General features: G+C 36.7%; 2 protein-coding genes and 1 long non-coding RNA gene across 4 annotated transcripts in view; 2 read left to right on the forward strand and 1 right to left on the reverse strand.

Moving 5' to 3' along the window:
• Positions 1–3,930: 3,930 nt before the first annotated feature.
• Positions 3,931–31,270, forward strand: LOC121417044. Its single transcript, XM_041610604.1, has 7 exons — positions 3,931–4,234; positions 10,492–12,062; positions 12,423–12,940; positions 18,990–19,038; positions 24,521–25,032; positions 28,372–28,480; positions 30,865–31,270. Exons 1-7 carry the CDS (start codon positions 3,931–3,933, stop codon positions 30,913–30,915), a joined length of 3,114 nt encoding a protein of 1,037 aa, XP_041466538.1. The 3' UTR covers positions 30,916–31,270.
• A 6,919-nt stretch (positions 31,271–38,189) lies between these two features.
• LOC121417045 (putative nuclease HARBI1) lies at positions 38,190–44,950 on the reverse strand. The gene is made up of 4 exons (XM_041610606.1): positions 44,415–44,950; positions 41,445–41,711; positions 40,803–40,939; positions 38,190–40,234 (listed from the first exon to the last, which is right to left on the reverse strand). The coding sequence occupies exons 1-4, from the start codon at positions 44,763–44,765 to the stop codon at positions 39,943–39,945; spliced, it is 1,047 nt and encodes a 348-aa protein (XP_041466540.1). The 5' UTR covers positions 44,766–44,950; the 3' UTR covers positions 38,190–39,942.
• A 19,035-nt stretch (positions 44,951–63,985) lies between these two features.
• The window catches only part of LOC121417046, a 9,349-nt gene continuing 1,245 nt past the window's right edge, over positions 63,986–72,089 (forward strand). The window contains exon 1 of one of the 2 annotated variants that reach the window (XR_005970301.1): positions 63,986–64,028. This is a non-coding gene — a long non-coding RNA (uncharacterized LOC121417046). Of the gene's footprint in view, positions 64,029–71,868; positions 71,941–72,089 lie in introns of those variants that run through there. The other variant, XR_005970300.1, reaches the window with a different exon arrangement.

The following is a 72,089-nucleotide window of genomic DNA, read 5'->3' on the forward strand; positions in this document are numbered from 1 at the left end:
ATTAAAAAACAACAAACAAACAAAAACAATGCAAAAACAAATAAAGAAAAAATAAAAAGAGAATAAATTGATTTAAATAATGCATTACCTCTTTCTTCTCCTATTCACCTCCTCCGTCCATCATTCCTCCAGCATATAGTTTGGTCCGGCAGCAAACCCCCCGCCTCTCGTTGAACCACTTCTATTTTGTAATCCTTTACGATGGTAGTGCATATGGACAATATTAACACATCTTAGTGTAGCGACAAGGAAGTTTAAAATTGCAACATGAGTGAAAATTTACTTTTCGCATATAATTATGAAACCGACATAGACCCCTTGACGCGAGAACTCGATATACCTGCTGGTAGGCAGAGAGAGTCGGATTTCACTTTTTGTAACTGTATACTGCCTCGCAGATCGTGTCATATGCTAAAAATATCCGTGCAACGTCGCTGCAACGTGTGATAAGGTAGGTCAACACGTCATCAATACGTGGCGGTGACTTACACATACAGCGGTGGCGCAATATGGGGCAATAATGTCGCAATCGATGACGTCATGGTACTTAACCCGTGACCCCGATAAGTATTGCACGTTTCGTGTTACCATAAATAGAATATGACGATCTGATACTTGAATATGCATGACGTATACCACTACGAAATCACCGGCTCTGTTTCTTGAGCATGAAAAGAATTATCCCCAACACATGTACTACCCCCTTTTTCATTCATTAACAACCAACAAAAAAAAAATAAAAAAAAAGAAAAAATAAAAAGAGAATAAATTGATTTAAATCATGCATTACCTCTTTCTTCTATTCACATGCACCCTCCGTCCACCATCCCTCCAGCGTATAGTTTGATCCGGCAGCCATTATCCCCTTGCTCTCGTTGAACAAGAATATCCTTTCCGCTGTATGGACAATATTAACGCCAACCATGTAGCGACAAGGAAGTTTAAATTGAATATACAAGAGTGAAAATTTACTTTTCGCATATAATTATGACATAGACCCCTTGACGCGAGAACTCGATATACCTGCTGGTAGGCAGAGAGAGTCGGATTTCACTTTTTGAAACTGTACAGATGCCTCGCATCGTGGCCTATGCAAAAAATGCAACGTCGCTGCTACGTGTGAGTGACAGACTTACGCAACGGTGTCGCAATATGGTGCAATAACCGAGGGGGAATTCTATGACGTCGCCGGCTGACCGGCAGTCTGCGTGATGGCCGTTTGGGTAATGGCTGTCCAGGCTAAAGACTGACCGGACTAAAGGTCATGGCTGACCGGACTAAAGGTCGAGTCAAAGGTCGTGTGGTCAAAGGGCGTGGGTCAAAGGCTAAAGGTCGTGGGTCCAAGGGCATGGGTCAAAGGGCATGTGGCTAAAGGTCATGTGGTCATGGGTCAAAGGTCGTGGGGTAAAGTTCATAGGGGTCAAAGGTCATGGGGGTAAAGGTCAAAGGTCATGGGGTAAAGGTCAAAGGTCAAGTTGGTATGAGGTCTATCCCATAACTACTATGCACACAGTCATCGTCTGTACGATTACAATTTCTTTGTACATTTAAGCTCTATGTAAAACACTTTACATTGTAACCAGAAAGTCCCAACCTGTCATTACTATTCTTTTATCCCGTTATCAATAAAATATACCAACCTATTACAAAATTTACATACGTTTTAACGTCAATGTAAAGGAGAACAAGCAAAGACCAAAATCAGTCATATAAAAAAACATATAGAAAATATTTCATAGCATATTATAAGAATAACAACATGATTTGAAGAAAAATCCGTGAAAGAAAATGCAAGTGTTTTTCCAAAATGAACTAAAAATGAAATATCGAAAAAAAACCTAGGCTTCGATGTAAAATCATAATTACATCATTAAAAATTAAATGTAAAGCCTTGAATGAGGGCATAACATTTTGATACATCATCGTCATAATGAGACATCATGTGATTGATTAAATTGATACACTTTCTACAAAAAGACTATCTTTCATAATCAAATAGGCATGCATATTCGTTACAAAAAATACGCAATGATAGATAACAAGTTATGAAACATACCGAATCCGATTCCATACTTTCATTAAAAACATCAACAAAAAACGGAGCATTTCATTTAAAAAGCAAGGCATTATTGATACAGATGTTACTTTCTGTACGTTTAGTTAGCATACCGAATCTAAATACGGACTTTCATCAAAACAATCAACAACCAACGGAACATTCCACTTCAGAAGTTAGGCCATAGTGATAAAAGAATTATTTCTGTATTTTTAGTAAGCATAGCGAAACTAAATACGGACTTAACAATCCTACGGAACACTCCACTTAAACAAGGGGAGTGCCTCTGGCAGTCTCATCTGCATTACATATGGCAGCAGTGCTGACTTATTATTATTTATGAATTATTCACAAAAACACCATAAAATGATACAATAATACGTTCATTGACCCTTAATGACATATCGCCTTGCTCATGTGACCTAAGACTTGTCAGTGATACTTGAATACCCCTTATGTCCACAATTCATAAACTATATCCATAAACTTTGAAAGTTATGACAGCATTTTAATAACATTGCCAAAGTTCATTGACTTTAATGACATTTGACATTGGTTTCGTGAGGGGGAGAGGGGTTTGAGAAAAAGAGGATGTGGAATTGTAAACAAATGATGAGTGAAAATAGAGAGGGGGAGAGAAAGAAGAAACCTTCCAGTATAAAAGAGACATATTATTGAAGATGACATATGACCCCCAAATATATTGTTTACTAATCGTACGAATGGTGTCCTTACATAGTCTAAAACGAAAAGGAAATAAAAGTAAAGGAACAATTGCAAAATGTGAAATCATTTTCCGAATATTATGTCAAGATCTATTACATCACAAACTTTGATTTTTGTAATAAAAATGTGATTTTTTTTCTCGCTCGCAACGTCGTATTAGTTCTACGCAATTCACCATATCAAGCACCCTCATAATAGGCCTACATGTATTTTTGTTCGTTACTGAAAACCTCCACTCTTGACTACATCTTTTTGACTCACGTTTTATATGAACTTGAACATCAAATCGAATCTCATTAAAGACAAATGTACACTATTGGCAAGTAGGATGCCTGATTTATTACACACGAACATACCCCCCACATTATTACAGCACAGTAATGCAACATGCAACAAGGATGGTCTTCTAACAGTAATTAGCGCAGTGATTTGACCAAAAACGAGTTTCATAACTTCATATTATATTTTTTTTTTCAAAACTGCTCGCTCGCGAAAAAAATAAATCAGAAATTTTATTATTCTGAAATCACTTCAAAAAGACGTTGCACAACATTATCACAACAAAACGCACAGAAACTTCTCGCAGATGATTTCATGGTGAAAATATCCGTTTGCACCAAAATGCCAATTTTGACATATATATATACAGTAAGTGCCCTTTTACGCTTCTCATCCCTCCTTCCAACGAAAATACTGTCCGCCGCCCGTTAGCCAATTCATTTCCGAAAACTATCCCCCAGGTCCTGCTATTATGACCCCGGCTTCAGCTCGGCTACCAAGGCGTATCCATTCACCTTGCTTGGGTTGAGTGCAGCACAATATGGGTGAATTTTTTGCAAAACAAAAGCATGCAATGGCTATGAATTGAACCCACATCCCTCAGATCGAAAGACGCCTGTGAATACCACGAAACCACGACGCGCCTCTACGACACCTCCTTATGTTCTTTATTATCATCAAGCTGTTTAGAAAATGACACCACCACGGGAACCCTTTCTCCAGAGGTTATAGATGATTCATTTTCATGTCGAATTCTCCAATAACGAGTGGGTCGAGACAGTTAATTGTGACTTTAGAGAAGCTTTTGTTATAAATTCTATCATATTACATTACAAAGTTTGATGTTTTTATGTTTATCAATTAAAGCGATGGCAAAACATGGAGGTATTCCAGATGATCTTCTGTGTAAGCTAGCTGAAGACATTGAGACGGGTGAACAGATGGAGGCCTTGGCACGATCACTAAAATTCAAATCTGCAGCCATCAACAGATACGCGGAGACTAACCGACTAGAAGGACGTGTCACGTGTAAGGGAACACGTGATATGCTGTTTGACTGGAGACAGACCGTGGAACTATCCAATCAGCACCCTAGGCTGAAACACGCTCTCATTGATGCTAAACTAGTCATGCTTGCTGAAACTTATCTCAAAGGGACGTTAGCCACCCAAGGTAAGTATGAAATAATTCAGGTCAAATAAGATATTCTCAACGAAATAAAAAATAGATAATTGAATTATATCGGTTATGTTAATTCGAATAAGTTGGAAGTCAGTATGTGACCACGTGATTATGGCGACCATAGCTGCAAAGATCCCATATATTCTAGGTTTTGACGTCACATTGCTGAATATTTCGGCGTTGAATTATGAAATGCGGCGTTATATTTACTAACGAGACATTACTCGCTAATTGTAATTTCGCTGATCAGGTAGTTTACTCAAAGAAATGTTCGCGCCAGTCACGCCGCATGTCCCTATGAAAATGAGCAAAACAAGATTCATCCAAATCATATCGGGTTGAATCATGCTTACCGCAAAATCTCATGAATCGTGAGGGTTTTTCTCTCTCTAAGAATCTTCTTCATCATCAAGTGAAATTAAATATCAATGCACCATTTGACAGAGTAAATATAACTCTTTCATATCTGTGATTTATTTTGTACTATTTTGATAAATTGGTGAATTTCAGGACTGAAAATGTGCCTCAAAACGAAATTTCTCCCTCTGATTTCTTTTGCAAATTGCGCAAAACCTTAATTTAAGCCTCAATTATTCCCATATTTCCACAAAGTTTTCTTATACGTTGCACCTGTTAATCGGGCCATGGTCACACTTTTCCCAACAAGGTACAAGATAAGATTATCAAAATGCTGGATTAACATGAAATCCAGAGTTCTGATTGGTTAATAAGCATGACAAGTTTTACAAAACAACAGGCGCGGTTAATTTGAAGAGACTACCTCATGGTGAATAATCGCATTGCCAGGATTTCATTTTGGAGGGGCCGGTAAATTTCCATTTATGCTCTATATTATATTTTTTCTGTCTTACGAAGTAAGAATGCCCTATAAAATTGTACTTGATTTGTATTGCTTTATATTACTTTGTATTAGGTTTTGAATGGAAATGAAATAAAAGAATTGATTGATTGAAGAGCACACGAAGCGTGCTAACACTAAAATAATGCGCTCCCTAAGGGCGAGGTTGCAAGGTGCGGATCCCCTTGTCGCGTCAAGGGCGATGATTTTGATATCTTTTGAAATATGTCTCAAGTACTATTATAAAAAAAATAAATTGTTTTAAAAAAAGAAATTATGAGAGCCAAAAAATGGAAAAAGTTTGAGGAATTTGAAATAACCCTCTTACTTTTGAGAACAGAAGTTTTATAAAATGCCTTCTTAAATTACATCATAATTTATTTTATTGCAAAAAAAATTGAATTGCTTTCATCGTACATACTTTAACATACAGCACAGCACGAATTTAATGCCTCCCCTTTGAGCAAATCCTTTGCCAAAAAACTTCTTGCTGAAAAGCGGAAGAAATAGTACTTTGGGACTCGAGAAGTAAAGGTAGTGTTTACCTATTATCGCTCCGAAAAGAAGAGCCAAAATTTTTGTGTCAGTTGAAAAACAATGACATCTTATGTTCTTTATACTATGATTTCTGGCGAGAATATACGAATCCCATAGTAGGGGAGGGGGAAACCAACAAGAAAAAAGGCGTGGGGAAGCAAATGGGAAGGCAAATTTGATATCATTCCCTCGCGGAGTGCAGAAACAAACGTTTGTATGAAGAGAGAGAAAAAAAAGTTGTTTGATTTTTCATTAACCCCCCCCCCCAAAAAACCCCCCATCTTCCCTTGTCCCCCTTCGCTTTTATATTTTTTTTTCCCTTTTTATCTTTTTTTTTTTTGGGGGGGGACGTTGGGGGCGACCGCCCCCTGGCTACGAGCCTGATGGTGGATGTGACCTTGGAGGGGCCGTAGTCATGGAACGTTTAGAATTTAGGAGACGTGTGGCCTTTTTGCTTTGACCAATCAGAGTACAGTATTTTTAGTTTCGAGCTGCTTATTATAAAGGAAAAGTGTGATCTTTAAAGCTCCTTTTTATTTAAATATATACCATTTGAAATGATATATTTTGAGCTTAACCATGATTCCAAAACTATATGGGCTGCAACATCAAATAAATCTTTAAAAATAATGATTTAATTGCATGTTTTATACAAAAGTTTTTCCTACATTACTATTTTTTAATAAATTCAAAAGCGTGACCTAAAACAATAATTACTATTTACAATGATACCGAAATTATGAAATTTGACATACATGTACCTCATTAACTATGCATAACTTCTCGAGTCATGAATATCATTTGGACGAAAGAAGCAATCATTTTTAAGGACCTGCCTATTGACTGGCGCTAGTGTTTTGCATGATTTGCGCAGATTGCATGAAGAACGATTTTGCTGTATTTAAAAAAATCTTTAGGATGTAGATGGATCAGAGCTGCAGCAAAAAAAATGGTTTTATCACAAAGCCAAATGACAAATGCATTCTTAGATGGCGAAACAACATAATACTGCAGATATTGCCTGGCTTATCTTTGTAATAAACAACACTATAAACTCCCCTCCGAAGCTATTAGTCCAGGATAGAAGAGGCGTAACCTTCGTTTTTTATGTATACAATATTTGTTGATGGTTCTTGTCAATTCGAGGGTGCTGATTACGAATCTGAATGATGCCACTCGTGTGTACTTGAGCATTTTCCGCAAATTGGCAAAATCCAATATGGCCGCCAAAATATGCAAATTACCCATAAAAATCCTAAAATTGTCCTCACATTAGCTACGAAATGCATGTCATGCATTTCGTAGCTAATGTGAGGACAATTGAAATTGTGTGGCAGGAGTGAGATACTCTCTGAAAAAATATTTTTTGACAAAACATTTATTTTCCTCATATTCAAAATGGCTGCCATAATCCATTGTATACTCTATTATGTACAATATAAATAGGGAAAACTAGCTTTCACAAAAGTGAGCACTAAACTGCAAAAAATCGCGATGTATGAACGAAGTGATATAAGGAAATCATTATTCAATTCAATTCAATTTATTCAAATTCCATTCAATCAAAAACACAAGATACAATATCAGAAAAATACATAATTGATAAGAAAGCAATTAAACATACATGAATACAAAATGAAATTTGGGAGACTGCACAAGACCGAAAGGTCTTGACGAGGCAGACCCCGAGTGCCATCATGGCGATACAAATATTGACATATTAAAAATGAGGACATGAAGGGAAAAAAGTACAGATGTCCTACCCCCCCCCCATCGGGAACTGGAAACCAGTGTAACAATTATAAGTTATCTAAATACACTTTAAAAAAAAAAATTCATGAGTCATATGATGATATGATATGTTTTTTTAGCTTACGTTTAAAAGAAGAAAGCGAAGAACATTCTTTTATTTTACGAGGCAGTGAGTGCCAAACATCGGGTCCTCTATGTCTGATGGATTTATAAGCAAGTACTGTTTTGGGATTACTAAGATGAAAATTGTTGGAACTTCTGGTATTGTGTTCATGAACCTGGGTATTACGTATAAACATTGAATTAAAATTGCAGGAAACCAAGTGATTAGCATAATTGAATATAAAGTTTGCAGTTTGTAAGATATTGATATCAGATATTTTTAATATGTTCAGTTTTTTGAAAATTGGATCAGTATGGGCTAAGTAAGCAGAACTTGTGCAAATTCTTATGGCTCTTTTCTGCAATAACAGTAAGGAATTAATGTTTCTTTTGGTTCCACAACCCCAAGCAATATTAGCATAAGATAAATAAGATAATATGAAAGAATTGTACAATAGTATAATAGACTTTGGCATTAACGTATCTTTTAGTTTGAACATAATACCAATAATTCTAGAAATATGAGTTCTTAGATGCTGAAAATGCAAATTCCAGTTTAAATGTTGATCAAGAATAACACCAAGAAATTTAACATTAGTTTTCCTTTCAATTAGGGTATTGTCTATTAAGATTTGGCTCTGGTCTTCCATAATGTTTTTGTTTGTGTTGTGAAATATAACATAATTTGTTTTACTGAGGTTGAGAGATAACTTATTACATTGTAGCCAGTTAGTTAATTTACGTAATTCTACATTGATGGTGTTAATCATTTTGTTAAAATCATAATGAGAATATAGCAGTGTCGTATCATCTGCAAATAACACATAGCTAAGCTTTTCTGAAGACTTTACAATGTCGTTCATATATATTATAAAGAGAAGCGGCCCAAGTATGGATCCTTGTGGGACGCCACACTGGAGCTCTAAAATTTGTGATTAATGAACATCGACCTCAGTGTATTGAATTCTATTTTTTAAATAATCTCTAAACCATGCCAGAGGCGTACCCCTTATGCCATAACATTCAAGTTTATGTATTAAAATTGAGTGATCGAGCTAACGAGATATCATAAATGGGAAGATTTCTGTATTTTGATATCTAAAATGGCCGCCACTGGCCCAAACATTATTGCGTACAATGGCAACGGGGGCCAAAATAAATTCACAAGAGTGATCACTAAAATGCATATTATTAAGATCAAACGAGTGGAACACTGACTAAAAACACAATTGTTTATGAAATATATTATTAATATGCCATGTATGTGACGATATTTCACTCACATCACCATTTGGCCAAGCAAAGCCTAATTCTGCTAAAATAATTTGTTCCCTTTCACATTGGGCATAATATCATAAGGGCCTGTAGCCGCCAATTTGACTTTCCAAACTGGCAGATTAAATGATTTCTCTTAATAGAAATTATGCTTTCAGACAATATTTTACTCATAGATCACTAATACCTGAATTTATGGTGCTTCTGTGAATATTGGTTTCCCACTTTCCATTGAGCATAATACTGTTAATGTCTCTGGCGACCATTTTTAAAGTAAAAATACAGTATTTAACACAAACTTTAAACCTGAATGATTTCGTTAGAAAATATCTTTTTAAATAGTATCCCATTGATCTATCACATATATATATGCATTTTAGTGATCACTCTTGTGATTTGTTTGCCCCACTTTCTCATTGTGGATAATACTTTTTAGGGTCTTTGGCAGCCATTTGGAATATCAAAATACAACATTCATCACATACATGGTATATTGATAATATATTTCATTAACAATTATGTTTTTAGTCAGCGTTCCACTCGTATAATCTTAATAATATGCATTTCAGTGATCACCCTTGTGAATATTTGGGCCCCCACCATTGTACGCAATACTGTTTGGGCCAGTGGCGGCCATTTTAGATATCAAAATACAGAAATGTTCCCATTTATGACATAATAAATGATATATCTCGTTAGTAATGATGATTTGCATATATTACTTCGTTCATATATCGCGATTTTTTTGCGGTTTAGTGCTAATTTTTGTGAAAATTAGTTTTCCCTATTCATATTGTACATAATAGAGTATACAATGGACTATGGCGGCCATTTTGAATATCAGGAAAATAAATATTTTGTCAAAAATTATTTTTTCAGAGTGTATTTTACTCCTGTCACACGCTTTCATGCATTCCATAGCCTATGTGTGGACAATTTTAGGATTTTCATGGGTAATTTGCATATTTTGGCGGCCATATTGGATTTTGCCAATTTGCAGAAAATGCTCAAGGTTACACGAGTGGCATCATCCAGATTCGTAATCAGCACCCTCGAATTGACAGGAAACCATAAAAAAATATTGTATATATAAAAAAACAAGGTTTGGTCAAGTTCCTATGGGGCCTATCCTGGACTATATGCTTTTTAATCGGGAGAATATCTTCCCTTGGGGAAAAATAATTTGCACGTAGGCAATTTCTCTATATTTACTATGCACGCTGACGCTATCCACAAAATATTTTCTCGAAGGAGCACCAAATTGTCGAAAATGAAAATAGACGCAAATTTTCCTTTTTCATGACATCTGATTATGAATATTTAGGGCATAAACGAAAATATCTTCAATTAAATATTATTTAGTCATTTTCACAAAATATAACGGCCTATAGATAAACATTATAATTATACATAAACATTTTGCACTACAATGGACATTAGGAAATTTACTATAGTAAGTATACTGTGTTTAAAAATTAATGCACCAAATTTAGATACAAACCATTTTTTTCTTCCGCAGGGAATAGCTACTTTCTATGCATTCTTCATATTTTGAATTTTTATATTTCATATTTTGTTTATCCTATAAACTCATATAAAAACAACCCGTACAAATGATTTTTTTTTATCAAATCCTTCTTTCGAAGCATCTATACACTTCTTTCGAAGGACGAACGTCACGTGGTTGAATTCATTTTGTTTAATATTTTTGTCATTTGTCCAGATCTGTACAATGAGAAGATTTCGGAATCTCTGACTGTTCGTAAGTGTCGCACAATCTTAGAGGATAAATATTCGAATCAGCTATGTAAAATTCAAATGAAACCTTGGGATAAAGACGATTATGCAGAGTTTGAGGAAATGCACACCGTTGTTACCATGGTAAAAAAAGATGCTCGTGGAAGAGATATTAAAGAAAAACAAATACTCCAAGGCTCTGTTGAAAAAATATTTTCAGCAGAAGTAAACGGGAGGTTTCCATCTCGAATCCTTATTTCGGCTCCGGCTGGACGAGGAAAGACGACAGCTGTCGCTAAGATGGCTCACGACTGGGTTAACAGAGAGGAAGGGTCAGGATTAGAAGACTTGCCACTTCTGTTCGTAGTAAAGTTTCGAAACACAAGTCAAAGTACATCGATCGGAGAAGCCATCATATCACAACTCCTGAGTGATGTTAAAGATCTGACGCCAGAGGGCATGGAGGAGTTCATCAGGCAGCATCAGGGAATCTGTCATATTATACTAGATGGGCTAGACGAGTATGCTGGCATTTTTTCCTCGAGTAATATCATGAACATTCTCAGATGGGAAATGTTTCAACAATGTCGAGTCCTTGTAACAACTCGACCTCACCTAGAAAACGTTTTCAGTCAAGGAGATCTACCAAGGGTGTACACGAAAATGGAGATTGAAGGATTCTCCAAAGAGAGCTCATGTGATTACATTGACCGGTTCTTTTCTTCCCAGATTCAGGAACCTATGAGAGCAGATGGCTTGAAGTTTTACCTCGATACGAATCCACTGATAGAGGAACTAGTAAAAACACCACTATTCTGCCTCATGGTATGTCACTTATGGTCTGTAGATCGACTTGACAGTAAGACTTCGACTCAAACAGAATTACTCGACAAAGTAAACGTGTTTCTGAGCCACCACGCAAATGAACGGACCGATGGGTTATTTACACCTGAAACCCTACACGCAATAATCCACAAACTGGGTAAAGTTGCTCTCACTGGTCTACTTGCTGATTCTAAGAAGTTAGTATTTACCCCTCGTGATTTTCAGAAGATTCCATCTGTCCTCGATAAGGCATGTGAGTTAGGGATAGTATCCAAGACAACTGTATCAAACGCTCGCCTTCCTCGAACTAACAAAACAAATTCTACTACTATAGAATTTTATCACAAACTTGCCCAAGAACACGCAGCCGGAAAGTTCCTTGCTGATAAAAGCAGCCATTTGCAGCTGAATTGGAAGATTTCTAAGTTAGACCGAGTGCTGCGAAAGATCAAAAGAAACATTGGTGAATATGAAAATCTTATTCGTTTTGCTGCTGGCACAAAGAACAGCCTCTGTATTCGAATAATGGAGACGCTTCTGACAAACAAATATTTATCTGAGAGTGAGCGTTATCGTATTCTCTTAGATTGTTCGTCCGAGTCAGGGGTTAGCGATGGGAATGTGTCATCACTGGTGCGAAGTTGTGTGACGTCACAAAGTATTCTTTTGAAGTCACCAACAGTCTACACTGCTGTTGGGTTACAAAATCTTCCAAGTGAGCTGAAACAGAAGGTATTCTAATGTCAGTTAATAATTTAGAGAGAAATAGGATGATGTTCATACAGATTTATATTTATACCATTATAATAGTCTAATGTTAAGCGATTTAATCATTTCAGAATGATAAATCAATTAATTAATCCATGGCGCAAAATAGAAAACAGAGTGAAAATGAGAAAAATGGGTATTAAAAGTCCGTTTTAATTACTTTGTGTTTATTGTATTATAGTCCTAAGAAAAAAATAAGTGTTACTCTATTTTCAAACAGTTAAAAGAATAGGTGTTAATTTTGGCATCTATTACCAGTAATAATAGACCCTACTTCTGTGTCTCTGTTCTCTACTTACCATCCCCCTTCATATTTCTGTACAGGTTCTTAGTGTGAAATACGAGCGTTCTGTTCTGACAACCGCTGTGACAGATGGACTATGGGCCTGTCTGAAATCATTTTCGATGCTAAATTCTCTCACCATCTCAGACACATCTATCGATTTCCCTCAATCTCCTCCTGAGCTACCATCCATCAGAAGTCTATCAGTTAGGAGAGTGACGTCACAATGCTACAGAGGTCTGATCTCATCGCTCCCTGGTTTGACAGACATTGTATATACTGATGATGCAGAGGGGGACATAGCCCAGATTACATCTGCTCTCTGTTGGACAGGGGGAAATAAGCTCGAACGAATAATTATTCGCAACACTCCGTCATCATTCCCGTCACGGAAGAGTCATTTCCAGAGTGAGACAGAAGGAGAACCGAGGCTGCTATTCGACAAACATCCTTCGAAAATGCTTATATTGCACAGCGCTGGACGTTCGGAAAACGAAGGTCCTGTTGAAGTCATCGAGTCGTTTGCATTTGTGGCATCATTTGCTGAACTTCAACTAGTGTGAGTTGTTATTTCTTAGACAATAAGAATTACTTTAAATTCCTACCGTCTCGTTTGTTAGTGTTGGGAGGGGGGGGGGGGTGTGTGATTGCGTTCTTAAAGGCCACGGGCATACAACAAAAAGTGGATTTGAATAGAAAGGGGAAAATACAACAAGCATAGCGCTGAAATCTTATCAAAATCGGAATACGATGTAAAATAAGAAAGCTATGACATTTTCAGAAAACAGTTAAATATGCACTTCCCGGCCGGTATGCAAATCAGGGAACTAATAAAGTCACTCACTAATTCTTTTGCATTTCATTATATAAAATATGAGATATATTGTAATTTTCTCCCCATTTTCCTGTGAAACAAAGATTAATTTCTTCATAAACATATTAAATTGTTTAATATTTCATGGTTCAGTCAAGTGTGTCATTTTTTCAAGTCTGTAACAATGAAACTTTGTATAATTTAATGAAAACAAAATAGAAAGATTAAATGAGAACAAAGTTTGAAATTTAATATTTATTTTATGAGTAATTCGGAGGGAGAGATTACAGGAAATCCCGCCCGCGCATGCGCAGTCATCATTCAAAGCATCAAATATGACTCCTGATAAAACAGCAAGAAAGATTAAACTAAGATGAGAACAAGTTAGAACTAATTTCGCCTTAGAGTAATGGGAGGGAGCGGAGGGCCTGTAATCTCTCCCTCCGAATTACTCATAAAATAAATATTAAATTTCAAACTTTGTTCTCATTTAATCTTTCTATTTTATTTCGTAATTCTCCTGGAGAAATTTCAAAGCTCAGGAGGCATATTTGATACCAAAATTACACCAAGTCACAACTCTGGTGTGAACAAAACATAATACCTCTATACAACCGAGGATGAGGCACTGCCTAACAAGGAGGCTGAGAAGTCACTTTTCTGATCCAAAGCCTTATGGTAGAACTGTTGAAAGGTTTTCTCACTAGACCATCCAGCCTGTCTGAGAATAGCAGCGATGGGAACTTCTGACCTCTCAGCTGCTGACACCGACGCAGCCCTCGTTGAGTGCGCCTTGTAGATATCAGTGTCTACCCCAGCTGCAGCTAGAGTTACTCGTATCCATCTGGAGATGGTTTGTTTACTTATCCTCCCATGAGGCTTCTGATAGCTGATAAAAAGGAATTTTTCTGATCCCCTCAAACGTTCTGTTCTTCGAATATAATGTTTTAGATAATGAAGTACACACAGTCGTTTATCTAGAGGGTAAGCTTCCAACGTCATATCTCCGGTGATATGTCCTGGTCTGTCTTGTTTTAGTAGTTGACCAAACCAAAACGTAGCTCCACTATCTTTAAGAGTCATTTGCTCAATGTTTAACTGATGAAGCGACTGCACCCGCTGCGCTGAGGTTAGTGCCAAGAGGGTGACAAGTTTCAGGCTCAAAGGCTTGAGGCTAAGGGTTTTCGCAGGAGCTAGCTTCCTTAAATGGTTCAACACCAATTTAACGTCCCAGATATGAGTGTACCTGGGTTTGGGTGGTCGAAGTTGAAAGGTTCCTTTCATAAAGCGGTGCACTAAGGGATGAGTTCCCACCGTAAAAGGACCATCTAAAACTAAAAATGTAGATAAAGCACTTCTTGCAGTGTTCAAGGCACTATAACCAGCTCCATGTTCAAACAAACTTGTAAGGAACTCCAATAAATTTTCTACTGATGATTGAACATAATTCCAACCTTTGTCCAAACAAATTTTTTTCCATTTTCTTATGTAGATACAGTATTGATTTTTAGTAGAGTCTCTCCATGAAGACATTATGATCTCCGTAGTATTTTTATTCAGTCTCTTGGAAGGTTTCCGGAGATCCTGCAACATAATAGATCAATGCGATCCCAAAAGGGGTGAGTGACATTTGAGAAAGGTAGAGTTAGTAACCCTTTCCTCCTCTTAATTTCTACAGGTTTCCCTACTGTCATAATGTGGAGCAAGGGAAACCAAGACTGTGAGGGCCAATTTGGAACAACTAGTAAGCCCGTAGCTTTGTCATTCAGAATTTTCTGCAAGCAACTTGGTATGAGACAGAATGGTGGGAAGGCATAAAAATTCAACTTGGCCCAGTTTAGGGAGAATGCATCAACCGAGAATGCACTAGGATCAGGTAGCCAAGAGACATACCTTGGCAATTGATTATTCAGTCGAGATGCAAATAAGTCAATATCTGGGGAGCCAAAGTAATGAGTAATTTGGTTAAAAGCTTGCTTATCCAGTGTCCACTCTGTCCTATCATTGAATTTCCGAGACAGCTTGTCAGCTTCTACGTTTAGCTTGCCTGGAATATAGGAAATAGACAGCCAAATATTTCTCTCTAAACACCATTTCCAGATTGTATTTGCAATTTCATTGCAACTGCATGATCTAGTACCCCCCATATGCTGGAGATAGGTAACTGCAGTTACATTATCTATGCGTAGTAGGATATGGACATTTTTCATAGATGTACAAAAGGACTTTAGTCCGAGAAAGGCTGCCAGTAACTCAAGATAATTAATCTCATTATTCTTAGCCTTGACAAGCTCCTCGGCATTCCATCGCCCACCTGCGCTAGAGTTTAGCTAGATACACTTAGCTCCCCATCCCGAACCACTTGCATCGGAGTATAACTCCAGGTCCGGTTCTTTTCTCTGAATCATGCTGAATAGACGAGTATACAATGTGCAGGTTTGCTATCCACCATTCAAGATCGTACCGAGCTGCCTGCGAAAGTTGCATGGGCCTATCAAAATGACCTTTGTTAATTTTCAGTGCTACAATTTTGTCTGATTCTAAAGCCCGATAGAAAAGCGGACCATATTGGACAGCAGGGAATGTTGCTACAATTTTCCCAATTGTTCTGGAAACTGCTCTAATACTAGGCAAGTTAGTTTGGAGGAGGTCTAAGCAACACTTTTTAACTTCATTTACCTTGTCAGAAGGAAGTGTAATGGACATATTCACTGAATTAAGTACAAAGCCAAGGAAAGTAAGTTCCTGTAATGGTTTGAGTACCGACTTATCAGGGTGAATAACAAACCCAAGCTGTGATAAAAGGCTAACCGTAGCATCAATTGCCTTGTGTACTTTGGCCTTATTGTTACCAATAATGATGGTGTCATCAAGGTAACCCACTAAGATGTGATTTGCTTGGTGCAGTGTGGCGAACACTGGTTTCAAAATTTTGGTAAAGAGCCGTGGTGCAGTACTCAAACCATTTGGTAAACAAGTGAATTGAAAAAGAGTGTCTTGCCAAATAAATCTTAAGTACTTTCTATCTGAAGGGTGATCTGGGACCGAAAAATAAGCATCCCGGAGGTCCACTGAGGCAAGAAACAATTGTGTTGCTGTATGTATGCTATCCATCTTAAAATGCTGATAGCTCATATACTTGTTCAGGTCAGAAAGATCCAGAATAACTCTTAGCCCACCCTTTTTCTTGGGCCGAGTAAAAATGTTGGACACAAACTCTCCCTTCTCATGGGAGCACTGTTCAATCACCCTTTTCTCAAGTAAGTGTATAATTTCTTGATTGATTTTAATTACTTCAGCTGTCCTGATGTGAAAACAGCGTGGGGGTAGTGAACGGTATGGTTTAATAGATACATTTTCAAATTCTAATTTATACCCTTCAACAGCTGATAAGATAACGTGATCAGAAGTAATCTTTCTCCAATTGTTTACAAAATGCCTCAGTCGGCCACCAATAGGAAACTTTGAATAATCATTAAGTAAACTCACCTCTTCAGCAGAAGTAGTTACTTTGTTTTCTTCCAAGGTGCACCCTGCTTTGGGGGAAAGGGGCTGTGGGAAGGCATTCTGCTCTGCGAGCCTGGGTTCTGCCACTGGTCTTGACCCTTGTTCTTGCGTCTTTTCCACTGGGGCTGCCCTAAAAAAGGACCCTCTGGGTTGCCTGATCACAAATCATGTTGGGCTGATTGCGCCCATCCCAATTCACGGGTACTGGTTTTATTCCTGGCATATGGGTGATATGAGTGAGTCTTGAATTGCTTGTCCTTTAATTGACCTCTCATCATCCCTGCAGCTGCCTTTTGTTGCTCACTCAGGTCTTTCACTTGCTTAGCAAGATCATCTTCAAACAAGAACTTGCCCACTTGGGAAGATTTGCACAATGGTGTAAACTTCATATTCATATCAGGTCTGATAAGACGTTTCCTAGTGCAATTTAGCTCGAAATTGGCATTGCTGAGCAAAGCGAGGCAATCTTGTTGAGCTTCACAAATATTCCCCGGGTCTAAAGATTGCAAAAATGCTGTCAAACCTCTGGTTTATGAACGTTGAATTCTTTGTAGTTGCAGGTCTCTTTGTCTAGTTACTTGTTTTAGTTTGTCCCAAATGGGACCATTAACTCTTGGCACATCGACCAAGGGGCAATTGGTGGGTGGGGGGGTATTTTCCCAAAGACTCCTCAAGAGCCTTTTCACCCAACTTGTTGGAGAGTAAATACGATGCAGACATCGCTAGATTATCATCAATTGCTTGTCCCATCTCTTGGGGCTGGGCAAACTTAGCGGCTAATGCCGGAATGCTTGGGCCTTGGCCCACATCACATTCACCTTCCCCACTCTCGAAATCTGGTGCTTGTGAATAGTCGTCACTGACATTGGTCACATGGACCTGACTTGCGTGAAACTGAGAATTCTGATCATCATAGCCATAATTACTATCATCGTAAAAAGACTCGGCCTCAGAAGGGGCACTATCTTGATAACGGGTGGCCTGATTCTCAAGTGCTTTAGTCAAAAGCGATTCCAATTTAGTAAGTCTCTCCTCGAACTCAGAGTTTGAAGTTGAGGGGGATGGTTTATTCTTTTTTGGCTTGGCTTTTGATGATGGTGCCATATCGGTTCCTAAGCCCGAAGAGCCCGGCAGAGATTTAATATCTCCTTTGTCTTTATGTTTCTTGACAATTTTATTGGGCTTGGCTTTCAATAGTGCCATATCGGTACCTATGCCCGAAGAGCCCGACGGAGATTTGATATCTCCTTTATCGTGCGAAGCTGGTTGCTGGCTCGCGGAACGGGTCCCTGCCCCGGCTTCGCCGGCGTCTGGCCCGGTGGAGAAACCGCACTCCGCTGCGACTGAGTCGCCGGCGGGCTGGTATCCACATTCAAGAGATCACGATTCATGATCTAATTTCCGACAGGAAGTACTCCAACTCGGAACAAAAGTCGATGTTAGAAGGAGGTTGTTAAAGAAAAAAGTTCTAGCACATTAATTCCAGCAACCAACTCGAAGAAGGGTAAGAAAAAACAATTTTTGTCTTACCCAAAATGGCGGAAAATGACTGCCAAACCAATGCTGCGAACGTAATGACTGCGCATGCGCGGGCGGGATCTCCTGTAATTTCTCCAGGAGAATTACGAAATAAAATATAAAAATAAAAACAAAGTAAATAGTGAGTACGGGACATCATCGATTTCATTTGCATGGTATCAATTGTACGTAAACTTTTAAAAAAAAAGCGAAACTTGAAAATGTCATAACTTTCCTTTTACATCCGATTTTGATGAATTTTTCAGTATTATGCTCGACAGTTTTCTTTCTCTATTTGTTTGAAAAAATATTTTGAGATGGTCTTGACCGTTAAGTAAACGCAAGATTAGATTAGAATCTAATAAGCTACAAAAATTAGGCAAATTGAAATCCACAAGTCTATTCCTATAAAACGTAGTTTATAGAAAGTTGCGAGTCTTTCTCGGAATGGTTTGTTTTCCTTCTCTCCATCAATCATTATTTGCTTTTAAATTCATAATTGCGTTCACGATATTCTTATTAACGATTGTCTAAAAGCAATGGCGGCGGATGGAAATGAATTGGAGGCCCAGCTGGCCATTGCCCCTTGATAGTATGTTAGGGGTCTATTAAAAGGGTAATCCAATGACAAAGGAGATTTCTATTGTAAATTTTTCGTTGCTAAAATCAAAACAGCTTTAGAGATTATAAGGCTATCGATATGTTTACGACGGCACGTTTTTCCATCAAAATGATATGTCATAAATTTGCATTTTCCTCTATTACATAGATTTCTTGATGGTTGGTCATTCAACTTCGATATGACGTTTGGGGTAGAGGTGAGCATTATTGATTGTCAATCCATAATTGTAACAGAAGGGGAGGAGGAGTTTGTGTCTTTATCTCAGATAATATCATGTATAATCGTAGAAATAATTTAGAAGATAATCAATTTGAATCCCTTTGGATTGAAGTTAAGTTAAATAACACTAAGCAAATAATGGTAGGAACATTTTACCGACCACCCAGCTCAAATGTTTATTATCAAAATAAAATAGAAGAATCCATAATGAAAGTTTGTGAATTGAATCGTGAAGTAATCATATTGGGAGATTTTAATTTTAATATGAATTCAACAAGCGAATCAAGGTTCATCAATGGAATTTGTAGACAAAATTGTATGAAACAAATGATAAAATCTTGTACTAGGATTACTGAAACAACAAGCACGTTGATTGATATAATTTTAACAAATTTCCCTCAAAATGTAAAACAAAGTGATGTTGTTTCTCTTGGTCTGAGTGACCATAATCTTGTATACATTGTTCGAAAATTGTATAAACCCACTGTACAACCCAAGATGGTTACATATAGGTCGTTTAAGAATTTTGATGAACAGGTATTCCTGCGAGATTTAGGTGAGACTGATTGGTCGAGCTGTCTCATCGAAGATGATATTTCGGAGGCGTGGTCTATTTGGAGATCGAAATTCAGTGAAGTTTGTGACAAACACGCTCCACTCGTAACACACAGAGTCCGGGGCTATAAACCAAAGTGGGTGACAAGAGAGTATGTCGCCCTCACTCAATTGAGAGATAGACTGAAACGCAAAGCTGACAAAAGTAGACAGTTACAAGATTGGAAATATTATAGAGGGGTACGAAATCACATCAATAACTTTCGAACTATGCTGAAAAAGAAATATTATGTAAATGGTGTAAAAGAAAACAAGAGAAACCCTCGGAAACTTTGGAAACTTCTGAAATCAGTTAACACAAATGAAAAAAACGTTAACGATATTCACGGTTTGAAGATAAATGGAATTATTCAAAATGAAAAATCTGTTATTGTGAAAGAACTTAACGAACATTTCATTTCCATTGGAGTAAGTAAGCATGACTCACATAGTAGTCATGGTGATGTTGGTAGATATTTTCAATCACTGCCTACTAAATTCATTTTTGATGAAATAAGTGATGATTTTGTGTTAAATGAGTTAAGAAGATTACAAACACATAAATCGCCTGGTCTTGATAAGATAAGCGGTGCACTTCTAAAAATGGCTGCACCTATTATTTATACACACCTCACCAAATTCTTCAACTCATCTTTACGTTCAGGCAAACTACCAGATGAGTGGAAGACAGCTAAGGTTATCCCACTATTCAAGGGTGGTGAGAGATCTGATTTGAATAATTATAGGCCCATCTCCATTATACCTATTGTTATGAAACTTATGGAAAGGGCAGTGCACAGTCAATTACAAGAATACTTAACAGAAAATAATATTCTCTCCCCAAATCAATCTGGCTTTCGTAAAGGTCATAGTACCCACACAGTTTTAACTTATTTTTCTGATTTTATTTATAGACAAATGGACAAAGGACATATGACAGGCGCAGTCTTTATAGACCTGCGCAAGGCATTCGATTCAGTAGATCGTAAAATTCTGATAGAAAAACTACGTAAATATGGCGTACTAGGAAAAGAAAGACATTGGTTTATGGAATACTTAACTAATCGGAAACAAAAAGTGGTATTAGGAAAATATGAATCTGATTGGGGTACCACTGTGTCAGGTGTACCACAGGGCGCCAATTTGGGCCCGTTATTGTTTACTATTATGGTAAATGACCTTCCAAATGTGGTATCCGAATGCCAAGTGATGCTATACGCAGACGATGCTGTTCTGTTTTTTAGTAGTCAAAGCAGTGAAGAAATTGAATCAGCCTTGAATTTTGATTTAAAACAAGTATACGAATGGGTAAAAGACAACAATCTCACATTGAATACAAAGAAAACTGAATTTATGTTATTTGGTTCACAAATGAAATTGACTAAACTTGAGAAAAATATTTCCATTAAACTTAACCAACAGCAAATTTTACAGGTATACACTTACAGATACTTAGGAGTTTGGCTAGATCCTTCATTAAATTGGAAAGAACATGTCACAAAAACAAGTAAAAAAAATAGGATCGAGGATAGCATTACTTGGTCGTTCAAGAAAATACTTACCTCTGGAAGGATTAAAACTCCTTGCTAATGCATTGATTTTACCTTTGTTTGAATACTGCAGTAATGCCTGGTCAAGTTGTGCTCAGAACACAAAAGATATCATGATTAAACAACACAAGAAAATGGCCAGAATAATTTTGGGAACCAATTTAAGAACTCCTACCCAAATTAATTTAAGCAAACTGAAATGGGTTCCCATCGAAGATAGATGGAAATATTTTAAATGTAAAATGATATTCTCTGTTTTTCTTAATCAAAATCCAGCCTATTTGTTAAGTATCTTTAAAAAATCTGAAACTGTACATAGTATTCGTACTCGTAGTGCACAAAGCACAGGATTGATTTTGCCCAGAGTTCGAACAGAAATGGGCAAACAAAGTTTTTCTTTTGCTGGTGCATTCATTTGGAACAATTTACCTATTTTTTTAAGAAATGCTCAATCCGAATCCTCATTTAGTCTTCTATTTTGGCGTTATAACAGTCTTAATTTATAAACTGGCCCCTTGTGTTGTTCTTTTCTTTACAGTTTGTTGGTTTCAACTTACATTGTACACTGTTTATAGTTTATACTCATGTTTGTTATATGTTTGTATTTTTGTTGTAGGGCCTCCAAGGACAACAGTATATCAATTACTGATGGAGCTACCCTACTAAAAAAGACTTATAAATAAATAAATAAATAGATCCCATCATAGGAAAAGTGTTTAAAACGCAATTATTAGCCCCCCGGTTCGCTACATTCAGGTTCATATTCTAAGTGCTACATTTCTAAATACGATAACTGAAGGGGAAATTTACACTGAATAAGAAAATAACGAAAATAGCAGAGATATAATTAAAAAAATATTGGTGAAGGTTAAGCGATTTCAACAAAAGATAAAGAAATGTATTGGGCTTTATAATTTCGCAAATGTCACGTCATAAACGAGCAGGTGCCACATTTTATTAACAGGTGCGAAATGATTTGTCTATTGATTCAATTCAATTCAAAATGGTTTAGTCATATAAAAAAATTCCATCACCGAACAGAGACGAATTAAAAAAAGTTTTTACAATATAAAAGATTGAAATCAAGAAATAAGCAAAATGTGGCATATAACAACAAAAACATAATACAATAAAAGAAAATTATCACAAGACAAAATCTGTTAATTATGACGTTAACGTCAAGAATCACATAACTAAAACAAAAATACAAAGTCAGAGATGAGACATACAAATCATGGAAAAAATTACTAGATCATGTACAATTAATTAATAAATTAAATATATGAATACACAAGAGATGAAGGATAAGGAGAAAAATATCTATAGGCAGAATAACAAGAGTCGAGGAGAAGAGGGACGGAAGTTAAAGAATGAAGCAGCAAATAAATTTGAAGGTGGAAGGAAAAAAAGCAAAACATAAACAAACAAAAACAAGAACAACAGGACAAGAGAGAACGGTAGCGAGGCTACTAAAAAACATGTTAAAGTTATAAATAATTAGAATTCAACATATTAAACTGTGAAGATAAAAAAAGTTGAATCTTTCTGTATTGTATCAGATTGCATCGTAAAATAATAATAGAAAATATAGTGCATAATGTTTGCGCTGAAAAATAAAGAGGGTGGTGAAAAGCGGGAAAGGAGGAAATATTGGTAAAAAAAATGAAAAGTGGAAAGTTGGACTGTGATAATGAGAAGGGAAAGGAATAGACAGGCAGAGACCAAAGAAAAAAGAAATGGTAAAAGGAAAGGGTAGGAAATAATGAAAAGAATCAGATGATGAAGAAGGGGTGAAAAAGGAAGAAGAAAGAAAGGGATGAAGAAGTAGAAACAGAATGCGGGGAAGGAGAGAGAAAAAGAAAGGAAATAAAGAGTCAAAGGGGAAAGTGAGACACGAAACCATAAGCATTAAGGGATTGACAAGTGCAAAGAGTAGGTAGGGATTGGAATAGTAGCATACTCACTCATCACTTATTCTGGTTATTGTTAAGTGTCCGAATGAGATGCGGTATAGCATTATTTTGCATTCGTTTAGTTTTAGATTTTGGCTCAGGGATTAGGGGTTTACGTCTCAAGAATCTTGGACTGGAGGGAAAACGATTCGAATTGGTCTGAATTGAGTAGATTTTTTTAAAAAGAAATTCAAACTCGAATCTTCTCTTCTATCAGATAGTGATTGGAGCTTCAATTCCACCAAGACACGATCGTAAGTAGAGTAGCGTGTGCCCATAACTACCCTTAAAGCCCTTTCTGAACTCTTTCTAGCATTGTAGAAGGTACCACAAATCCATTTCAAATTTTCTGAAAAAATGACATTTTCTTCGGTTTTGACCGTACGATATGCAGGAAATTTATCGCATATGACGTCAAAAATCAAATAAATAAAAAAAATGATTATTTTATTATTTCATGGATTTTTCAAGAAAAAAAATGCCTATAGTTTTATTTCATTTTTTGGTTCTTTAGGCAATAAACTTTTGTCAAGTTTAAGTTCCCTTTTAAAACTGTTAATACAGTTTAACTACCAAGGGAGTAGACAGAATCAATCACTGTAATATGTTCTTCCCCGTTCAAAATATGTGCCAGGAAATCAACATATACCTTTTAAGATATTTCTTCTTTTCATTCATTCTATTTATCTAATTATTTATCTTTTCATTGAGTCATTTTTTTTGGGGGGGGGGGATTCACCAAAGTATTCTCGTAACTGAAGGGGCATTCTTGAAAAATTAAAGCTGAAAAATTTGCAATAGTTTAAAACCATCAAGCAAGTTTAAACTAAGGCTCAGTGGCAAACGTTAATTAGCTGATAAAATAACAAAACAGACATAAACCATCCGTTACTAAGAAAGTAAAAAATTACCAATCACACAAAACAGCGGAATCTGATCTTCACTATGAATACTTGAAAAATCGTGTTGTGCGTTTTTTTTTTCTGGAAGTTAAGGCAAGAAGTATATACGAAGAGAGTACTACGGAGTAGTGCCACGTTTAATGAAATTTCAAATGCCAAAAATATAAAATCAATAAAGTAATCCCTATCGTGTAACTGAACATGCAGAACATATCTCGAAGTAAATACACTATATTTCACACCGAAATAAAACGTATTGTGATGTATAAAGATTTAATTTAAAAGGGCATTATTCGCTTTTTACTAACTAGCGATATATACTGCTCAATTTGTTAATATCTGTAGCATCTATTCACCCATTAAGTAGTGAATAATAAGGACGCTTGAAAAACATTTTATAATTCATTTAACATAACATTATTTTCAATAAATACACAAGTTTGCTTTCACTTTTTCCTTAGATAAGCAAATGTCAACTGTCCCCTGAGATGACTACGAGGGTATGGTCCTGTCTCAGTTCCTTCACCTCCCTGAACCATCTCACCATCTCAGACTCATCTATCGATTTCCCTCCATCTCCTCCTGAGCTACCATCCATCAGAAGTCTATCAGTTGAGAGAGTGACGCCACATTGTTATAAAGGTGTGATCTCCTCGCTCCCTGGTTTGGTAGACATAGTGTATATTGATATCACTATCGATGATGCAGAGAGAGACATAACCTTTATCACGGCTAGTCTTCGTCGGACCGGAGGACAAAAACTCACACACATTACCCTTCGCACTGTGCACTCACTCCCACTAGAGCAGAAACGTGTATCTAGAGACACAATGAGAGGACTGGGTCTGCTCATCAAGGAACATACCAAGAACATGGAGTGTCTCATTCTGGAAAGGGTGAAGTGCACAGACGAGGATGACATGGTTTATCTTATTGAATGCTGCAGACATGTGAAGACGCTGGAATACCTAGGGTAGGTTCTTGTTTTAAACATTGGTTGTTATTCTTATTATCAAGCTACATCAATCAAAAGCAGCTGTTTAATTTATAAACCGTGTTCATGATAAGCTACACTATATTTTGACATGAATAAGGTGTCAATTTAAAGCATTTGCTCTTTTAATGTATTATGTTATGTCTGTATTTTATGATATATTTTGGATATATTGAGATAAAAAAATCTAACATTGATAGAGTCAGATAATAATTGTCTTAACCCTATGTATCCTCTGTTAGAAAATGTTATTGAAAATGAATTCTCACGTCCTTAAACACGTTAACTTTAAAGGAAACTCCTGTGTAATCAATAAGCAATAGGGCTAGCATTACTGCTACTTAAATTATTAATCCAATTTTACATTTTTTGGAAACGTTAAAAACCACAACTGAAATGACAGATTAATACCATTCATCATTTGCAAATTTAAATTCTCAAGAAATATATTGATTACCTGATAAGTTGGTGTATTTTCAAAGTTTTTTTTCTCAATATTTTATTTGCATCATTGTTATAAAATATCAATGTGTACATGTCTTCATGAAAATGATTCAAACTCATTAAGCTTCAGAATCTATTCTTAAACAACATCCTTGAACCTTGAAGAAGTACTCTCCCAAAAAGCGTACACGCTGTCCTGGAGAGGGTTGTGCCGCGTCAGGTCCTGTGCTTCAGGAGATGTGGTGATCCTGTGGTGGTAATCTTGGGCACTATATACAGTGTGCTAGGTGCAGTGTGCAGGTGGTGCGTGTGTGTCCCTCTTACAACATCTTAAAGGGGAAGTTCACCCTGACAAAAAATTTATTGTAAAAATAGCAGAAAAAATAATAAAAAATATTGCCGAAGGTTTGAGAAAAATTCATCAAATAATTAAAAAGTTATTCGAATTTCAATTATTTGATTTGTGACGTCATATGCGAGCAGCATTCCTACATAGCGAATGGTAAAAAATCAATGAAATTTCATTTTCTCAGAAAATTAAAAATGTTTTTTCACTGTACCTTATCAATATACAAATCATTTCACATCCGATCATGAATAGAAAACAAAATTAAGTCATCAGGAAATATGCAAAATTTGAAATTCATGCATTTTATATTACATAACACATGGGGCAGCTGCTCGTTTATGACGTCACAAATCCAAAACTTTGAACTCTAATAACTTTCTTACTCTTTGACGGATTTTCCTCAAACCTTCACCAATATTTTAAAATATTTTTTCTGCTATTTTTACAACAAAGTTTTCTTCAGGGTAAACTTCCCCTTTAAGGGGAGGGGGAGGTGGCATTTGCTGAATCAAAAACATGAACAATGATTAATTTGTTAATCTTATGAAAGCGATCTGACGAACGGAATGTCACCTTCGGGGATATCTAGCTTCCTCTCTCGATGGCTCTGTGTTACAACCCATCATTTTGCAAATTTAACGACGAAGCCATAATTCATCTCCATATCACATGCTTTTAAATCACGTTGTATTAAAATGATCAATAGTGTATTGCGTTTGATTTATTACATTTGTTACCAAGCCAACCAATACAATTCTCAAAGTGTATTCATTTTAAACTCGATTGAGATAATTTACTTCGTCATAATCATCTCATGTTAACTGCAGGTCAAACAACTACATTTTTGAGGGGAGGGGGTCGCCGAAACGCATGTTCAACATATAACGAAAAATTTTATAAAGACAAAGCTCGCATATAATTCCGCACAATCACGTTTCATTTTTAAATGGTATTTGGGTAACCATCGTCTTGATCCCGGGGGGCCACTTACATTGACGAGTGGATACCATGCGTGACCCCAAAAACACGTAAAACGGATGTCTTTTTCACGATAGGACACGTTACGTACGTAACGTGATAAGGGTGTCAAAAACACGAAAATTATGAAAAAGGGTACCTATTTCGCTAGGAGAATTCCGGGGGAGAATTACGTGTTAAGGGTCGAATTTGCGGGGATGATAAAACAAAATTAAAATGTTTTATAAAGGATGTCCTTTTTGCCCCAACACTTCGTATCTAGAGTCCGATTTGCGCGAGGTGTAAAGGTGGGTTCGTACTAAACCAAATAAGGTAAAGCCGACGACCGAAGGACCCGTAACAATAAAACATTCCCGTACTTGTTTAGGGGTTCATTTCAGGGAATATTTGCCAAGAGTAGGGGAAGGCGGGGTAAGTTGAGCATAGGGGCAAGTTGAGCCACCAGCCCCAGGCCAATAATGAATGAGTCAGTTATTATGGTGGTGTCATGTATTGATGACCCATACATAACCCCTAACCCCACCACATTGTTTTCCACTTTGAAACAAAAAGTAGTCGTTTATATGATGGATGCATAATAAATGTGTGGATACAAAATTATCGCACTAAGTTCGGACTGGGGTAAGTTGAGCCAAACAGCATGGGGCAAGTTGAGCCATGGTAATTCCTATGGTAATGTATCTTAAAAAAACAAACAAACCATAAAAATCGATTGAAATTCAGGCTGAAAGGAGCAAATTTACATGACTGCTCTTTTCCTTTTAAAGGATGTTAGTATTTATAGAGAATTAGCAAGTGAAAAGACTTTAAACAAAAAATTGACATGCTGGTTTTCCCCCATACATTTTGTACGTAGTTTTTGTGGCTCAACTTACCCCAGACGGTGGCACAACTTACCCCATATATGGGGCAAGTTGAGCCATTTGACATCGGCTTTTCAAAGGTCACGATGACTTTCAGTGTGGGGGTAGAAAGTTTTATGTAGGTGAAAAACATTTCCCAAGAATCAAATTTAAAGGCAAGGTACTTATTTCTACAGTAGTACTAGTCATATCAATTCTAACATGTAAAATGCAAAAAGTGTCACAACTTACCCCGCCTTCCCCTATCGATATGTTTTCTATACTTCTAAAGTATAGGGTTTCACACGCCAATACTTGTCAAGCGGCGCATTTTCAGAATATTGAAATTACGTGTTTAGGGTGCTTTTCAAGACCCCATGGTCGCGCATGGTATCCACTCGTGAATGGAAGTGGCCACCCGGGCTCTTGATATTCGTTATTGCAAACTCTCATGGAATGCCATAATGTGCAATGCGCTAACTACATAGGGAATGATGTTTCAATCACTTTTGCATTATACCGTATTGATTTGGATTTCCGAAGCGAAGAGTAAACAAAAATCATTCCATTCATATGAAACATTCTAATATCACTAGCATATCCACCTCAACCATAAAATATACATACAAGACACGCAAACACTTTGATACAGATTCCCCATCTTATTACGATTTCTTAACCCAAGGCTTTCTTTCATGAATACAGGCTCTGGTATTGTGGGACTGTGTCGAACGGTAGGGAGGCTTCTCATCTTACACATATTAAGCGCCTTGACGGTATATCATCCAACAACCTCCTCGTGCTTGTTATCCATGTAAGTCACTGCTCTGCTTCTACACTGTGTCATGCCAATACCACTTTATATACACCCTCGTAACATTACTGATGGTAAAGTACATACTTCTCAGGATAAATCGAAAGATAAAATTATGCAATTTGAAATCTAATGTGTAGTAGTAGCTCTTCTGTGATTCAAATCATGCCCTTCACTCAACTCTTTTGAACGAAAACATAAAAAAATCATTCATAGTAAATAATGAAATAATTTCATGAATTGTTTCTAAGCCATTTGTTGTTGTTTTTGTGTGTGTCTTTTCCTTGGTTAGTTTTCTTTTTACAGCCGTTTGGGATTTACCTTTTATATGCCGCTGGCCTTTGTTAGTTTCTAAACATTAGTTATCTGTATTTTGTGTGATATGGCTTTTATCACTGTAATTGTATGTATTGCCGTCTTATGCAAATGTGAAATAAATTGAATTAAGAATCGAAAGCAAACAGAACGCGTTATTTCAATTCTGAGTACACTCCAACGACGATGATGAAATAAAGCATTATCTTTTAACTTCAAATCAAGAATACAAAAAGCACAGAGTAAATGCCGTGAATGTGGAAAAAAATATGTGAACGTGTTTTAACATATACTTTTCTATATATATTCAATGTGAGAAAGAGTAAAAAGGGGAAAGCGAGACGAAGAAAGCTAATAAAAATGTCCATAACCCCGTATACAGTGCGTATAAAAAAAACTGGACAGTGGAAAATTTTGTTCAAATATGAAGTCTGATTGTTTATGTTAAAGATGCTCTAATGCCTTATCTTTCAAATGCCATTTAAAAAATGAGTTTTGTTCATGCTTGAGCGAACACGAAACGTTTTTGTCAGGGGTTTCAAAAAAGACATGCACCAAGTGGCCTAAAATATTATAGACTTGTTGTCAATTGCTTTTTATGTTCCGTTGGAAATAAATCTTAATCTAATCAGCAAACCTCCTTTTAACACTTTCATTAGCTTTACCAAAATTTGTGAATTCTGTTCATTTACTTGAATTGTTCCTCTTTGTTTTTTTACACTCTAAAAAATGAAGTGCTAATATAGCTCTTGAAGAGCGTCTATAGTGACCGCACTTCGGAGTGTTGATTTGTCTAGTTCAAATTTGAACTAGACAAATCAGCACTCTGAAGTTCAGTCATTATACACGCTCTTTAAGAGCTAAATTAGCATTTCATTTTTTAAAGTGTATGAAAAATGAAATTATACGCAATAACTACAGCAGGCCATCGGCGAATTACAGTAATATTCGTTAAAATATCAATATGGGACTGCAACATTAGTTGAAAAAGATAGAATATTACCACTTGTTTATTTTATTTTTTGATAGATTTTCATTTCCGGCAGCTTTCCTTCATCTTTTCTTTTTATCGTTTTCTATTATCAATACATATCATTAACCCCTTTTCCTAATAGTTTTTTCCTAATATTTCGCTGACCCTTTTTTTAAGAGAGCGAATAAGCTTGTATTATTTTATTGTAGTTGAAAAATTAACGAGATAAGAAGGGATGAAAATTGTAGGATAAAGAAGGGCTTGGACAAGGCTCCATGGGAACAATTTTTTAAAGAGATGGTGCTCGTTTTGTAGAAAAAGTTATAGGTTACAAGCACCAAAATCTAAATATTTGATGCATGCCAGACTCGCTATCAGGAGGGGGTGCTGCCGATGGCTGGTGTACAACGTAGGCAGCAACTCACTCCATTGGCGGCGGAAGCCAATAAATTTAGGGGGTGTCCACCTGAAATTTTGGGATGGACACATGTAAAAAATAGGACAAGCGCCCCAAAAATTTTTGACAAGCAAAAAAAAAAAAAAAAAAAAAAAGGTCATCAACCTAAATTATAGGGGGGGGGGACAACACACGTGTCAAGAGGGTCCACGTGAATTTAGGGGGGGGACGAAAAAAAATTGACAAGCAAAAAAAAATACGAAAAATAAAATAAAAAAGGGGTTATCAAAAAAAAAATAAGGGGGGGTCGTCCCCCCACCTAAAATTGGGGGGGGGACACGTCCCCCCCGCTTCCGCCGCCTATGACTCACTCCCCTCTCGCCACCCAAAAAGTGTAAATAAATGAATGAATAAATAAATAAATAGATAAATAAATAAATAACCCTCCTGTGCTCTTCGCTTACCAGGGCTATGGGGTCTGTGGGCATGGGCTCCGAATAGAGAAGAGTGTAACAACGAAATAAAGGAAGGAGGCGAGGAAAACGAGAGGCTTGTGTCGAAACCAATGAATATAATTAACAAAATACCCTCCATTCCTATTTCCGATTAGAAAATTAGAAGTTATTCACCCCTCAAAAATAAATAATGTGTTATCAATCCTAAAAGTTGGATATCTCATTGTTTTGTGTCTTGTTTTAGGATGATAACGGACTTTTACAATCAATATGGGTACCTTATTTCCCACAATGATTGGACGATGAGCATGATGAGACTGAAGCTGAAGCCTGTGCGCTATTAGTGTCTAATGCAAGCGAGTTTATCGTACCACGCCATGGAATGGATTTAGACGATGAGAACACAAGAACCCGTATGGTAAAGTCAACACTGCTATATGTTCCACACCGGACCTTTAACATGTTTAATGTGTTTAATATGATATACCCAATATTGTAAAGATGAACTAGGCATACGGCATGCATATTACACGCATTATACATTTCATGTATAATAATGAATTATTGGTGAAAATTCACAAGTACTTACTTTTAACAGTGGCCTCGACCTACGGGGGTCCAGTCCGACTGGAAGTGCACCGTGCGCCGCTTAGGAGCTCCTCCCGGGGGCCACTTCCATTCACGAGTGGATACCATGCGCGACCATGGGGTCTCGAAAAGCACCCTGAACACGTAATTTCCATATTCTGAAAATGCACCCTACCCTTAACAAGTATTGGAATTAAACAAAACGATACTCTTGGCAAATATTCCCTGAAATGAACCCCTAAACAAGTACAGGAATGTTTTATTGTTACGGGTCCTTCGGTCGTCGGCTTTACCATATTTGGTTTAGTACGACCCCACCTTCTACATCTCGTGCAAATCGGACTCTAAACACGAAGTGTTGGGGCAAAATCCCGGGGGGGGGGCCACTTACATTGACGAGTGGATACCATGCGCGACCAAAAAAACACGTAAAAAGGATGTCCTTTTCACGATAGGGCACGTTACGTACGTAACGTGAAAAGGGTGTCAAAAACACAAAAATAATGAAAAAAGGGTATCTATTTCGCTAGGAAAATTACGTGCTTAGGGTCGAATTTGCGGGGATGAAAAACAAAATTAAAATGTTTTATAAAGGATGTCCTTTTTGCCCCAACACTACGTGTTTAGAGTCCTATTTGCGCGAGGTGTAGAAGGTGGGGTCGTACTAAACCAAATAAGGTAAAGCCGACAACCAAAGGACCAGTAACAATAAAACATTCCTGTACTTGTTTAGGGGTTCATTTCAGGGAATATTTGCCAAGAGTATCGTTTTGTTTCCAATACTTGTTAAGGGTAGGGTTTCACACGCCAATACTTGTTAAGGGGTGCATTTTCAGAATATGGAAATTACGTGTTAAGGGTGCTTTTCGAGACCCCATGGTCGCGCATGGTATCCACTCGTGAATGGAAGTGGCCCCCCCGGGCTATCGGCAAAATGGACATCCTTTATAAAATATTTTAATTTTGTTTTATCATTCCCGCAAATTCAACCCTAAACACGTAATTTTCCTAGCGAAATAGATACCCTTTTTTCAATATTTTTGTGTTTTTGACACCCTTATCACGTTACGTACGTAACGTGCCCTATCGTGAAAAAGACATCCTTTTTACGTGATTTTTTGGTCGCGCATGGTATCCACTCGTCAATGTAAGTGGCCCCCCGGGGAGCCCCTTCAAACATCGGACATGTCGGAGTTGAAGAGCGAGTGCCTGTCCTCGAGGTACGGCTGTCGCTCAGGAGCTCTAGCCCATCTCGGAATTGAAGAGCTGCGGGTGCCTGGCCTCGACTTATGGGGAGCTGGCCGACTGTTGTTGATAGACTAAAATAATGAAAGTAGATATTTTGTGATTGGAGAAGTTGGCAGTACACTAATACACAATTTACATGATACGATAAGTCATAGTAGTAGTACTATTCATGGGCATAAATCTATGAATCGCAACATGAAAAATACATTAAACATTTTATATCTGACATCAGTTTGTAATCGAGAGGACTCAACATGCCTAGAAAATATTGTATTATTTGTTGGTATAATAGTATGTATGCCTGTATAGTACAAAACAATATAATTTCAATTAATTGAAATAACTCCTCCGTACTTATGATGGTCACTTTTAGAAAAATCGAATAATCAGAATTCAGATGTGGGAAACAAGAGAATTCATTTTAGAGTCAAACTAACTCAAAAATGCATAATAGTTGTCAAATATTTTAACGGTAATTATGTTCCGTTTCACAGTTAATGGTGTAATTTTCTAACAATTGAATCATGTGGGGGGGGGGGTCAACATGCTCATTTTTTGTGGGGGTGTATAATAAGTTTTCCTGTGAAATACAAAGACAACATGACAATTTCAAATAATATGAATAATTCCTCTGTTCGTACGACGATAATTTGATAAGTTTTGATAATCAGTGTTTACATAATTGGAACAAATTACAACCTTCTTCTTTGTTATACATGTATTTCAGAAATCGCATCATTATGTTTTTCCTTAGATATCTATATTACATGACTAAAGGAGCCTGTACCATATTCATCTTTATTCCATTCCTTCTTGTATTGTCATTTTGTAAATAATGATTGAATAATGCATCAGTTGATTTTGATCAGAGGGCTCTGTGTAATGAACCCTTTTTGCTATGAGTTATGAATAAAAACATACATCCAAAATTAAAGTTCTTGTAATGCCTTTGATTTTGTGTGTAAGCGTACGTGTGAAAAAGGAGGAAGAGAATGGAAAAAGAGACAGGGCTGACTATTGTCATATTCAACTTTTGATTCGTCAAATTAAAAAAAAAGATGTTTTAAGACTACCACTTCTGAAACTTAAAGACACAATCAATAAGAAGCGTTGGACACCCGGGGGGGGGGGGCACTCGACCAAAAAGTGGTAGGGGTGTGCCGCGGGAGAGACAAAAAACGGGGGCCTTGGAGCGGGCTTATTGTAAAGGGTCCTCGGAACGGGCTTCGGAACTACTATTTTGAGAAAACGGGGGTCCTTGGAACGGATCGCCAGCGTGTGAGTACGTGCGTATGCATCCATATGGAACGGGCATCCGTGCATAATGGAGCTAGCGCGGCCTCCGCCGGTTCTTGGAACGGAAATTTGGGTGTAAAAATGGGGGTTCCCCCGCGGCACATACCCACTGTGCTTTATATACCTAGCCCCCCCCCCCGGGCGTTGGACAGTGATGGTCGCTAATCCTTTAAATCACCAATAAAGAAAGAGCAATTTAAAATGGCTGACAGTCCATTGCTAAAAGGTCATTTCAACCCAGAAAAAAGTTGCTTTAAATGGATAGAGAAGGATCAAACATGCATAATGCTGAAAACTTCATCAAAATCGGATGTAAAATAATGAAAGTTATGACATATAAAGTTTCGCTTATTTTTCACAAAACAGTTGTATGCTACTTGTTGATATGGAAATGAGAGACGTGATGATGTTACTTATTCACTATTTCTTTTGTTTTTTACTGTTTGAATTATACAATATTCCAATTTTACGAATTTGACAATTAGGACCCCCTTGCTTGAACCACAAATTTTCAAATAACGGAATTCCATGTGTTCAGGGAGGAATGAAACTTTCTTTCACATGACAATGACGAAAAAATCAAAGTATTTCATATAATACAAAATAAGTAGTAAGTGGATGATTTCATCAGTTCTTCGTTTGCATATCGAATATGATATGTATATAACTGTTTTGATAAATTAAGCAAAACTTAAAAATGTTAAAACTTTCTTATTTCACATACGATCTCAGTGATCTCAAAGCCTAATTAAGAAAAAAGCTTACTGAGTAACTGGAGACTATTTACTTTGATAAATGTTGCTATAAAAATCATTTCCAAATGTTTTTCCAAAATTATATTTAAAGTAATAAGAAACCTGATAAACTGTCGATAGCGTTTATAAAGGGAAGATGCATTGGTGAAGGAATTCGATTAATATCGTACTTGATGTTTTATGCAGAAAATGAAGACTGTCAATGCATAATTAAGGCGTCAAATCTTACTAAGGGATCATTATGGCATTATATCTTACCAAGGCATTCGACTAATTAAGCCACTCTTTCATTTCACGATGTTTGGAAGCTTATAACTTTCGGTCTTCAATTATCCAGTAGGGGAAAGCTTTTTTTTCAATTAGGACATCAGTAGTTGTAATCTTGTAAATTGATTTACTACAGGATATATCAAAATAAAGAGAGGAGTAAGACAAGGGCCCTTGTGCCCTTATTTGTTTTTATGACTTGAGGTTTATTTGAATAGAGTCAGAAATAATGGCAGTTTAAAGGATTTTAAAGTTGAAGAAAAGAAAGTAAAATACTCTGCTTATGTAAATGACATTACCGGTTTTTTGTGAAAACCGCCTCTTCCTACATTATTAAAAAACCCTGATTATGCAGAAAAAAGAAGATTTTGAAGAAAGCAATAACTGAATCATTCTGTAAATTTTTAAAAAGAGGATTTTTTTCTGCAATGTAACAGAACAGATCTGTTTAAAAAGGGGAAAAGGGTGTTTTATTAAAGGAAATTTGTAAGGTTTCATACACCAAATACTAATTTCCTGTAATTGTATACGATATAAAGATTACAGCTGTTCTCGAGACTCTGCTCCAGGAACATCTTTATTTTAAGGACAAATTGTCTAAGTGTGTACAACATGTCTTTTTAGAGTTAGATGAATTTTCTAGAATGTCTGGATTATATGCATCAGTAAATGAAGAAAGTAATAAGGCATGTGTATCTAAAAATGTTGAAACGGCTGCCGTAGAGCAAATGTCGCCACGGTATTAGGGATTCAAATGTCACCCGTCTGTTGTCCGTCCGTCACAAACCTTATGACACCTAACTCCTCAACCATAATTCATTTTTCAACCAACATTGGATGGTAGATGTCCTTGGAGGACTGACATGTTTTGCTGCAGTGGGAGGTCACATGGTAAGATCAAAGGTCATTCTCAGGTCAACGTTTACTCCTTAGGACACCTACATGTAACTCTGCAACCTTAAGTCACTTTGGTTTCAGCATGTGCACACACCCTTTCAGACGATCCTGACACTATCATTTAATGTCAATGAGAGCCATATATAGAGGACGCCCTCTCCAATCTAGAAATAATCAGGCCAAAGAAGTACACTAATAATAATTTCTTCCCTTTTTGTCTCGCCCACCAGAGGTGAAGGCGAGACTTAGGGATCCAAATGTCGTCCGTCTGTCACAAACCTTATGACAAATAACTCCGCAGCCGTGAGTTTTCTTTTCAACCAAACTTGGATGGTAGATGGACTTAATGACTTATGCATGGCTCAATTGAACAATCTCATTTTTCACCAGGGGCCCGTTGCAGAAAGCAAAAGTTGCAATCGAACGCAACTCAGATCAACCGCAACTTTGCGGGTGATATCTTACGCAACTTGCAATCTATCGCAAATCTCCGTTGCAGAAAACAAGTTGCGATTGATTGCAACTTGCGTTTGATTCGGGTGTGAGAAAAAATAAAAAATCTTCGTGAACGAGCCTGATATGGTCGCGCGCTGTTTCACCCGCGAAAATTTTACAGAAATCCACTGCCTGTTCATAAATCAGGTATTTTTCTATTTCTTTTTTTTCCCTTCATAGGAGGGCATGTTATAGGGGTTCCATTAGGGGCAAAGAATGTGTACTATCATAAGAATGAGCAAAAAAAGGATGTTTTGGAGTACATTTACCAGGGGGGGGGGGTGTAGAATGATTTGTGGCATCACAAATTTTGGTGATTTTACCAGTGGGACCTCCATAGCATTAATGATTTCGACATTAAAATTCTCCTTTCTTATTGCTGTTCCAATTGTTCTCTAACTTTCTTTGATCTTATAATTTGATTGCTCCTGTTTCATACAACATTTAAAAGCAAACTATGGTTTCATTCTTCTTTAAAGTTAGATGTAACCACTGTTCTTTTGATCCTTTGATCCTTTTCATTTTTACATTTCCTTTGTCATCTCCTATATCCATCTCATCTCCACCATTTCTACCCATTGTGCACATTCATTTCCTCATTTATCATGCAATGATGTATACTTGCATTCCTTTGCTAGGATTTTCATGAGTGTCAAATAAACACAAATAGAAATTATTGATTTGTGGTATTAAGTCAGTACTGTGAAGTTAAAATTACTTCATTTTATTGTTAAACCACAATATTCAGTTCATTGAGATAATACAAATACTTATGTGTCAAAATATTTAATCATCATTCAAACCAAATGCAAAACAATAAATGCACTCTAATATTATGTTGATAGCAATTGTTCAACCATAATGATAAGTGTTGTATTCTGACAATTAAATCCATATTCCTATTCACGGATTTAATGTCTCAATTTGCTGAAATGGTTAAAACTGCCACTCCGTGACTTCTGAATTGAGTGGTCTAAGTTAAACCAGGGTTTAAATTAAAAATTAAAGATAGATGAAAATTCACTTAGAATAAGGTACAGGTTGATTTTGCACTTAGACTGCTATCTAATAGTCTTATAATTAATTAACAGGTTTTTTTTTATTCATGAATTTAATCAAATGACAATGTTCATTTCTGCTTAGGACACAATAGATGGAGACAATGAGGCTTGCCTGCTGTTCAGCAGCATGGCTGCAGGAGCGTGTTCACGCACCCCTGATCGTGTCAAGACAACCTCCACTGTCGTCAACACAACAACCACTGTCGTCAACACCGCCACCGCTGCTGTCAACACCTCCACTGCTGCCACAACCACTACCAAAACTGCAATAGCTGCTGCAACCACCTCCGCCTCCACCACCAAGACCCCTCCAAGAAAACTGTCCTCAACTGACCAGCTTGTAGAGCTGGAGAAGGAGAGGATTCGACTGCTTGAGAAACAAGTTTCCCTCTCTGCAGAGCGAAACTTGTTTCTCAGTAGAATTGCAAATGCCTTAGAGGCCATTGAAAAAAAATGGCATTCAGTCATTGGGAATGATTGAATTTTAAGGCATTTGCAATGTGTATTCCATGTGATGTCCATCTTGGCAACAACGAGCTGAAACTTCAGCTTGTTGGTATCAAGATGGACTTTTCATGAATATACTCTACATGAAGGAAACCATACTCTGTTGATGATTGTTTTTTAATTTGTTTATCTCTTACGTTCTTTACCTAATATTTTCAAGTAACCTTTAAAAAAAAATCCTAGTTATTCCACAGTGCACATATTGAGAGAAGAAAATTTGGTACACAAAATATCGATGGCCAATGAGAGAGGCATATTAACCATTGGATAGGGCATGAATATGGCATTTTATTGACTTAAGCTGGGTTTATTCCACAAAAAATACATAATATTGGAGATACATGTTCATGTTTCTTAAAAAAAATTATTGCAAACCAACAATTTAGAGATAATTAAGCTTTTGGTTCCTGATCTGCTTCTCATTTCACTGTGGATGCTAGTTTTGCCCAAACTAGTTACATTCACTCTGAATGTAGTAACAAGGAGACATTGTCTTCTGCGATTCATGTACAAGTATGGTTTTCTTCACGTCGAATCTTCTCCTTCAATATGTAAATGACATCCATGTCAATTGAAAGGCCAAGTCCATTACAACAAAAAGTAAAGTTAAGCACGATACTGAAAGTTTGTTCACAATTAAATGGAACATAGGAAAGTTACTACATTTATTTATATTTTCAAAGTGCAGTAATATGCAATTCGTCTTCAGAATAGAAATATAAAGTCACTGCTACTACCATCAACAGCAACTTCCAGAATAAAAAAAAATGTATATTATTTTAATGTTCAGGTGGAAAATGAAAGAAGTAGTACTGGAGGAATGCAACTACTGTTTTGAAGGTAAATAGGTTTCAGAGGAAGGAGGACATTATGAGGAAGAGGCTGACCTTAAACCGTTTGAATGTGATTTTGATGGAATGTTCAGTATCATAAATGCTTGATTTGTTTTTTGTTTTTTAGTAAACTTTTTCAGAGTGGACTTGGCCTTTACTAAACATATAATAATTTGCTTTTCAAAATGTTTTTTAAAACAATTATTCCTGACAATAAAATCAACCTTACCAAAGGTGTGTTTCATTCCTAACAATTATTGCAAGCAACACTTCTTTTCAACTTGGTATTGTATTTGAACAAAAATGTGTACAGGTACAGAATTGAAATTTTGCCGCATTTGCTAGAAAAGTTTGCATGAAAGTAAAATCAAACTTAACAAAGAAAGAGTTCCATTGTAAAGGATACTTATTCTACAGAGCATACATTCCTTTAAAAAAAAGTAACAAGAGATTTTGGCCATGGAAAAAAAGACAACTTGAATAACTAATATATAATTACATTGATGTACATGTAAATTCAATGTTGATTAAAAGTCTAAAAACCTTCAAGGTAGTATTTTTTAATGGTATAAAAATCCAGCAATACCAGCACATCAATAGTATATTGATGCTCACCCTGTTCCAACATTTCAATGTTGCTAATTATCAACACTTGCTGAGGTTGAGATTTGACATGAAAGGGCATTTTAACTCAAACAATCACTTTGAAAGATGTGTTAGATTGTGTAAAGAATAAAAAAACAAATCATTCCCTTTCTCGAGACTCTTGATTTTTAAACACAATGGTAGATTCCCTTGCATTGTTGTATATTAAAATAATAACATGACAACTCAGTATGTTTTACATATTATGTTAATGTCTTGCCATAATACGAACCTTTTAAAATGCTCAGTATGTTTTATATACAGTAGTATATGAATGTCTTGCCATAGTTGGAACATTATTTAAAATTGTGTTCGTAAAATCTTCACCACAAAAACAGAGTGTGTGCCATTTTGATGCATATTAAACATGCATTTCAAAAGTACAAGGATTCTTTACTTGGCTTTTACAAAATGAAGTGTTTACTGTGTTATAGCAAATCACAGTTTCATCTAGTGGACAATAAATATTTATTCATAATGGAAGAGCATCAGTGTATATAATTTGAAAACTTATGACCATGTTGTTAGGTATTTTTAAAACGGACTACAACCAAAAGAAATTTGACCAACAAGTGTGTAGAAGGTTATGCGTAATTGCCAGTTCCAAATATTACTTTTTAATCAACTTGTTATCCTTATGAAGGGGGGGGGGGTGGAAATTATTAGTGCTTACGGCATTACATAAATCCCAGCATTGATATAATGATAAAGCCATTGAAAAAATGATATACTACACAACAAAAGACTGTACGATCTGGGCCCGGACAGCGATGGCCGCTGCATCTCCCCTTTCCCTGTTGATTTCTCCTTCCATGTTGTCATCGATCATGTGGTCATCTTCATTATCGTCTGCTGCTGGCTGTCTGAATCTTTTACTAATGTTGAATAATATGCAGCATGCAGTAATGATGTTGCAGGCCCTATTTGGTCGAATTTGTAAGCCATGGCCGAGCAGACATCTAAATTTATTTTTTAGCTGTCCATTCACTTGCTCGATGATTGATCTCGTCTTGCACTGTGCACTGTGGAATAAGTAGATAATGTATGATAATCAAAAGAATTTCATTTTGAGCAAAAAGATATTTAAAGACAAATTGAAGTGTATCTTTTAAATGCAATCTGTATGGAAAAAAATATTCAAGATAGCTTTGTGATGAGAAAAAAGAAATTAGGAAAATATTTGGTTTGAAAAGAAGCCACAAAAGCTATCAATATTTTGGCATTCTAAGACTACGAAGGCTTATGATTAGGGGATATATCTCAAAGCAAACAATATCATTGTTAGTGGATACATGAAGTATAGAAAACATTACAGAGTACATGTCTAGTCGTAAATTTTCCAGGATTTCTTGTAATCACACACGAGTCTGCCAAAACTGTTAAATATAAGAATTACTTTTCACTACAAGGCGGTTGTTGACTTGAGAAGGTAGACTTATGCAGACACAATTGATATACGATAAGTTGCATGATCTATCATAAATTGAGTGTTGACTGTTATGTGTAGCATTTATTACATGGTACAGAAATCGCTCATTCAAGCGATTTCAAAATTTTTCTTTTTTTACATGGAAAAGTTGAATTGCTCACTTGTTGTAGGCTTGTTCCTCTGGTGTTTGTGGATTAAGGATGGGGGTCATTAACCATGTCATCAAGGGATAACCAGAGTCACCGAGGATGATCCCTTTCAGTTCTCCATTATTGTACTTGCGGTACAGTCTGCTATTCTGTTAACAAATTAATAGATGAATAAATCAAATTTACTAAGATATCTCAGGTTTATGGTGATGCTTTTCTCACAATTAAGTTCACATAATCTTGTGAAGATATTGGATTTTCCTTATAATGCTTTTTTTAACAAGGATTTGTTATGTATTGCATGGGATCTATGATCATTTGCAAAGTGGCAATTCAAGTCCACAGCAATTTATCTAGTATTTGACAGTAAGTACAAGAATACAATTGTACAAATCTAAATGCAAATGATGCTGATTGTTTTACCCCCAAAGAATAATTATTACTGTGGTTATAACTGATAAAGGTCTGCAAGCGTAGACTATACTATGTTATTTCATGTGACTACTACCAAGGAGCTGGCTCCTACAAAGATGGTCACAGTGATGCTGTTGCAGCTAACCTAATATGTCTCTTGTATATATATATATATATATATATGTTACAAAGAACTGACTTCTAGTATGTTTGCCTCCAACATAAGTCGGTAATAAATACCTGAAGAATTCTGGAGTCGTGGGTACTCCCCGGCCATCTCGCAACGACATTTATTATCTGGAATTTTGCGTTGCAAGCCAATTGGACGTTGATGGAAGACCTGCCCTTTCTGTTGGTGTAAACGTATTCGTCGGGGCCTAATGGGCAGCCATGTAGGCAAACGTGCATGCCATCAACAGCCCCTACCACTCTCGGGAATCCAGCGATTCTATAGAAATCCTGAATATTGGCGGCTGTTTCGGCATCAGTCCTCGGGAACTTGATAAACTGTCAAATAACACATACAGGATAAAGAAACAAAGAGAATATTTAACATTATTTTGTGGAATTAAAGATAAGTCTCTTTTATTGCACTGTTATGCTGAGAAAAAATTATTATACTTGTATATACTTTTGTTATTGGAATGTAGAAATAAATCAAATTAAATCAAATCAATATTTCCCTTGTTTATGTGAGTATGATAATCCACAAAGAAAGGGATGAATGATGTTGTATGAGCAGTGAAAATACAGCTTGGAAAGTCGGTGAGCTCAGAGGCAATGAGAAGAGAAGTGGCAACAACCCTAAAAAAAAATTCTAAATGATTTTCTTCAAGCAAGATAAAAGGGGGCAACAATTTGAGGCAATGTTTACAACAAAGTGGCAATCAAACTTAATGTTTGTATACAAATTTGGGATGCCTTTGAAATTGTCTGCCCCATATCCAAACAGGTACTATGAGCATAAAAATTATGGTAAATTGGTGTTTGAATCCCATCATACCAAGTACACCAATTTAATTTCTGTAAGGTATTGAGATTACATTTTGGTAAAAGACAGTATTTCATGGCTTTTCATAGCTTTTAGAATTAAGTGGGATTTTTTTTTTTGGGGGGGTGGCTGACAATAAAAAGGTTGCAATAAGATTGTCATTTTATATTTTTGAAAAATGTTCTTGATAAAGTGGGGTGTAAATATGCTCTCACCTGAATCATGAAAGGTTATAAATAATTTACATGACTACCGCATATGCACTGGCATATATATAGGCCTTGATTATGATTGAGGCAGAGATGTTTGTTCAAAGACTCGTATAAAGCTCATATATTCATTTTCATTTAATTTATAATTATTATTTCATCATTAATTACTATCATCATTATTACCATCATTATTACCATTAATGTTATATTTATCTAAGTTATCTATTCAAATTTAACCAGGCCCATTCTTATCATAAAGATGGTTCAAACATACTACAAATGATGAATGTAATTATTTTCGTATAGCATAACAGTATATAAATTAAGGTTACTAATTAGTAATAGAAGGTAGTGCACTGGGGTTTAGGGTGATAGTCTGATAGACATAGTGCATGTGCCTGTTTAATTACTATAGTCAGGGGCAGCAAAACAGTTATAGGAGGGCAAAGCCAAAAGGGGGAGGGGGGCTGAAAAAATCACAATTGTATGGTCATTTTTGCATTTTTGTACATGGTTTTGGAAAAAAGTGGGGGCTGAAGCCCCCCCCCCATTCTGCGGTCCCTTATTGTTTCATGCTTTGGTGAATTACCTAAAAATAAAAAAATAAAAATTAGGCTATTTTTAAAATAAATCAATTTTCATTTTCTTTTTATGGTAGATCAATAAAGAAATTTGCCAAGAGATTGGTTAGATACTATAAGTATTCTAGGCATGAATGAAACTAGCATGATTTCAAAATATTTTAATTGAAGTAAAATTCCTAATAATTTAATTTAGATTTCAGTTGGAACACTTAAATTGATTTGAAGAGACCATCGACTTCATTGTATCGGCGAGCACGATCGATAAGCTAGCTCCTATATCTTCAACAATAACAAACGAAAGTTGGATGTCGACTCGAAATTTTCAACCCCACTTCTTCAAAAAGGGTTGGCTTTAGAAATTGTAATCAATAGAAGTACAAAAAAGGAGAACCATTTAATGGTGAGTATATCAAGTCAAACATTATCGACATGCATATTGGCATTCATATCTTAGTTTGCGGTAATAAATTATTAATATGGATTAATCCCGGGGGGGGGGGGGCCACTTACATTGACGAGTGGATACCATGCGCGACCAAAAAAACACGTAAAAAGGATGGCCTTTTCACGATAGGGCACGTTACGTACGTAACGTGATAAGGGTGTCAAAAACGCAAAAATAATGAAAAAAGGGTATCTATTTCGTTAGGAAAATTACGTGTTTAGGGTCTAATTTGCGGGGATGATAAAACAAAATTAAAATGTTTTATAAAGGATGTCCTTTTTGTCCCAACACTTCGTGTTTAGAGTCCGATTTGCGCGAGGTGTAGAAGGTGGGGTCGTACTAAACCAAATAAGGTAAAGCCGACGACCCGTCGAAGGACCCGTAACAATAAAACATTCCTGTACTTGTTTAGGGGTTCATTTCAGGGATTATTTTTCAATAGTATCGTTTTGTTTCCAATACTTGTTAAGGGTAGGTTTTCACACGCCAATACTTGTTAAGGGGTGAATTTTCAGAATATGGAAATTACGTGTTTAGGGTGCTTTTCGAGACCCCATGGTCGCGCATGGTATCCACTCGTGAATGGAAGTGGCCCCCCCGGGGGATTAATACATCCAGTTGTTCCGAATATCACTAGCAGAATTTCAGGAGCGCTCACCATGCATGCTAAACCGCATCCTGCGGGAAAGCCCCGGCCGTGCCTGACCGCTCGCTCTGCACCGTCGGGCCGGCTGGATTACGGCTATCGCCGGATAGGCGTCTAACTCTAAGTAATAATATCCATTTACGTTTTTTTTAAAGTTTCGTGCATTATCATCTTCACTAACTAGACTCTATTGAGTCTTGATCTATGACATGTAAATCTAGAAGTCCCTCATTTATTTCTGCATTTCAGTTGACAAACTCTGAAACATACAATTTTACAATTTTAAGTGTGGTGATCATGATGATGAAAATAGAAAAGTAAAGAATAATTACCTGGCTCTTGTGACCACACAAGGCTTCAGAGACCCTATGGATTATCCTAGACACGGTGCTGCGATGAATGCCATGGATATTTGCATCACTTTCCAAGACCGATCCGGTTGCGAAGAAATTCAGGCTTATCAAAACTTGTAGTGTGGGGTGGATTGCCTTGTTGCGTTCCGTTGTTGGTGCGATTTGATTGGTGAGTAGATTAATTAGAAAGAAAATTGCCTCGCGACCGAACCGGTATCTCTTAACTAACTGCGTCTCAGAAAGAGAGTCGAGGGGCTGGTCCCTATCCCTTATCACTCGGCCAGGACGTGGCTGCACTTCCTCAGCTTCTGCTAATAGTATGGCTGCCATGTTGTTGCTATGGATTTACTGCAACTTGCGTATGATCACTGATCAAACGCAAAGTTGCGTTTGATCGAGGAGAGTTGCGCTTGATAGATGCGTTAGAAATCAAACGCATCTCTTTTCTGCAACAGAGTTGCGATCTAACGCAAAGTTGCGTAAGATTCAGGGGACTTGCGTTTGATTTTTGGAGTTGCGTTTTTTCTTTCTGCAACGGGCCCCAGGACAGGCAACGTTTCTGCTGCATTGTGCCTGACAGATGTCCTTCAAATTTGGCCAAAAGTCCCATTTTCTGTTTCTGTACACAAGATTTAAAGTGGATGTGGATCGCACTTTAAAAATGTGAGCGCGTGGAGCAAAGTGATATTAAAAAAAAAAACATTTTTTTTTTACCTAGGACCAAGGGGCTTACTTCGAACCATCGGGCCTTCGCGTCGGGCCGCGTTATCGCGTAACCCGACCTCTCGTGAAAACAGCCCCTTGATCTACGAAAGGTCGGGTAAATCAGGTGGAAAAAGTGTTATTTTTTGTAATGGTGGTCATTCCCTTATAAAAATCGCCAATGGTATTTGAATGGTGCCGAATGGTAGTTGAATGGTGGTCTGAATGGTAAATGGTACGCGAATGGTATTTAAGTGGTGTTTCAATGGTAAGTTCTTAATGGTAATTGGTAGTTTATTCAATGGTAAATGGTATACCATATACCCAATGGTGTCTCAGTGGTATGTGTCTAATGGTATGATTAGTATGATGAATGGTATACCATACACCCAACGGTGTCTCAGTGGTATTCAATGGTGTCTCAGTGGTATGTGCTTGTAATGGTATGATTGGTATGATGAATAGTATACCATACACCCAATGGTGTCTCAGTGGTATACAATGGTGTCTCAGTGGTATTCAATGGTGTATCAGTAGTATGTGCCTGTAATAGTATGATTGGTATACCATACACCCAATTGTGTCTCAGTGGTATTCAATAGTGTCTAAGTAGTATGTGCCTCTAATGGTTTGACTGGTATACCATACACCCAATGGTGTCTCAGTGGTGTACAATGGTGTCTCAGTGGTATTCAATGGTGTCTCAGTAGTATGTGCCTCTATAATGGTATGATGAATGGTATACCATACACCCAATGGTGTCTCAGTGGTATACAATGGTGTCTCAGTGGTGGTCAATGGTGTCTCAGTAGTATGTGCATCTAATGGTTTGACTGGTATACCATACACCCAATGGTGTCTCAGTGGTGTACAATGGTGTCTCAGTGGTATTCAATGGTGTCTCAGTAGTATGTGCCTCTATAATGGTATGATGAATGGTATACCATACACCCAATGGTGTCTCAGTGGTATTCAATAGTGTCTCAGTACTATGTGCCTCTAATGGTTTGACTGGTATACCATACACCCAATGGTGTCTCAGTGGTGTACAATGGTGTCTCAGTGGTATTCAATGGTGTCTCAGTAGTATGTGCCTCTATAATGGTATGATGAATGGTATACCATACACCCAATGGTGTCTCAGTGGTATACAATTGTGTCTCAGTGGTATACAATGGTGTCTCAGTCATTACGAAAATGTCCCGTTTGATTCTCGACCTCACTTCGGACTGCAAACTGCGGTTTTATACCCCGATTCGCGTTTGGAAACTTTTCCAACCCCGATAAACCCATCTTGGCCAGGTAATCCCCTTGTCTCGATTTCACCACCACGGGCCAGCTAAATGAGCGTTGAGCCAAGGACGAAATGATAAACAACGCTGTGCTATTACGTAAGACTTGTCTGCCTGTAGAAGGATCTTCGGAATGAAATTATTGTATTCGATATTAAACACGTTTTCAAAGGCATATTACATTCAGACATCCAATGCTAGTCCATTTTCAATTTCGAACGAAGAAAATCGACCTTGAAATAAGGAAAGCAAGCGAATAAAAATTACGGTATGCTTAGCATGCAAGGACCGCGATGCATGCATAGTTTCTGTCCGTCCAGCAAGAAAATGGGTTCACTCGCGCAATGATACAGTCTTAACGTTCGACACATAGTAGTAATGGCATACCAACATACAAAGTATAATAATCATGCTGCTGATATGCACAAAAATATGAAATCATTATTTTTTTTACCCCAAAGTCTTATTCATAATTTAAATACAAACTATGCCTGTAACTATTTTTTTAATCGCAGACGTATTATTGCACCATACGTGGTTCTCCGGTAAACTGCCCATGTGCGCTGCATCCATTCCACCGTTTGTTTTGGGTCGTTTTAGTTTCCACCATTAAATGTCTGACTTAGGTATGTTGTGCTAATTTTTTTGTAAGTCAAAATGTTCAAAATTTGTCATTTTGCTAATATGAGGTGATTAAAATTAGCGCCCTGTCCTTTTTGTCGGGAGAAAGAGAGAGAGAGAAATAGAGATGGGGTGGAATTTCCACCCCATCTCTATTTCCCTCTATATATCTTTAACAAGGGCGCCGGAAGCGAGGGGGGGCAGGGGGGCACTTGCCCCCCCCCCCCAATAATTTTTTTTGGGGGGCAAAACGAGATTTTGCCCCCCCCCCCCATGTGCCCCCCTGAAAGTAGAAAAATGATAAATTATCAAATAATTAAAGGACAAAAGTATACGATGAAGGCACTTTTATGCCCAAAAATTGTCATTTCTATTGTCAAAAATGAACAATTTGCCCCTGACGGGGCAATTACATTATCATAGTAAGCCTGGCGTCTTTTGACGAACAGTTCCTCTGTGAAACATACCTATGAAAAGCCCCTTTTCCATCTTATTACAGTGTGATAACGTTTAACCTTTTAATGAATACATTTCAGACTAAAACCGAATGGCAAGCTAATTTTCTTTAATATCTAAACCTACAAATTATGAAAAAGATGGATATCTTCTTAGATAAATGATTTGATTTTATATATTTCGATCCAAAAAAGTGAAAAAAATCAAGCACGTTTTGAAATAAAAAGATGGCTGTGTATTTATGCAAAGCGAAGGCGATTTTATTATTTTTATAACATGTCCTGAAAGTTTTCTTTTTTCCCAATTATTCACCTCCCTTCCATCATTCAACTTTCTTCCCGGTCCTATCTTTCTTCTTATTTTTCGCCTCACCTTCCGCCGCTTCGCCCCTTGATCTACCTATGATGACCCCTCCCACGGCAGGAATTTTGTGTAAAAATGGAGTATAAGTCTCGTTAATAGAGTGTTTAAAAACAAATTTGGGGGATAAAGCATAGTTAAAGTTCATTGTGAAGGATTAATCATAACTCATGAAAACTATTCTTTATACTGAGTACGCAAACAATGAAAATATTCTCAGTATATTCCAATTAAATTTGGAATAAATGCAAAGTGAATTGGATTAACAAAGGTATGATTTTACTGGGTATGGAACATTCTCGTCTAACCGTCTATGCACTAAATTCAGAGGCGATTTTCTTTTTTCATCATTTTTATTAGTTATGAAATTGACAATGGCCATCGATGTCATCAATGTCATCACTCTTTGGCTGGTATATAGGGCTAGATGAGAGTTGGAGAATAGTTGGGCCGGTATGCCTTTTCTTTTCCTAACCAAGTTCTTAACAAAAACTATCTGTTTATATATATTTCGAAATTCGAGGATATAATTTCGATTTGAAATTATGTATTTTTTCCATAATAAAAGAGCACAAATAGTAGGGGGACATTTGATATTATGTACCCCTTTCCAAAATGGTAGGGGGACGCGTCCCCCCTGTCCCCCTGGGATTTCCGCCCATGGTGATGGGGGAGCTTTTGCATTTTCTAGAATAAAATTGAAAGATTTCGTGCACACTTTGGGTGAATTTTGCCCTCTCGATCGGTGGCCCCCGGATGCATACGGTCATGTTTGTCATCTTAAAGTCTTTAAAAGGCCTATATTACATTGGTTTAAAACAATAGAGTTTGCAATAAGGCTCGTAATTTGCTGGAACTGCGACCCTGATCATGAAGAAACACCAGTCTGGGTCAGAAGGGAGGAAACAGGATAAAAAAGAACCCCAAGACTGTTTAATTCTCAAGAAATTTATTTTTGAATGCTCTTAGAAACGCAACTTTTACACTCAATTTTTACACCCTCAACCACACCCTCTCCCGCTCGATCGCTTCCGTATCTCACGCTTTCAAAAATATTGTGCCCCCTTCGGGATTTTGCCCCCCCCAAAAAAAAAAAAAAAACTGAAAGTGTTCCGGCACGCCTTGGTGGAAACAAATCTGAAAGAAAACATGAAACCAAGAAAGGTATTTCAGAGGGAGGTTTACCGTATACACAGGCTTTTTGGCCTACAAAATAAGAACAATAATGAGATCACCTGCTAATAACGCATGTGAATTAGAAAACGTTCTGAATAGATATGAATAGAACATTGAAATGCTATCCAAACATTGTGATTCATAATGCTGGTCTTTGTATTTTAATGTTCTATGTATAGGCCTACACCTCAGCTTTGAGAAAAGGACATTCATAGGCCTTACTACAGATATGATTGGCAAATGCACGTTCTTTAGAGGTGTAGATCAAAAGGGGGTGGATGAAGAAAATAAGTCTAGAAAGAAAAGAATTAGACAGCCAGACAGAGAGAAAGAAGGAAAGAAAGGAAGGAAGAAAATAAGTCTAGAAAGAAAAGAATTAGACAGCCAGACAGAGAGAAAGAAGGAAAGAAAGGAAGGAAGAAAGAAAGAAAGAAAGAAAGGAAGGAAGAGAGAGAGAGAGAGAAAGAAAGAAAGAAAAAAGAAAGGAAGGAAGGGAGAGAGAGAAAGAAAGAAAGAAAGAAAGAAAGAAGGAAAGAAAGAAAGAAAGAAAAAACTTTCTATCAACGCGTGTATACATCCATGGCCATGCGCTCGCCGGAACTACACACATTGCAATCCATCGTGTGTGGCCCCTGCTGTGACCGTAGATGCTGGGGTGAATTATCTTCGCGGACCGAGGTCAAGAAACAGGTGTTTCTATACTTAAATTTAATCTCTTGAGGGCAATAGGATTTGTATTACTGGGAGAAGATATTTGTTGATAAGGAAAAATGGGGTATACAGCCCTCAAACGAGAGATTTTCGTCATGAGTGGTGGTCAATGGTGTCTCAGTAGTATGTGCCTCTATAATGGTATGATGAATGGTATACCATACACCCAATGGTGTCTCAGTGGTATACAATTGTGTCTCAGTGGTATACAATGGTGTCTCAGTGGTGGTCAATTGTGTCTCAGTAGTATGTGCCTCTATAATGGTATGATGAATGGTATACCATACACCCAATGGTGTCTCAGTGGTATACAATGGTGTCTCAGTGGTATTCAATGGTGTCTCAGTAGTATGTGCCTCTATAATGGTATGATGAATGGTATACCATACACCCAATGGTGTCTCAGTGGTATACAATGTTGTCTCAGTGATATTCAATAGTGTCTCAGTAGTATGTGCCGCTATAGTGGTATGACTGGTATGGTGAATGGTATACCATATACTCAATGGTGTCTCAGTGATATCCAATAGTCTCAGTGGCATATGCCTAATGATATGATTGGTATCAATGGTATACCATATGCCCAATATTGTGTCTTAGTAGTATGTGCCTAGTGTTATAATCATTGGATAGTTGTTGGATAATTGTAATGCCATAGTGGCTTAGTGGTGTGTGCCTAATGAATGTCATTTGTGTTAATGGAGAATGGTATGCCCAATTGCATTACCCAATAACATAATTTCGAAGATTTAAAGAAAATATATCAAAGATTTAAAAGTATTTAGAGTTAATATTTTTTTTTGAGTCGTGACTTTTATGCGAGCAGCTTCCCCTAATCAAGTGTAATCGCTCATGATGGTAAACATGGTCTCTTGCATTCTTTTAAATTGTCTTTGTCCTTATTAAGTAAAAGGTCTATATGTGTTTAAATATAATTGATCCAGTGGTTATAATACAATACTATAAATTTGTATATTTTACGATTGTACATATTACCTTCTAAATTTAAATCTGATGCAATGGGTGCAAAATCAAAATCAATCGGTCAATGAAATCTTATTTGAGAAAAAAGGGTTTTAATTGTACCTTAATACCAACGGACAAATTATTTCACAGCCGCTCCCCGAAAGTTCCCTGTAATCATTTACCATTAAAATCTTGAAATTCAAACATGCACGTTTTATAGGGAGCATGAAGAAGATGCGTATCGTGCTAAATAGAAAATTGTACATTGATCACCATCCTCTCTTTTTCCCTTTGTTTCCTTTCGCTTTTTGTTTCTTGGTAGTCAAAATTAATGAACGGCATGAATGTAGCTCCTCTATCGTACGGTATACTGTTCGTTTTTATTTTAAACTACGTTCTTCATATTTTTATTTTCAAAGTTTTATTCTATTTAATTTATAATCATTTTGCTTATTTATGGCCGCTTTTTATGAAGAGAACTATATCTGGAGTGTTCCAAACTTAGATATTTGCAATTAATCCCAAGATACAAATTTATAGGTTATATACATTAATTTTATCTAAAACATATCAATTTGGATTTTTTTGATGGAAGAAACAATAAATCAGTTGCAAGTTTGCAATGAAAAGTATGACTTTCAATTGATTTTGGAGTGTGAAATTGATTTTCGTTCGATTGAAAGTTTCTTGCAATGCCCGCGGCCCATATTTTGCTCAAAATGAATTCACTGTTGGTTGTCTTGGTCCCCCAACCTATATCAAATTCCCATCCGCAAACCCTGATATGGTCAGTCTGCAACGTCCAAAGCCCCCTCCGAACCCATTTGTACCTTATAGCTGCTTCCAATCATGAATTATTCCTCTCTTTTTTTTACAAATGATATTTTCAAAATTCTAATTCTATTTTTAGGCCCTAATTATTCTTTCTCACGGACGGCGTTCATAAAGAGGAGAGCTATTCTATAGGACGGTCATTACTTGATTGAAATGATTTATCCATATTGTCTTGCTCCCCCACCCCTATCAAAATTCCCTGCCGCCATACAGGGTATAGTACAATGTAACAGAAAAGAAATATACTGAATGAAATCTCTATTTCAATCAAAACAAAAGCAAATTGAAAGGGAAGAGGAATGAGTAAAAAATATACATATAAACGGAAAAAACAAGAAAAGAAAAAGGCAGAGGAGAAAAGAAAAAAAGACAACGAAAATAAAAAAAGAAAAGAAGAGAAAAGAAAAGGAAAAAAATGAAGGGATCGAAAACTTTTTTTCATAGATTCCAAGATCCAAGGGAAACAGTGGCAAAAATTGATCTCACGCCATCATGGTTTCAATTCCAACCACGAACCAATCGAGAGGAAAAAGAAGACACCCCTGATTTGGGTTTGATTCACCCCCCCCCCACCCATTTCGGGATGTGTATTTATCTTGGCGAAGAAGTCCCCTCCCGGCCCCCCCAGATTTCATAATTTATCCCCCCCCATATGTGTTGGCGAGCAGGGCCGCTTGGCTGCTTGCCAGGTAGCTCTATTATAAATACGTATTGTTCTCGCACGCACGCGCGAACGTCTAACCGCCAAGTGCAATATTTGAAAAAGAAAACTCGATAGACCTTATCGCAAATAGCGTTTGTCGCGTGAGGGCGTCTGTCATCGCAGAGGATCACGGGATGCGAAAGGGGGCAAACGCGGAATCGGATTTCGGGAAGCCATACAACGCCATATGTTTTGTGTAGTGTCACTCAAAATCCAGGCTTTTTTAAAAGGCTGATTTCTTCGTATTTAAATTATTTTGGATACTTGAATTTGGGTTAATAGAACAATCTTTGTATCACGATTGCCCAGTGAAAATATGAACTCAATACTCACCGTATTTTCGAAATTTTCTGGGGCTAAACTTGGGAAGATTTTGTGGGAAAAGTGAGACGGTGATTGCGGGTCAATGCCGATCGAAAAAAAGAAAAGAGCACGTCGGCGATCAGAAATATTTTTCCATTAAAGAATATTCATGAGAATCATGATGTAGACCATATTATCTCCACATAAATTTAGCTAGTTTTTGTCATTTTGGGGGAAATATATAGTCCTTTTTTTGCAAGCCGGGGGCTTTTGAGTTTGATCATACAAGCTCTGTTACGGGGGAGGGGGGTGAAATATAAACCAGCAGGAAAAAAAAAACCCCGTGAAACCCTATATCCGTCCAACCTCTCTGTAATTTTATTTTGTCTGAAACTTAGCAGATGATGGATATTTAATTCATATAAATTATATATATTTCATTCTTTTGATTAAAATATCTAATTTCAAAATTTCATCGCATTCAGTCACTTCTCTTACAGATCACCTTCCTCATTTATTTTATTTTTTTTTAAACTTATTTTACCCTCAACATACTTTCATCTATTCTCATTTTGTTTAGATTCATTATTTTGTCTAAGCATGCCACTAATAAAACTTCAGAATGTCCGACCATAATCCTGAATCATATGCAATAATTATGTAGCCTATCTGTGGAGAGAAAAAGAAAACACAGCTCCGGGTTTACAGGCCTACTCTGAATAAAATCGTGATTGAGATATTTATTTATATTAAACATGTATTCTTGACTATCGAATGATATTACAAAATAAATAACTAGAACAAAGTAATCTACTGCAGATCTTGTTTTATTGATTATCATTTTATTATTGCTTGGAATTCCGGGACCAGTTTCTTCCACCGTGACTGCCTCGCCGACGTACACTATTACTGGGCCGAGAGTGCCCGCTGTCCGTGCATATACAAGCACACTTTGCACAGTCACAGCTGCACAGCTCAAAATACGCAAAGACAGTGCGCGAAAATGAAACAAAATTGCACTTGTTTTCGTAAAGTCTGTTGTGATTCTTGCAGATATAGACAGCACATCTATCTCTGCCACCCATGATTAAGAAGAAAAGTGATGTTAGACTCTGGAACAAATATGACGAGGCGTTTAGTGGAAATTAGAAAAATGTTGGCTGCGGGCGTCGATCGTATTTTTATTCACTATGGAAATCGTACACTATATTGTCGGCTGCTTGAGGTCGCATGGTCGCATCCGGACAATAGCGGCGCTATTGCCCCCTTTGCGATCCCATGATCCTATGCGTGAATCTATTTGCGATAAGGTCTATCTACCGGTAGGCCTACTACCGTTTTGCTGTTGATAAGTCCGTCGATAATTCATCAAAAACTAAAGGAACACGGGTCAGATTCGGACAGCGACTTCAAAGTCATTTGTAGAAGGCTAAACAGTAAGTTCTATAACAATTTTCTTTGATTTATTTCTCAAATTGTCTCAAAATGGTAGATGTCGTTGTACTGCCACGACATGCACGACCACTGCACTGCCACCGTCACTGCCCCGTTGGCGCTGGCCGCTGCTCTACGGGCCGGGACGTGGCTTTGACGATAGGGAGTGCTTATGGTTATGCTTTGTATTGGCAGAGTTTAGCTCGGCGAGCAGTGAATAGTAATTCGCTCATATTGCCTGATGTTTATTGTCAATGTTTTACAAAAACCATCTCTGAATAGGCCTACATTGAATTCATGAATGAATGATTTGTTAATGCTAATGTCAAGACTGTCAAAGTTTTAATTGTGAAATAGACCATTACTGCACACGTTAATTCACTGAAATTGAAAACTTGCCGACAAATATTGCTTTGAAATTAGGCCTATAATTTGTTGTTGATAGATGTTGGTATTGAAATGAGATAAAATGGAGGTGAAACATGGGTCCTAAAGTTTAAAAAATGATAAAGGCTACGCAGGTCTATAACTTAGCTACACCGTAATTGCACATACTATTCAATGGTAAAATGTGCACTTTGTGTGTGGAACTGTGACTGGACGGAGTGACAAACGATTCCTATTCAATTTTTCTACAGAGGCTGCAATAATTATGCAGAGAAAACTGGCGCTAATGCAGTTTTGCACCGGCCGATTACCAGCATACCTCATCACCAAAACTTGTTCCCAAATGTCATGACAGGTCTCTCAGTCACATTTCTATGTTAATATACCCACCGCTTTTCAAAATATTGGGAACGGCTGTATTTAGTCTTGATCTCGACGTCGTTGATCTAATCCGTAGACATCACTTCGTGGATCGCTGGGATTCACCTTAATATATATATGGACTGACGTTAGCAACCAAATCATGCTAACATGTGGCGAACAAACTGCCAGCATGCCGCATGCGAATCTTTTGATCGCATAACTTCGGTCCATATCAACATGACGGCGAATCCAAGCGATCCGCAATATTTTGAAAAGTGGTGGGCATATTGAATATTGATCTCAAAATGTGTGTAGACAACTCTGGTGGGGAGTTTTGCTCGAAGTTGCATGCACAACAAACAAATGTCTATAGACTGTGTACAATGGATAGATCGTCTCCGCACAGCGATTCGAAGACCGCTGATCGGTCAATCGCGCAGATCACGTCATGACCACATGGTCCCAAAAATAATTCCTTTGGACTGCGTGCGGAAATAGCGATAACGATATCCGGTCATGTTGTGTACGCGGTAAATGGTCTTGGTTCGTAATCGGATCGCTCCGGTATCGATCAAAAATTATCGAAACTCTGCAATTTCATGCATATTCACGCGACGCTCTGAAACCCGGAAGCCAATTGACTTTTTGCACGTTGCGATAGACTATAAATTCCAAGGAACACAATGACATATAGACGCTAATTCGTAAAATTTTGATGGAAAAGCAAGAAGTATTCGAAATTCGCTTACCTGTGCGGTATCGGTGAGAAAATAGATCCTCCGAGAATACCTTTCATAATTCATATAAAATATGCGAAATTGAAATTCTAGGTCGATTTTGGTACGAGGTGATAGGGAATTGCACACTTGTTTTGGTGGAATTCTGTGTGGGGAAACAAAAGGCTTGCACTGTGCATGCTTACTATATTTTCATTCATAAATTGGTTCTCGGCAGTGGCTGGATGACGTCATGTAATAAGCAAAAATGTACACGACCACTACGTTCACGCTCCGCTATCCGTTGTACACAATTGTTCACTGTGAGTTGGCTGGTGTGAAACTGCATTAGTGCGGGAGGGTATTCTTAGATCCTTTCATGGGGCTAGGCATATCAATTTTTTAAAGTAAATTTTATCCTTTTTTAAAGTTAAGTTTGTCCTGTGATCACATTTTATCTGTTTTTATTTATTTACTGATCAAAACTTGCCTAAAAACGTCTGGAGTCCATCCACTGGCATATGATTGTCCATGAACAGATCCATGATTTCTCAAAGGGGGTAGTGGGGCACATTTTCCCAAGGAAACTTTAAATAACAAGCAAACCAAAAAAGAGATCCTCTTGTATGAGACAATATTTTTAATATAAATATTTGCTGTAACTTTCGAAGGGGGGAGGGAACACTTGTGTAAGAAAGCCGCATTTTTATCAAACACATCGACTATTGCTCTCAAGGTGGGGGCACAGGTCAAATGTGCCCTCTTGGATCTGCTTCTGCGGTTGTCAATACCAGAAAAATGGAATTTATGTCATCGATTACCCTCTTGAAAATTGCTGCTATAGACATTTGATTTCAGATGACCTCGCTTTTACTAGTATAAAGCATGCACAGTTATAATACAGCCTTGTCTGAACTACGCTGAATACTATCACATTTCCTTATTTTCATCCTGAATTCTTGGCTGGTAATCAGAGATCCATGAAAAATATCTTTAACATTAAAGTTCTAAGATCATTCTTTTTCTATTACTATATTAGTATTCTATTTTTGCTTGTATCTGCACATACATGCAGATTTTACAACACTCAAATTGATTTTATTTCATTTTCAAAGTTTGGACGACGGATACACTGGATGATAAGGTAGATGGTCCAGCCTTATCTGGGAATGACACGACGGGTGTTGAACACAGAAAACGTGCCATGTACAAGAAACAATTGGAGTTTATGAAAGGTAGGTGTGTAAGAATTTTCTTCAGTAGAAAAAATTGCAAAGCTTCATGAGATAAAACAGATTGTATTCCTGCAGTGGCATAGCTGGAAAAAAAAACCTTGTCAGGAATGGTAAAAAATCCTGAGAAAGGACAAATGTCATCCCTATTTAGAGGAGCACTAGTCTTTTCTGACACCCCCCCCCCAGAAAAAATATCAGTATGTTGGCTGAGAGGGGAAGGGTGGACAATTTGTCCCCAGGTATTCATTTGTTGTGGTATTTTTCATCATTGGGGCAACCTCCCATTAGATAGGTTATTGTCTACCCATCTATGGTTAAACATTAATTTATTTATCATATTTTACCAAATGTTTTGTTGATATTTGTTAATTGGTATCATTCAATTGAATGGTAGAGTATACTGCAAATTTCTCGATATATAAAAAAGTATATGAACTTCTAAAGAAAGCTTACACACACGACAAGCATTCATATTTTGAACCCTTAGCTAATATACTGTCCTTTGCATTGATATCATCCAATATTTCTTATTACAGCTTCAAGGAATTAATCCTGCCGGGTACCCATTCACTTCATCTGGGTCTAGTGATGCACAGTGTGGATGAATTTCGGGCTGAAGGAAAACACACCATGGCTAGGACTCAAATTCACGACCCTCTGTTTGGAATGTGAGAGTCAGAACCACTAACCAGCTGATGTCATATCCCCACTTGTATTTTATTACAAGAAGTCGTGCTAATTTACATTTTGTCCTCCGAGAACTATAAAAAATGGAGTGAAAATTTATTTCAAAGACATGTCCACCCTAACAAAAAAGTTGATTTGATTAAAAAGAGAAAAATCAAACATAAAAATCGGATGAAAAATAAGAAAGGCATGACATTTTAAAGTTTCGCTCAATTTCACTTAATAGTTACATGCACATCCAGGTCGGTATGCAAATGAGGGAACTGATGACATCACTCATTCACTTTTCTTTGTTTTTTAAATATGAAATATTATAATTTTCTCCTCATTGTCCTATGAAATAAAGTTTTATTTTGATTTTTTTATTGTCAAATCTGTAAAAATTGAAATATTGTACAATTCAAACAATGAAAACCAAAACAAAAAGTGAGGGACATCATCGATTCTCTCATATGCATGTGGGTAAATTGTGTATATAACTATTTTGTGAAAAATAGGCGAAATTTCAAAATGTCATGACTTTCTTATTTTGCATCCGATTTAGATGAAATATTTTGCATGATGCTTGCCTGATTTTCTCTTTTGATTCAAAACAACCTTTTCTGTGGTGGACTTTACCTTTAATGTGAAGATATGCATTGCTGGAAATAATGATATGATACTTGGGACATATCATACACACATGTATGAAAATATGAAATAATTATTTCATTTTATAGAATAAGCCTAACAAATATTCCTGACGATCATGTGTACATTGGGTTAATTTTTAACCAAAATGTTGTTCAAATTCAATAACTTTGTTATTATCAGATTTTAATGAAATTTTCAGCATGATCCTTTTCTGATTCATTCTCTCCCTACCAAAATCTCCCCTTTTCTCATGCTTTCTTTCTATGGTCCCCTTCATTCTCCTTATAACTATGTTATATGTAAAATGTAACCGGTCGTCCAACCAATTTGATTGAAGGGCTAGAGGTACTCGAGACTGAAAGCTATGTGATATAATTCAAAGTGTACATCAGACAACAAAAAACACTGAAAATTTCATAAAAATTTGTTGAGGATTAACAAAGTTTTGACGAATTAAAGTTGTTATTTTTTGGTAAAACTGTTCTCTGCAAGTCCTCATGAATATACAAGATCACAATTTATATATTTTTTGTATTATATGAATTTAAATTTTGTCCAAGCTCGGTTGTAAAAAATTACGATTGACTACTGATTTACTGTGTAAGACAATAATCATATTATTTCTCACACATAGTTGAGTTATTCATCTGATTTAACACAACAAAAATAGAAAGAAATAAGTGGGTATCTTGTATATATTATTTTCTATATTTTTTGCAAAAAAGGTCTCTATTTTTCTCCTGTTTTTTAGTGTTCCAAATTGAATAATTTTCTTTCCCTATTTTCATTATATTTTTTTTTTCTATGTGTGATATATTATTTATTTCTTAATGTATCATTATTGTATTTATGATAAACTTTTGGCGTGTTTGTACATTAAATCATTAAAAACAGTTTATCTTTTCCGGACTCGAATAACCTTATCGTTCTTAAACCAACCTCTTTCTACAGACTGAATAATCTGATTAACTTGCATTTCGCGTCGCAAATACGGCGGAAATCGGAAAATCTGAAAATTCAACCTATAACCTCACATTGCATTTTGGTATGTCAAAAATTGCATCTCGTTAGGAAAATTTTCAAAATTCATGGTAGATCTCACTCATTGTAACAGGTACACACGTTTCGCGATCAGCTGACGAGATAAAAACCGGCCAGAATATATGTATACTGTGAGATCGCACTTCTTGGTTCACGCACTTAAGCCAGACTCGTATGCTATTTTGCCCCATGTTTTTACAAAAAATTTAAACGGATTAACATGGCAATAACCACCTCTCAGAGAGATGGTTATGAGAAACCGTATTTTGTGCGATGCAATTTATCAATAAACCGCATCGCGTCTGTTTCTACAGTTATCCGGGATTCTGGATACTTAGGCGGGTAATACCTTTTAACAATTCTATGTAGAAACATGCCATTAATATATCCTGTGAGGTGAAAAGAAAAAAGAGACCAATTTGGGGGTACTATTTTCCCCCCTTTTGGGGATATTTCATTTCTTCTAGGTGTGGTACACTTTATTCATTTGGCCATGTGAAGGCTATCACACATTTTGAGTTTAATCTTCGAAATTTGGTGTTCATTAGTTTGTTGTCCAAACTCTGTCTTACATGTAAATTTGTTTATAAGAAGATTAACATAATATTTATGTGAAGTGCAATCATTGATCTCTTGTGGAGTCGCACAGTCACATGTATTCATAATATGGTGCTTTTATGCCATACCTGTCAATACTCTTTTGTACTTGAACTTATTAGTAAAAAATGTGTATTAATGTCGTTGAAAGCAATTACACATAACAGATTTAACATCAAGTTTATTGTATTACAAGTATCAGGTTTGTATGCAGAACAGTGGTTTTGCCAAGTACTCAATCCATGTAAAAAGCAATATGAGAGAACAGGTTTATTCTTGGAAATGTTAGTCTTCATTTGTTGTGTTTTTCAATCAAACTCTGTCTTGATGCATGTTTATTTTTAGATAACAAGATTGACAGAGTATAGATATCAACAAGTAGCTAAGTCATATATATTAATAACTTATGTGCTTTATTATAAAGTCTATACTTGTGAATACTCTGTGCCATTTATGCTGTACTTAAACTTCTTATAGTAAAAACATTTTATTGACGTTCTTGAAATAAGTAACTGTTTTCATTTTTTTTCTTGTGTATACTTATTCCATTATTAAGCCTACCATTAACCCCAGAGATATGCTGTTCACCATTGGTCTACCATTCACTGTACTTTATTGGCCTACTATACATTGCACATCGTTGTTCTACTGTCTACCATTCAGTGTAAACCATTGGTCTACCATTGAATTTACACTTGTGGTCTATAGTGTATGACCAATGATGTTATTTGAATGGTTGACTAATAGTATAGTGTGTATGACAGTGTTGTATGGTAAATGGTAGGTCAATGGTGTACAGTGTATGGTAAGCCAATGGTGTATGGTAAGCCTATGGTGTACGGTGAATAGTAGTTCAATGGTGTATGGTAGGCCAATGGTGCACTGTAAATGGTAGGTCAATGGTATACGGTGTATGGTAGAATGGTGTAAAGTGAATGGTCAATCAATGGTGAACGGTGTGTGGTGTACGACGAATGGTAGTTGAATGGTGTATGGTGAGCAGTGAATGGTACACGAATGGTGTACGGCGAATGGTGTACGGTGAATGGTGTACAGTGAATGGTACGCGAATGGTGTACGACGAATGGTAGTTGAATGGTGTATGGTGAGCGGTGAATGGTGAGCGGTGAATGGTACACGAATGGTGTACGGCGAATGGTGTACGGTGAATGGTACGCGAATGGTGTAAAGTGAATGGTACGCGAATGGTATACGATGAATGGTACGCGGATGGTGAATGGTACACGAATGGTATATGGTGAATGGTACACGAATGGTGTATGTTGAATGGTAGGCGAATGGTGTAAGGTAATTGGTAGGCCAATGGTGTCCAGTGAATGGTGGCTGAATGGTAAATGGTAGGCCAGTGAATGGTGGCTGAATGGTGAATGGTGGTCAATGGTAAACCTGTCTATAGTGGCCATATGGTAGATCAATGGTGAATGGTGTTTGATCAATGGTATATGAATGGTAAATGGTGCTCATGAATATGGTAATAGTAATGTCCGAATTATTTAAATTAGTTTGAATGGTATACCATTGAGGCTTGAATGGTATACCATTGGTGTATGGTGGGTGCTGTGCGAATGGTATTCCAATGGTATATCAATGGTGTATGATAAATGGTAGTCAATGGTATACCATTCAATTTTTTTTATAAGGGTTGGCATAAGACTAATTCTTTACGTGAACATTTATGAAAAAAGGTAAACTGTACTCACCTCTAAACTTCTCAAGGCAAAGGCTGACTGTGCGGATTGAATGCTAGTTTTTATTCAAGCCGTTTTTCATCATATTTATTTGTTGTAGAAATGTGCGTGAAGGACGCGACCCTTCGTATATTTGCTGGCTAAATTTTACGAAGAGTCGGGTTAATGCACCCAACTATTCGTAGATTTAACGGGTACATATCCATTTGTTTGCGCTCCTTTTTTGCAGTGCGTAGCGTGTTAAATTATTTCCCTATGGAGAATAATAGAAAATACGCAGTTTTTGAGGGATTTGCTAAGATATCTCCCAAACGCGTCAACAAGGTGATCTATCAAAACAGAATAGAATAGAGCAGATTCTCACCTTGAACATGATATGATTTTCAGTCAATTTTAGTCAAATTAAGTTCTGTCACTTTTGAGGTTTTTGGAACCTTTCTTGATGATTTTGGAAATCCATTTGTACATGAGCCAATGGGCAAGTGCGGGAAACGAAACGTTTGGTGCGACTTCACATTGTTGTAAAAAAATATATACGTCACAATAGACCCTATCAAAAAAGACATTTTGCAGAAAATGCTGTAGATTGCGAATACCTAAGAATGATTTTGATTGGATAAAAAAACCTCTGTCACTTTTCACATTTGCAAAAGCTTTTGCAATTTTGGTCACTATAGTTTGGCGGCCGGTTCAGCCGATGGCATTGTGTGTACACAGTAAACACGCATAGCTAGGCAACGCAGCGCGTGAAGAATTTCACTATTCGTACAGCGACGACTTGAGTGTATGTTGGATAGAACCGTACCATTTTTGACCGGGGGGTGTGCCAATGAATGCAAGTGATCAAGAAGAGTTACAAAACTGAAGGGAGTGAGAAAACAAGGAAAGTGAGAGGGAAATTTATGAAAACAAGTAATGCGAGGAAAAATTACAAGAAAAGGAGAGAAAGGAGAAGAAGTGAAAACACGCAGCTGAGTGCGCTCACGATATGTAAGTTGAACACCCCTGCACCGCAATGTAGCAGCCCGCCACTATTAACGTAGACTGCCTGCACGATGCGAAGACAGCGGCGCGTATTAGTGACTGTGCGTTAAACGTCCCATTTCTATGCCTTATAAAAGGAGCGTTTTTTGTACACAACAAATTGATATGTATTTCACAAATGGTAAACCCGACCTTTCGTAAATAATGTGGCTGTTTTCACGAAAGGTCGGGTTACGCGATAACGCGGCCCGAGGCGAAGGCCCGATGGTTCGAAGTAAGCCGGACCAAGGGTGGTATTATGAGGTCATTTTATCTTTAAAATATTTTATGGTCAGTTCCCCCATGTCTGCGCGGTCTCCCAAGTCTGCGCACCCGCGTATCTGCGCGATTGTAGTAAAAGAAGATACGCAACGAGCACGAACTTTACACATGCAATACATAAACAGGTATTCATAAAAAAAATCTGACTCAAAATGGTGGGAAAAAAATGAATTCAGGGCACTTCATGTGACGGCCTCAAAATGCAGCCTTTCTCATCAAAATCCCCGAATCGTGTGCAAAGTGAATGAGTGCGCAGACATGGGGTACCATTTTTTTTCAATCTGAAAATGACTGCCCGAAAGTTTTTACAAGAAAATCTTATATTTTCTTTCATTTTTTAATGAAAAATTTGGTACACTTACTCTTAATGATATAAGGAACACTATTAGTATTAACCAAAACAAATTGTGAAATAAGAAGAAATTCATGTTAAATCTTAACTCAAATTGTTAGGTGCGCAGACTTGGGGCCCACCATCATATTTTATCTCTTAAAATGAAATTGGTATTCTGAGATGACGTTTTATCTCTCGGATAAAATTTACAATTTTATCTTGCGTATAGATTTTATCTTGCGTAACTTTTAATGATACGCAACAAAACAGTGCCTGCGTAGACAAAGGCATCGCGTATCTGGGTATTGCAACGCAGATGATGTGCTTGCGCCCAAGATAGTTTGAAGAAAAAAATAAAATAAACTTAAAAGAGGGTAGGGGCTATTTTATCTCCGCGACGTTGATTTCACCAATATTTCTAGGTGAATTAACCCCAAATGTTGACATGAAAATGAAGAAAAATTATATATTTATTAAGAATAACACCTTAACGTTATTCCTGTACAATAAGAAAGTATTTCATAAGACTTGTCTTTACTAATATTGTCTTTGAAATGATGCTTGAAAAGATGCGATACAGAACTCGAAAAAGATGAGAGCATTGTCCTTTTTGTTAAAAAGAAATCTCTGTAAAGACGCGCGAGCGTATAGTGCAAGCGTATTTGAAGTCAAAAATTAAGCAATCTCACTCCTTTGCCACACCTCCTTGTGGAATGGATTTCCATTGGTTGACTGACACGAAAGAGCTATAAAAGCGCGTTTCTAATTGGATATTGATTAAAAAGTAGGTGTGTCTTACAGAGATAAAATGAAGATAAAATGGTTCTGAGAATACCTATTTGGAGAGATTTTAAGGGCATTTTATCTCACTGATTTTAACGGAGATAAAATATGTTATTTTATCTGAGATAAAATGGATCTCAGAATACCACCCCTGGCTCCCGGGCTAGACGACGATAAGTAGCTTTGCACGAAATGAAGAAGAGCGAAGCGCTTAATATCGGTATTTGCCGAGCTGTGAGAACATCGTAAGTAATTTACCATTTTATAGCGACAATTAATATTTTTTCTACGTCAGCATGTATTTGTTTGTGAAGAAATATTATAATTAATGCTGTAAATGCATGCAAAGTTAAGAGCCGAACGGTGTTCTTGGGATGGAAAAAGCATTATCGCACGCAAGTTATTTTCCAGTCCCACGCGTGAAGTTTTGTGTCCTGTCAAAATATAACGAAGAGCTGTCCCACCGACTAGCTCAGAAGGCATTGTCATTGTGATATCTTGCTGCATAGCGATAACATGACAAAGCCGCCAAAGTAGTCATACTTTCAACCACAATTGTGCAAAATTCAAGAAAATTTTGTTCTTAATTAATTTGTACTTTATCTTAGTAGTCTAATTGAAGTAACCGCACAAAATTGCAGAATTAATAATATTACCAAACTAATAGCATAATTGGGTCAATTTTTAGTGAATGGGAAAAAACACTAACCGTGTCTACCTTGGCTTTAGACAGCTGGCAGCCGTCTGTTTCGAGGAGTTTTTTAACATTTTTTAAAAAATTTCTCCTCGTACACAGACGGCTCGCTATCGTGCAGCCACCTTTAGGGGACTTGCAATGCAAAATCCCCCCGTCGGGGCTCTTCAATTTTTGTCTTTAATGAATAATCATAGTGCGTCTACCGACTTGGTTCTTTAATCTTTCTTCTCTTGATGGAAATATCGTGGGTGATAATATGTGTGCAATAATGGACTAGGCAGCAGATACTGTTTCTTATCATCGGAAGCCATTTCTTGCCGAACCCAGCAATCTTCAGTAAGTTTTTTCTGAGCTTTATGTTTTTGATTCGAATAGCTTTCCCGATGGTTTTTACAGAACGGTCCCATCTACAAGAATCGATGTCTTTGCTTTTGCCACAACACAACTTACATTTCTTCGTTGCCCGTACTGTGACCTGGATTGCTAATCATTAAAATTCCAATTCTACGTCACTATGAACTTTGCTTGCATTCTTCATCCTAATTTACTCCTTTGGCATACCTATACAGCATTAGTTACCGTATTCTATTGTTGGGATACCCTGGTACTCGTCTCATTCAGTTGAAAGCTAGGTTACGTAACTTTAGTCAATTACAATGCCAAAACCGAACCTCAGAACAAGACCAGCCACCCCGTCGAATAATTCATCCGGAACATCAGCCGACTATCGTGATATGTCAACAAACACACCCCCTGACACACCCACCAACACGCCCCCAGGTACTTCTTCAGATCGTTTTCTGCAAAGCGCCGAGTTCATGAAGTGCATCGACAATGCTGTTCAGACTGCGGTTCAGCGGGCAATGGAGAAGGAAATGTTACGGTTTACAAGCAACATGGAGAAGCGTGAGTCTAGGCTTTCCGATATTATTGAGGAGAAGCTTGGTCAACTACATGAGTTGGAAGTTTCAGTTGATAAAAAAATTCAGGAATTCCGTTCTGTGATAGAGTCCACGGAAAAGTTGAAAAATGAAATGAATCGCGTTACCCGTGAAGTGAATAACCTTGAACAGTATTCGCGCAGAAATAACGTTCGAGTTCTAGGCATACAAGAATCACCGAATGAAAATACTGATCAGGTTATTTGTGATCTCGCGAAGAGTATCGGAATATCTCTTACACCAAGAGACATCGATAGATCTCACCGTGTCTCTCGGCGACCTTCATCTAATACTGAAGGTAGTCATTCATATGCTGAGGTATCTCGATCTACAGAAACGCGACCTCGTGCAATCATCGTCAAGATGACTTCATACAAGGCCAAAGAATCCCTACTCAGAAATCGGCGGAAATTGAAAGGTACGGGTAAGGTGATTGTTGAAGACCTTACCAAGCACAACTCTGAGCTACTATCGTCAGTTCAAAAAATGAAAGACAAAATCACCTCTGCCTGGTCAACAGACGGTAGGATCATTGCCTTGCTAAAATCTACAGGAAAGAAAAAGCTTGTCACATCACTCTCAGATCTTAGAAACATGTAAAATGCCTAAGCTTGACTACTATTTGATTATGGCTTCCGGTTACCCTTTTAGCCTCCTAACTTTCATCACCTATTACTCTGGACTTGTAAATATTGTATTGTATTTTGATTTGAAATTGATTTTTTTGTAATTTTTGACGTCGTTTATGAAATGTTTATGTATTTATGATGTCTCTCTCTACTCTCTACCATAATGCTCTTAACAGATTAGATATAGATGCAATCTCACAAGCTCTTTCACCAATTAATGTAAATAATGATAGTATTGGGATAGAAGAATCGTTTTACTTGCCAAATGAATTGAATGATAAAATTGCTCATCTTGCCTTGGATTCTATAAACCTGTCTATGTTACATATCAATTGTCGTAGTATATTGAAAAATATGGATTGTATATCATTATTTCTTGATAGCTTATCTTTTCACTTTTCGATTATAGGGGTTACCGAAACCTGGCTAAAAGATGATATGTCTACAGGATTATGCCTTATCCAGGGTTATGATTTTGTATATAACAATAGGATAGGTAGAAGAGGCGGTGGTGTTGGCGTTTTCTTAAAAGATTCATTATGTTTTAAACGTAGACATGATTTGAATGTGGACAGTGATGTTTTTGAAGGTTGTTTTGTTGAAATAGAAAATACATCTGGCAAAAACATAATACTGGCCGTCATTTATAGGCCTCCTGATCAACCATTGCTCGAATTTTGTGATACATTACGATCTATTCTTAGTGTTGTTAATAATGAAAATAAAATATTGTATTTCATAGGTGATTTCAATGTTAACTTGCTTACTGCCACTTCTTGCCATGAATCTAATGATTTTTTGAATTTGTTTACAACGTTTTCCATGTACCCGCTTATTCACCACCCGACTAGGATGACAGAACACTCATTAACATTATTGGATAATATCTTTACAAATGACGTTATGAACAAGTCTAGTGGCGTTATTGTAGTAGATGTTAGTGACCACTTCCCGGTTTTCAGTATTTCCTGTTATAAGATATTTGAAAAAATAAATCGTATATACAAAAGAAAAATTAATGATAATAATATTAATGTATTAATTCAGCGGTTGCACAACGTTAGTTGGAATTTAAAATCTGATGACCCCAATGTTAGTTATAACCAATTCTTGGATAAGTTTTTACGTATATATGATGAATGCCTTCCTTTATGTGAAATAAATATTAAAAATAATCGTAAAAACAAACCTTGGATTACTTATGACCTTTTAAAAATGGTAAAGAAGAAATATCGATTGTATAAAAAATTCATTAGAAAGCCAACCGAATTCAGAAAGAGTGTATTTAAACAGTATAGGAATAGAGTCACTTGTGAAATTAAAAGAGCTAAATATCAATATTATAAGAACAGATTTAATAATAATAAAGGCAATATGAAAGCCACATGGAAAACAATCAATGAAGCATTAGGAGTTGGTTCTAGTTCAAAGCAACGAGTTGATAAAATAATCGTCGATGATCAGGAGGTTACAAATAAACTTGATATATCCGAATCATTTAATAATTACTTTGTAAACATTGGCTTTAATCTAACAGATAATGATACATATTGTAATATTAGATCCCACCACCAGATAGTTAGAAATAATAAATCTGCCTTTTTTCCCCCTGTAACTTGCAAGGAAATCGTTAATATTGTGTCTGCTTTAAAGAATGGAACAAGTGCAGGATATGATGGTATCGATATTCATGTTATAAAAAGGATAATCAATTTAATTTCTGCTCCCCTTTGCTTTATTTTCAATTCATCTATTACAAACGGTTTATTTCCAGACAAACTAAAAATAGCAAAAGTTATACCAATTTTCAAAAACGGTAATACCAGTGACATGACAAATTATCGACCTATTTCTGTTCTTCCATTATTTTCAAAGATATTAGAAAAATGTTTATATAAACGGTTATATAAGTTTTTGTCTTCATGTAATATTTTATTTGGTAATCAATATGGATTTCGTTCGGGTCACTCTGCATCGATGGCTCTTCTCGATTTCATTGATAAAGTTTCACATTCTATAGATTCTAAGGATTACATGATTGGTTTATTTTTAGATTTAAGTAAAGCGTTTGATACTTTAGATCATAATATTTTGTTAAAAAAATTAGAAACGTATGGTATTCGTGGAAATTTGTTATCTTTATTTAGAAATTATTTGTCTAATCGCTTTCAGTTTGTTGATTTCGATAACCATAAATCTTCATATAAGTTGATTCGATGCGGAGTGCCCCAGGGTTCCATACTTGGCCCACTACTTTTTTTGATTTATATTAATGATATTATTAGTTCTTCGCAACTGTTGCACTTCATTTTATTTGCAGACGACACCAGTGTGTTCATGTCAAGTCCAAATCTAAATTTATTGATAGATACATTTAATAATGAATTGATCAATGTGAATGACTGGTTGATCAACAATAAACTAGTCGTTAATGTAAAAAAAACACAATTTATTATATTCACAAAAAGAAAAATTAACCTTAATAATCCAATTTTACGATTCAATGGTCAAAACATATCCCGTGTTTCTGTGGTTAAATTTCTTGGTGTGTATATTGACGATAAACTGACTTGGCATGAGCACATTGGTGTCGTGTGCAATCGCATTGCAAAATGTGTGGGTGTTCTCTACAGACTTAAACACTTTCCTCGATATATTTTAATTATGTTGTATTATTCAATGATTCTATCACACATAAATTACTGTAATATTGCATGGGCTAGTGGGAATGATTATTTTATTTCTAGATTATTTATACTTCAAAAAAAGGCCATTCGTATAATTTGTAATGCCCCTTTCAATGCCCACTCATCACCTCTTTTTATTCAGTTGAACATGTTGAACGTATATGACACAAATGTTTTCAATATTGCCTCATTTATGTTTATGTGTTCCAAAGGATTATTACCACCATATATACTTTCTAAATTTTCTCTCAATAATACTTTTCATGAATATAACACTCGCATTGCCACAAATTTTCATTTACCCAAGATAAGAACAAATGTTGCAAAAAATTCAATTTATTTTAAAGGTCCAATAGTTTGGAATAATATCCCAATGCATATAAAAAATATCCCTTCTTCAAAGAGTTTTAAAAAACATTTCAAATCCCATCTTTTGAGTTTGCATGACTTTGATTGAGTAACTCCTTTTTTTAATAGATACAATTCTTGTTTTAACCCCCCCCCATCCATCTGTTTGTTGTTGATTTCTTGCTGTTCTTACTCTGTATATATACAACGCATTGCTTTAACTTTGTATAAGAGGTCGGCGTTTATAAGGCTTTTAGCTCTTTTTGTCGTCCTCAATTCCCATAAAACCTTTTGTTATGTAATTGTATTTTCTTTTGTTCTTATTACCTTTAATTGTTTATAATATTTCTCCTTTGTATGTATTCATGTTTTTATGGTGAATGAAATAAATGAACTTGAACTTGAACTTGAATAAAAACTTTGAAAATTAACGCGACCAAAATGCAAATTTATATTCCCTCTTGGCATTAATTGCCCCAAAACGGAGAAAAATGAAGTTAAAAGGAACAAAAACAGTGACTTACCTCGGCTGTCACGCAAATTCACTTCCCCGTTTTATCCGATCTTAAGTACATAAACATATGGCCATTGAGTCCCCTGTACAGATCGCGCTAGAACTTCGGTCTCTGTATTTGGTGAGTGAAGCCAACGGAGTTCAGCTGAACAACCAACAAAACGGAGACCGAAGCTTTTGGTCTACCTTGGCTTAGATCCTGTCTCCAAGTAGTCTAGTGATCACAAGAATTATTTTTCAACATTCGCTTATTCAGATCCAACTTGAGTCGATCTAGCCTCACGCCTCCGAGGACTCTGATATTTTTTATAAATTTTTTATCAAGCCGTAGCCCAAGTTAGACACGCTAGTCTAGGCCTTGGGTAGGCCCTAGGGCTATGTCAGTGTGTGTCGAAGCTGGTAAACAATTAATGATGGCAGTGGCGTACCGTGGGTCACGGCATTGGGGGGGCACCAGCGAAAATTTCGGGTCACTTAGGGAGCGCGCGAAGCGCGCTCAGTTGTCAGGTATACTGACCTAATAGAGACATTTTAAGGACATGCAGTGCCATCAAACGAATATGTATCTCACTGATTAAATAATGCGAGCGCGAGCTGAAAATTTTTTATATTGAGGGCTAAAAATTGACATTATAAGCGAATTGTTTTGTAATTATGATACTTAACTGTCTCGTTAAACAAACAATGCGAGCGCGAAGCGCGAGCTAAAATTTTTGTATATACTGACCCTAAACAAGGAAATTTTAAGGATTATAGTTTAGAATCCATTAAGAGTATAAATATCTCACCATAGTCATCTAATGCTATAGATGCTATCCTTTGCTGATTTTGTTAGAATTACATCTAAACACAGTCATGAAGCACCTTTTGTAGTCATGTAATCATGATTATCATACGTATCTTACTAATCAAATACTGCAAGCGCGAAAGCGCGAGCTGAAAATTTAGGAAATATAGACCTGAAGAGGGGCATTCTAAGGGTTGTTTGTAGGAATTCTCTAAGACCCTACGTATTTGACTAACCAAATGATGCGAGCGCGAAGCGCGAGCTGAAATTTTTGTATATATTGACCCCAAACATGGATATTTTAAGGACTATAGTTACGAATCAATTAAGTCAGAGTATACATATCTCACCATAGTAATTTAATGCAATTGCCAAGCGCTTGCTGATTTTGTTAGAATTACATCTAAACACATGGAGCACTTTTTGAAGTCATTGTAATCATGATTATCATACGCATCTCACTAATGAAATACTGCGAGCGCGAAGCGCGAGCTAAATTTTTTTGATATTCAGATCAGAAAAATTGACATTTTAAGGACTGATTTTAGGAGTTCATGAAGAGCAGAAATCTCACCAATCCACTAATGCGAACGTTAGCACGGACAGGAAATGTTTTATATTAAGACCTTAAAATAGGGCAATAACTTACAGTAGTCATAAAAAAGAAGAATATATTACTACTTAAAACAATAATAACTCTAATTGCGAGGAAATATATTATTTTGTTGTATATTGATTTGAAAACGGGAGGCTTTAGTACAGCAGTTTTATATATCTCGTTAAAAAGTCTATGTGAGCGCCAGGAACAATGAAGACACAATTAAGCAAATAATGTTTCATTAAGTTGTGAAAAAATGCTTCTTATGTTATATAACATAATATAATACTATGATAAACAACAATTTCTTCTTTCCCCCACTACGTTTCTCTTCCTTTTTCCCTCTTTTTCTCCTTTTCCCCGTTTTTTTTTTTTTGGGGGGGGCCAGCCGATTGGGGGGGCACGTGCCCCCCCATGCCCCCCCGTAGTTACGCCACTGAATGATGGAATCCCCTTCAATATCCACATCACTGCAAATTGGTTAAATACACTAAATTTAAGTTTTATACCTTTTTACACCTTAGAAATAAAAGGAATAAATATTCTTATAGGGCCTAAATCAGATCGATCTGGTGGCCATTTTTTTCGCAAAATCTTTCCATCCCTTGCTGCGCACTGCGTAATACAATAGGCTTGACTCGCTTTGCCTTTGTTTACATGATGTAGCTACAATACGATGAGCTACGTTATGAAGCACCGTTCTGTAGAACAATTAATTGAATGGATTATTTTAACAAATCACCCAAATGATAATGAGAATTTACATTTTGGTTGGAAATCTGGCAGGTTTGAAGACATGTTGAATTATGTTTCATGTCCATTAGATTTAAAGCTTAATTTAATGTAGATCTACCTGTACTTTGTTTATTTCCGCAGTAAATTTTTGAATGGATGAAAACATCTTACAACATGCACAGGCTGTCCTCAGAGACCATTAAAGGAGGATTGTAAGAGAGGTATGTTCATTTTTGTTGTCGTTTCTATGTGGACTTTGTCTATTTTCTAAATTTTTCCTTTGTCACCGTCTAAAACTTTTTTATTATAAATTGTTTTGTCATGATAAAGAACCACTTATTTTGATCAATTTCAATCTTGGTTGATGTAC

The sequence above is a fragment of the Lytechinus variegatus genome, chromosome 6 (genome assembly GCF_018143015.1).
Source record: "Lytechinus variegatus isolate NC3 chromosome 6, Lvar_3.0, whole genome shotgun sequence".
NCBI classification, from domain to species: Eukaryota; Metazoa; Echinodermata; class Echinoidea; order Temnopleuroida; family Toxopneustidae; genus Lytechinus; species Lytechinus variegatus.

Coding starts and splice junctions, on each gene's coding strand:
- LOC121417045 (XM_041610606.1), bottom strand. CDS start 44,765: ATGGCAGCCATACTATTAGCAGAAGCTGAGGAAGTGCAGCCACGTCCT. Junction 41,712..44,414: donor TGTGTGGTCACAAGAGCCAG/GTAATTATTCTT, acceptor GTTATTTGACAG/TTTATCAAGTTCCCGAGGAC. Junction 40,235..40,802: donor GAGGAACAAGCCTACAACAA/GTGAGCAATTCA, acceptor CTTATTCCACAG/TGCACAGTGCAAGACGAGAT.
- LOC121417044 (XM_041610604.1), top strand. CDS start 3,931: ATGGCAAAACATGGAGGTATTCCAGATGATCTTCTGTGTAAGCTAGCT. Junction 12,063..12,422: donor CAAGTGAGCTGAAACAGAAG/GTATTCTAATGT, acceptor ATTTCTGTACAG/GTTCTTAGTGTGAAATACGA. Junction 12,941..18,989: donor TTTGCTGAACTTCAACTAGT/GTGAGTTGTTAT, acceptor TCTATTACATAG/ATTTCTTGATGGTTGGTCAT.